At 38.1% G+C, this 72,089-nt stretch overlaps 1 protein-coding gene across 2 annotated transcripts; it reads left to right on the top strand.

The window, feature by feature from the left end:
- Window positions 1-12,296: 12,296 nt before the first annotated feature.
- On the top strand, window positions 12,297-51,051 carry LOC125173441 (guanylate-binding protein 4-like). 2 transcript variants are annotated; one of them, XM_047872579.1, is made up of 14 exons: window positions 12,297-12,586; window positions 16,052-16,247; window positions 17,957-18,084; window positions 25,388-25,497; window positions 25,707-25,903; window positions 27,887-28,132; window positions 29,190-29,470; window positions 30,400-30,612; window positions 31,906-32,008; window positions 32,339-32,532; window positions 33,392-33,560; window positions 34,176-34,369; window positions 44,771-44,838; window positions 50,030-51,051. In XM_047872579.1, exons 2-13 carry the CDS (start codon window positions 16,058-16,060, stop codon window positions 44,816-44,818), a joined length of 2,073 nt encoding a protein of 690 aa, XP_047728535.1. In that variant the 5' UTR covers window positions 12,297-12,586; window positions 16,052-16,057; the 3' UTR covers window positions 44,819-44,838; window positions 50,030-51,051. The 2 variants fall into 2 exon arrangements, with proteins under 2 accessions (XP_047728535.1, XP_047728536.1); XM_047872580.1 differs by lacking the exon at window positions 12,297-12,586 and adding an exon at window positions 12,774-12,921.
- Window positions 51,052-72,089: the final 21,038 nt, after the last annotated feature.

Here is a 72,089-nt window from a genome sequence, read left to right on the forward strand (position 1 = left end):
CCTGAAGAAATTCTAAGGGGGGGCTCTCTGAGGGGAGAAAAGATGAAACAAAACAAAAAAGACCAAAAGCAACGAAGATTAGAAAGGACCAGAGAACACCACTAGAAACTCAAACTCTATAGGCAACAACACAATGGCAATAAATTCATATCCTTCAGTACTCACTCTAAATGTCAGTGGATTAAATGCTCCAATCAAAAGACTTAGGGTAACAGAATGGATAAGAAAGTAAGATCCATCTATATGTTGTTTACAGGAAATCCATTTTAGACCTAAAGTCACCTTCAGATTGAAAGTAAGGGGATGGAGAACCATCTAGCGTGCTAATAGTCACCAAAAGAAAGCTGGAGCAGCTATACTTATATCAGAAAAACTAGATTTTAAAATAAAGACTGTAACAAAAGATGAAGAAAGGCATTATATCATAATTAAGGGCTCCATCCAACAAGAACACCTAGTAATTGAAAACATTTATGCCCCCAATGTGAAACAACCAAATATATAAATCAATTAATCACAAACATAAAGAAAATCATTGATAATAATACCATAATAGTAGGGGACCTCAACATCCCACTTACAACAATGGACAGATCATCTAAGCAGAAAAGCAACAAGGAAACAATGGCTTTGAATAACACACTGGACCAGATGGACTTACAGATATATTCAGAAAATTTCATCGTAAAGCCACAGAATACAAATTCTTCTCAAGTTCACATGGAACATTCTCCAGAATAGATCACAAACTGGGACACAAATCAGCCCTCAATAAGTACAATGAGATCCAGATCGTACCATGAATATCTTCAGACCACAACACTATGAAGCTCGAAATCAACCACAAGAACAACAAATACTTGGAGACTAAAGAACATCCTACTAAAGAATGAATACGCTAGCCAAGAAGTTAAAGAGGAAATTAAAAAATACATGGAAGTCAATGAAAATGATAACACCACAGCCCCAAACCTCTAGGACGCAGCAAAGGTGGTCATAAGAGGGGAGTATATGGCAATCCAGGCCTTCCTAAAGAAGGAAGAATGATCTCAGATACACAACCTAACCTTACACCTTAAAGAGCTGGAAAAATAACAACACTAAAACCCAAAACCAGCAGAAGACAGGAAATCATAAAGATTAGAGCAGAAATCAATACTATCAAAAAACAAAAAACAAACAAAAACAGTGGAACAGATCAAAGAAACCAGGAGCTGGTTCTTTGACAGAATTTTAAAAACTTGATAAACCCCTAGCCAGTTTGATCAAAAATAAAAAGGAAAGTACTCAAATTAATAAAAAAAAATCAAGAATGAAAGAGGAGAGATCACAACCAACACTGTAATAATACAAACAATAATAAGAGAATATTATGAACAATTATATGCCAGTAAATTGGTCGATCTGCAAATAATGGAAAATTTTCTAGAAACATATAAAGTACCAAAACTGAAACAAAAAGAAATGGAAAATTTGAACAGACCCATACTAGTAAAGATATCGAATTAGTAATAAAAAATCTCCCCAAAAACAAGAATGGGCTGGCTGACTTTCCAGAGGAATTCTACCAAACATTTAAAGAAGAGTTAACACCTATTCTTTGAAGCTGTTACAAAAAATAGAAATGGAAGGAAAACTTCCAAACACATTCTATGAGGCCATAATTACCCTGATTCCAAAACCAAAGACCCCACTAAAAAGGAGAACTATAAACCAATTTCCCTGATGGAGCTGGATGCAAAATTTTTCAACCAGATATTAGCCCACTGGATCCAACAGTACATTAAAAGAATTATTCACCACAACCAAGTGGGATTTATACCTGGGATGCAGAGCTGGTTCAATATCCACGAAACAATCAGTGTGATACATCATATCAATAAAAGAAAGGACATGAACCACATGATCCTCTCAATAGTTGCGGAGAAAGCATTTGACAAAATACAGCATCCTTTCTTAATAAAAGCCTTCAGGAAAGTAAGGATAAAGGATAATATCTCAAGATCATAAAAAGATGAAAGACCCACCGCTAATATCATCTTCAAGGAGGAAAAACTGAGAGCTTTCCCCTTATGGTCAAGAGCATGACAGGGATGTCCATTTTCACCACTATTATTCAACATAGTATTGGAAGTTTTAGCCTCAGCAATCAGACAACACAAAGGAATAAAAGGCAGCCAAATCGGCAAGGAGGAAGTCAAACTTTCACTCTCCAGAGAAGACATGATATTTTATATGGAAAACCCAAAAGATTCCACAAAAAAACTGCTAGAACTGATCCATGAAAATTCAGCAAAGTCGCAGAATATAAAATCAATGCACCGAAATTGGATGCATTTCTATACACCAATAATGAAGCCACAGAAAGAGAAAACAAAGACTCGATCCCATTTACAATTGCACCAGGAACCATAAAATACCTAGGAACAAACCTATCCAAAGAAGTGAAATATCTATACACTGAAAACTATATAAGGCTTATGAAAGAAATTGAAGACACACAAAAAAATGGAAAAATATTCCATGCTCATGGATCGGAAGAACAAATATTATTAAAATGTCAATACTACCCAAACCAATCTACAATTGCTTTCAATGCAATCCCAATCAACATCACACCAGTGTTCTTCTCAAAGCTAGAACAAATAATCCTAAAATTTGTGTGTAACTACAAAAGACCCCAAATAGCCAAAGTAATATTGAAAGAGAAAACCTAAGCGGGAGGCATCACAATCCCAGACTTTAGCCTCAACTACAAAGCTATAATCATCAAAACAGTATGGTACTAGCACAAAAACAGACACAGAGACCAATGGAATAGAATACAGAACCCAGAATTGGACCCACAAATGTATGGGTAATTAATCTTTGACAAAGCAGTAAAGAGTATCCAATGGAAAAAAGATAGTCTCTTTACCAAATGGTGCTGGAGAACTGGACAGCAACATGCAGAAGAATGAATCTGGACCACTTTCTTACTTGATACACAAAAATAAAGTCAAAATGGATGAAAGACCTAAATGTGAGACAGGAAGCCATCAGAACTCTAGAGGAGAAAGCAGGCAACAAACCTCTTTGACCTCAGCCACAGCAATTCCTTGCTCAACACATCTCCAAAGGCAAGGGAATTAAAAGCAAAAATGAACTATTGGGACCTCATCATGATAAAAAGCTTCCACACTGCAAAGGAAACAATCAACAAAACTAAAAGACAACCAACAGAATGGGAGAAGATATTTACAAATGACATACTGGATAAAGGGCTAGTATCCAAAATCTATAAAGAACTTACCAAACTCACCATCCAAAAAAATAAATAATCTGGTGAAGAAATGAGCAGAAGACATGAATAGACACTTTTCCAAGGAAGACATCCACATGGCCAATAGACACATGAAAAGATGCTCAACATCACTCATCATCAGGAAAATATAAATCAAAACCACACTGAGATACCACCTCACACCAGTCACAGTGGTTAAAATTAATAACTCAGGAGACAACAGATGCTGGTGAGGATGTGGAGAAACAGGAACCCTCTTGCACTGCTGGTGGGAATGCAAACTGGTGCATCCACTCTGGAAGACAGTGTGGAGGTTCCTAAAAAAAATTAAAAATAGAACTACCCTACGACCCAGCAACAGCACCAGGAATTTACCCAAAGGATACAGGAGTGCTGATTCATAGGGCCACATGTATCCCATTGTTTATAGCAGCACTTTGAATAATACCCAAATTATGGAAAGAATCTAAATGTACATCAGCTGATGAATGTTTATATATACAATGGAATACTACTTGGTAATGAGAAAGAATGAAATCATGCCATTGCAGCAACGTGGATGGCACTGGAAGGTATTACGCTAAATGAAATAAGTCAGTCAGAGAAAGACAGATATCATGCTTTCACTCATATGTGGAACTTGAGAAACTTAACAGAAGACCATGGGGGAAGGGAAGGAGAAAAAAATAGTTACAAACAGAGAGGGAGGGAGGCAAACTATAAGAGACTCTTGAATGCAGAGAACAAGCTGATGATTGATGGGTGGGAGGGGAGAAAGGGGAAAGTGGGTGATGGGCATTGAGGAGGGCACTTGTTGGGATGAGCACTGGTGTTGTATGAGAGCAATGAACCATAGGAATCTACCCCCAAAACCAAGAGCACACTGTGCCAATAAGTTATATTTAAAAATAAAAATAAAGAAATAAAATTTGTAAGGTACCAGAAAAGATCCAAATAGCCAAAGCAATCCTGAAAAAGAAAACCAAAGCTGGAGGCATCACAATTCCGGACTTCAAGCTGTATTACAGAGTTGTAATCAAGACAGTATGGCACTGGCACAAAAACAGACATTCAGATCAATGGAACAGAATAGAGAACCAATAAATGGATCCACAAACGTATGGCCAACTAATCTTGGACAAAGCAAGAAAGAATATCCAATGGAATAAAGACAGTCTCTTCAGCAAGTGGTGCTGGGAAAACCGGACAGCAACATGCAGAAAAATGAACTTGGACCACTTTCTTATACCTTACACAAAAATAAACTCAAAATGGATGAAAGACCTAAATGTAAGACAGGAAGCCATAAAATCCTAAAGGAGGAAGCAGGCAAAAACCTCTTTGACTTCGGCCACAGCAACTTCTTACTCAACATGTCTCTGGAGGCAAAGGAAACACAAGCAAAAATGAACTACTGGGACTTCATCAAGTTAAAAAGCTTCTGTACAGCAAAGGAAACAATCAGCAAAGCTAAAGGCTAATGACACAATGGGAGAAGATATTTGCAAATGACATATAGGATAAAGGGTTAGTATCCAAAATCTATAAAGAGCCTGTAAAACTCAACACCCAAAGGACAAATAATCCAGTGAAGAAATGGGCAAAAGACATGCATAGACACTTGTCCAGAGAAGACATGCAGAAGGCTAACAGACATATGAAAAAATGCTCAATATCGCTCATCATTAGGGAAATACAAATCAAAACTACAATGAGATACCACCTGACATCTGTCAGAATGGCTAAAATTAACAACTCAGGCAACAATAGATGTTGGCGAAGATGAGGAGAAAGAGGGTCTCTTTAGCATTGTTGGTGGCAATGCAAGCTGGTGCAGCCACTCTGGAAAACAGTATGGAGGTTTCCCAAAAAAACTAAAAATAGAACTACCCTACGCCCCAGCAATTGCACTACTAGGCATTTATCCACAGGATACAGGTGTGATGTTTTGAAGGGACACATGCACCACCATGTTTATAGCAGCACTATCAACAATAGCCAAAGTATAGAAAGAGCCCAAAGGTCCATCGATGGATGAATGGATAAAGAAGATGTGGTATATATATGCAATGGAGTATTACTCGGCAATCAAAAAGAATGAAATCTTGCCATTTGCAACTAGGTGGATGGAACTGGAGGCTATTATGCTAAGTGAAATTAGTCAGTCAGAGAAAGACAAACATCATATGACTTCACTAATATGAGGACTTTAATAGGCAAAACAGATGAACATAAGGGAAGGGAAACAAAAATAATATAAAAACAGGAAGGGGGGCAAAACAGAAGAGACTCATAAATATGGAGAACAAACTGAGGGTTGCTGGAGGGGGTTGTGGGAGGGGGGATGGGCTAAATGGGTAAGGGGCACTACGGAATCTACTCCTGAAATCATTGTTGCACTATATGCTAATTTGGATGTAAATTTTTAAAAAAATAAAAAATAAAATAAGTTAAAAAGAAAAAAAAAGGATACTGTTATGGCCCAAACTTAACACATCCAATATGTTTGGGAGGGTTCTTTTCATGAAAGTGCTGGTTGACTTGCCAGAGGAGAGCAAAAGAGAGAGTGACTTCTTCCCACTCCAGAGAGGCTGGAAGACATCTCTCAGCATAGTCAGTATACTTGGTTGATTTGGTCTGCCACTGAGGGAGAAGTGGGGCTACCAATTGTGATGTTTTTTTCTCCCTCCCTCCCTCTCTCTTTCTCTCTCTCTCTCTCTCTCTCTCTCTCTCTCTCACACACACACACACACACACACACACACACACACACACACACACGACTTTCATCAAACAGACTGGCTCTGGTTGGTGAATGACACTATATTGTTCCCCTTTAACTCCTCCTTTTCTCCCCCTCCTAACTCTGCCTTGCCAGGGACTTGTCATGGTCCCTTTTCAGCTTGACAGCATTTTCTTACTTCTTTCCTCCTTCTACTGTCCACCTCAGTCTTTTTTGGCTAACTCCACATTTCCCAAAATGGAATCTGATTGGCTGTACTGATGCTATCATATCAGGCCACTTGGATCATTGACTCGTGTATAGTTGGACTTCCCTTGGATCCAACACTTTACTCAATGTCCAGACAGCCAAGGCCAGAGAGGTGGAGTCAGATGGAACAGACATGGCAAGTGCTCTATTGCTTCTCAATAGGTTATGCTGAGAGTATTCACATCAATAGAAGGAGGACAGAAAAACCCCAAACCTAATGTGGACACAAATCACTGTGTAAGTACTTGGCAGACTCCCTAAAGAAAAGACAAGATTGGCTAGGATTCATGTTCATGGTCACATTATAAACTCTGGGCTAGGGGTAATAAAAAAAAATAGTTAACTTATAAAAAAAATAGAACTACCCTATGACCCAGCAATAGCACTACTAGGTATTAACCCAAGGGATATCGATGTGCTGTTTCGAAGGGACACATGCACCCCAATGTTTATAGAAGTGCTATCGACAATAGCCAAAGTATGGAAAGAGCCCAAGTGTCCATAATGGATGAATGGATAAGGAAGATGTGATATATATATATATATATATATATATATATACACACACACACACACACACACACACGCACACACACAATGGAGTATTACTTGGCAATCGAAAAGAATGAAATCTTGCCATTTGCAACAACATGGATGGAACTAGACAGTATTATGCTAAGTGAAATTACTCAGTCAGAGAAAGACAAATATGATATGACTTCACTCGTGTGAGGACTTTAAGATAGAAAACAGATGAAAATAAGTGAAGGGAACCAAAAATAATATAAAAACAGGAAGGGGGACAAAACATAAGAGATTTAAATATAGAGAACAAGCTGAGGGTTGCTGGGGCGTTGTAGGTGGGAGGATGGGCTAAATGGATAAGGGACATTAAGGAAGACACTTGTTGGGATGAGCACTGTGTGTTGTACATAGGGGATGAATCACTGGATTTTACTCCTGAAATCATTATTGCACTATACGCTAACTAACTTGGATGTAAATTTATAAATGAATGGATGAATGAATGAATGAAGTTTATGGGCCTGTCTCTTCAAAAGAGATTGATACCTTTGGAAATCAGTTTACCTGCTTGCCTTTTGTCTTCCGTTCTTAGATGGGTTAAAACATGATGATTTCGTAGAATGTCCTTTTTGTAAAGATGGGAGAAAATAAAGAATTTGTACCTTTTGTTCTCTTTATTTGTCACCACAGCTTTACCAACCTATTAAACTTTACCAAAGACCAGCATTTTGGATACTTTGACTCTATTTTATATTTGTTGTCTATTTCATTAAGTTCTACTTTATTTTTTGCTTTTCTTCCTTCCATGGTTTGTCTACTTTCTAACTTCTTGGGCCTGTTATTTAGCTAATTCTTCCCTAATACATGGGATTAACACGATGAATTTCACAATAAGATATAAGGATTATCAATATTTTTCAGGTTAAAATATTTTAGCTTTTATTATGAAGTCTTCTTAGACCCATAGGTTTTTTTTAGAAGTATAATTTTTAATTTACATGCTTATAGGGATTTCCATGTATCCTTTCATTATTGTTTCTTAACATTGTATCAAAGTAAATCACACTTGGCTTCATTGAAAATCTTTAAACCTGAAAATTTTTCTCTACCATATTTTAGTACCATTATCTATAGAGTAAATCACCATTTGTTCAGTTTTCTTAATTATGATGCTCAAGTCTTCAATATTATCACAGATTTTGTAGTTTTGATCCAACAAATTGTCACTAAAGTATTATAAACGTTTCTTTATAATTGTAGTCTTTTCTATTCTTGTAGTCATTCCCATTTTTGCTTATTTTGAAGTTATATTTTGGGTACAGAAAATTTAGCAACATTAAATCCTCCTGAAAACTGGAATTTTAAAAAAATGTTTTCATGTTTATCTGTTTTGAGGGAGAGAGAGAGACAGAGTGCAAGCAGGAGAAGGGCAGAGAGAGAGGGACCTCTGAGCTGTCAGCACAGAGCCCAATACAGGGCTTGAACTCATGAACCTCAAGATCATGACCTGAGCCAAAGTCAAACGCTTAACTGACTGAGCCACCCAGGCACCCCCTGAAAACTGGGATTTACATCTTTTTCTGCATCACTTTTCATCTCTAGGCATACTTTTTTTCTTAATATATCGTTTATATTGTACTATTATACAACACACATAGAGACACATACATTATAATATTTCTATTAGCTTTCTTCTCTGCTCTCATGTAGACAATTGACAGAGTGATTATTGATATAGTGGGGCAAATATCTACTATATTTATTACTGTTTTCTACTTGTTGCTCTTGTTTTTTTGTTCCTATTTTTGTCTTCCAGTCTTTTTCTGCCTTTTTTTGTGATTTTAACTGAGCCTTTTATATGTTTCTCTTTTTCTCTCCCTTCTTAGTATATTGGCTGGGTTTTCTTTTTCATTTTTTAGCAGTTGCCCTAGAGTTTACAATATATATTTACAACTAATCCAAATGTCCTTTCAAATAATATTGTACTGTACCATCTCACAGATAGTGTAAGTCCCTTAAAATAACAAAATAAGCCTAATTCCTCCCTCCCATTATTTGTGTTGTTGCTGTCACTCATTTCACTTATATATAAGAATACATAAGCATATCTATACCCATATATATGTTATACATACCAAGATATATACATTAGCATACATAATCAAATACATTGTTGGCACTGTAATTTTGAACAAACTGTCATCTGTTAGGTTAATTAAGAATAAGAAAAATCGAGGCACCTGGGTGGCTCAGTTGGTTAAGTATCCAACTTCGGCTCAGGTCATGATCTCACAGTTCCTGGGTTCGAGCCCCAAGTTGGGCTCTGCACTGACACCTAAGAGCCTGGAGCCTGCTTTGGATTCTGTCTCTCTCTCTCTCTCTCTCTCTCTCTCTCTCTCTCTCTGTCTCAAAAAAAAACATTAAAAAAATTTAAGAGTTGGGGCGCCTGGGTGGCTCAGTTGGTTAAGCGTCCGACTTCGGCTCAGGTCATGATCTCACAGCTTGTGAGTTCGACCCCATGTTGGGCTCTGTGCTCATAACTCAGAGCCTGGAGCCTGTTTCAGATTCTGTGTCTCCCTCTCTTGACCCTCTCCCCTTCATGCTCTGTCTCTGTCTCACAAACAAATAAACATTAAAAAAAATTTTAAACAAATTAAAAAAATTTAAGAGTAAGAACAATCAACACACATGTGTTTTTCACCTAAAAATTGCCCTAGGCAGATATCAGAACTGAAACTCCTTCACATCTGTGCTCTCCGGAAGGGCTGGTACATCCATAACTCTTTGTTCTTTCACAATGTGTAGCAGGATGTTACAATGAAACTTTTCCTAAGAACTTCCAGTAACTTCAAAAGCTGGTATAGTACGTGCCAAAAAAAAAAAAAAAAAGAAGCTAAAATAACATGATAAGCTATTTTTTAGGATACAAATGAATACAAAATGAAAAAAAAAACCTTCATCTATGTTAAACGAAGCCTCATTTAAACTCCATCAGTTCAGGAAAATTTTAACAACTCTTCCTTTGCCAGTATTATGCTCCAAAATACAATTATAAAAGATTTTTTGCCTTGAAACAATTATAAGCAAGAAAAACTGGAAGAAAAACTCTAAATTTATTTTTTTCTTTTATTGCTAAATACTAATAAAAACATTTTGCTGTAAAAAACGTAATATTGTAAGATTAAGAGTGGGAGGATGTTGGGATGTTTCAGTGTGCCATTGAGGAAATTACGCCATACATGGATGGTATAAAAAGAATGATGTTCTCAGCTCAGCTTGGGTTCCACTCTCAAAATGGCCAACTTTAATTTTAGGACTTAAAAAAAAATCTGTTTCTGATATTGTTGCATATACTTTTGGCATTATAACAGACTTTACAGCTTTAAATATTGTAAGATTCTATGGTATAAGATGATCTCATAACAGTACAGCTAGAGATTATACTTTTCTGACTGTTCTTTCAGCTATAATTAGATTATGTTTGTATCTGAAATAGGTGCAGAAGTATATGTCTGTCATTTGAGAGTCTGGGCCAGAGAACTTTGACTTTATAATCCACTAGTCTCTTGTCCCTCCTATTGTAGGATCACAGATATGTTAGCCATCAATGTTTGACCTCACAAATGACTACAACACCTTAGTGGTAGAGGAAGGAGTCTATATCCCTGAATGATCCTGTGGAACAATGTTTCCATACAAACTTACAGTGGAAGGGCTGTAACATGTCTTTAAATAGTCCAACAGCCTCCAAAATGATCTCTATCTCCAGTACTCCCACTTCATTGTCTTTTCCCTTCTCTCAGAGGGATGGATGATGGAATTTACATACAACTCTAAAGCATGTCTGGTAACACTCAAGATTTTACCTGCCTCTGGATTAAAGATCATGACCCAGATCCCAAGTGACCTTTCAATCTCTGGCTATAATAAACCCTGAATCATTCCTAGCATTGCTCATAACCATTATATATTTGTTCATTTCCTTCCTTTGTTTTAAAATGCATTTTGGGTTGCTTGGGTGGCTCAGTCAGTTTAAGTGTCCAACTTTTGATTTTGGCTCAGTTCACGGTCTCAGGGTCATTAGATCAAATCCCAAGACTGGTTTCACGCTGAGTGTGGAGCCTGCTTAAGATTCTCTCTTTCTCCCTCTTCCTCTATGCGCTCTCTCTCTCAACAACAACAACAAAAGCATTTTGTCCAGTCTTTCTTTGATGAAATCTGAGTCATTCCTCAAGATCTAAAAGTAATGCCACCTCCTAAGGCCATCTAAAATCCTTCTGAATATAATGAATTGTTGCTGTTGTAGACAACCAAACAGTTCATTTGTAACACTACTTAACACCCACCACATCTTACTTTATGTCATATTTGCCCCCAAGATCCACCAAGAGTGAGAACTTTGATTTGCTCTTTAAAAATCCAATAGCAATGGGTCCTACATTTGAATTATACGTACCAGTAGAATGTACCTCAAGTGAGGAAAATAAATATTATCATCCAATCTTAATAATATCAAGGAAGGAAAATTTTAAAAGCACATCCAATTTCACCAAGGTCATATAAATATGGGTGAATTTTTGTACAATAATAGGAAGGACAATATATAAGTTTATACTGAAAGATAAATTTCCCATAAAAATATGATTGGTTAAAAAGAATGTTAGCATTACATTACACACGAAAGGAAAAAGGGGGATTTAAAATTTTCAATATGAAATGTTATTTTCTGATATTTACCAGTTTTGATTGCCATATCAGTGCTATATTTTGATAATTTAACACCAATTTAACTTTTGTTGGTTTAACAAGATTTTTGATATTGTATAAAAAGTGAATGCACAACCATCAGGGCCGTACTTAGCTTTTACCACTGTTATTGTCAAAGAGCCAATTTCACACAAATACAACGGTGAAGATAGAATTGACACTATTAATGTGTTTTTAAGCCATCCCGAAATTTCTGAAAATGTTTGTAGCATTCATTCGCCATATTTTTAAAATGTGATGTTGGTTATGACTTCTTTGCTTTACTTTTAATGAGAATTCATTGTTGACTTCGTATTTTTCTACTATTTTATTTAGAACCCCAAATTATATAAGCAAAAGGCCCCCACCCCCAATCTACCCACATGGTAGAAAAACAGAGAAAAAACTAACTGCAAGAATTGAAACAAAGTACTTGTGATTATTTGGGGATGATAGTTTTGGGGGATACACACACACACACACACACACACACACACACGCTCACCATACGCGTACTTTTGTTATGAAAAGAGTACTTTTTTTTTTTTAAGAATACTTATAATACTAACAAGAGTAGTTCTTTTAAAGTGGGGGAGGAAGAAAAGAGCACGTAAAAATTAAAGAACGAAACAACAAACAAAGCTGTCCCCTGACAAGGCTCCGCACGGAGAAAAGCTGCCGCGGGGCCGCCACTGCGCCCACATTCCTCCCGCGGAGGCCGGGGAGCCCACTGCGCAGGCGGCGCCTATAGGCTTCCAAACGCTGGCGCAGGAACCGCACGCACCTGCCGCGCCTCCCCTCACACGCGCCCTCTCCCGCCTCGGCAAAACAAGCGAAGACCCCCGCAGTCCGAACAGGAGGAAAAATGCTTTCGATTTCTGTCCTCCCCATCCCCACCCATGCCTGCATGGCCGTAATATCCGGCGGCTCTCCTGCTTCCAAAGGGAACAGTTTCCTGAGGAACCAGACGCTGGCGGAGCGCGCGAGGGGCGAGCGAGAGCTGCTGAGAACTTGTCCCCTGACCGCAGCGCCAGCGCCACGTAAGTTCGCTCCTAAACCCGGCTTTCCGCGCGCGCTTCGGCTACCAGACTAACAACACAGGCCCAGGCGCAGGCTCCGCGCCGCCCGCGGGAAGGCAGCGGGAGGCCGGCGCGGGGCGCTTTGCTCCCGCCACTCAGCGAGTGCGCGTCCACGCGGGCGCCTGGGGGGCGACGGCGCGCGCGCGCCGCCCTCCCGGGAGGCGCCGCTCCCCGTCGGTCGTCCCGGGGAGCCCGGCGCGGGAAAAGGACCCGTGCGGGCCGCCGTGGCTGCGGAAGGGAGGGCCGCAGCCTTCCTCCGGCTGGCTGGCGGACAGACCCCCGACCCCTCCTCGCAGGGACGCCGGGTGGGGTCGCTCCCTCCGGGCAGCCCCTCCCTCCTCCGCTGTGTCCTGCCTGCCCCCTGCTGGGCGCCGGGGAAAACAGGCAGGCTGGTTCTTATCTCCCCTACAGCTTCTATCCCAGAAGTTTGTCTCTTGCGCATGTTTGTGCTAGTCATATTTAATACATACCTACAGCAGAGATGTATGGAGTAATTCAGTCTCACGCTAATCAATTGTTAAAAATAATTCTAAGGTTTAACACGGTTTATTTTGCACTGTTTATAAATGTGTGTTCCATGCACAAACTGCATCAGAATATCTTATGGTATTTGTTGAAAATGTAGATTTTGGACATTTTTACCATTATTTCAGATGATTCTTATAGACAGTAACTTTGGGGAACTATTGACCATCTAACTCCTTCTGATAGAACTATCTCGTTCTATTTATTTAATTTGGATTTAAAATCATGTTAGCTTGGACATCTCCGTCCTGCTTTCTGTCGGTGTCCGCTTCACATTCACATTAACTCCTGGATGAGAGAAGTGTCACTGTGTCTGTCCAAAATGGTCCTTCACATGAATTTGGAATTCTACCTTTCCTATCTTCTCAGATACTTAGTTTTACTTACATAGGAGTTACAATATACCAGCTATGGATTTAGGTTGCCATAAATGTCATGAATTATTTAATACTCCCAATGGCCTGTGATGTAGTCACCATTAGTAGTCCAATCTTATGAGAATACTAGTAAAAAAGAAATAGGCACAAAGAGAGTAAGTATTTTTTTGGTGGTCCAAGAGCTCATAAAGAATGGATCCAATATTTGAACCCAGGCACTCAGGCTCTAAACACAATATATCATGGTGCCTCTCTTCAGTTGTCACTCTTGTTCCTGCTCTAATATTAGTTGTACTAGAGCTAATATTAGTTGTACTTCTCTGTCACCAATGCCTTTAGGCAGCTTTGTTTTATAAGCTAAAAGTCCATGATTATTTGTTGTGCAATTAATAATTTTTTGTTTACTGCAAGAAATAAATGGACAATGTCTAATTTCACAGAATATAGAGGCAAAATAGAATGTTGAGAAGTATACAAAAAAGTATTCCTTATCCTGAAATTATGCTTAGTTGCTCTTTAATATTTCATTTAGTGTCTCCAATGAGGTAAGAGTTGTTGTTATGTGTTGGCATTAGTCTGTCCCAGATGAGACAGGATTGTGTTTAAGTCTTACATGTACTCACAATGATGGTACAGGAATGGTATGCATACCTCTCTCCTGAGCATGAGAGTGTCTTCTTCGTGCGCTCCAGGACAGCCTGAATGACTGTCAGAGAAACCCCACCTTGGACAGAGAGCTGGAAACAGTATGGAACACTATTGTTCAACACTGTCATAACAAAAATAAAGGGACAGTCAAAGCTCCATGACTAATCTCTGTCTCTTTGTCTCATGAAACACTCTACTCACTGAGAGGAAAATATTCAAACTTTCCCACATGTGGGACTCTGTCAGATCTGGACAGAACCTCAAACATCCACACTACTGGCTCGTTTCTCTGTAAGCCTATAAACAAAAATAAAACATTACAAAGCCTAGAAATGTCCTTTTCTTCCAGTTAAATAAATCCTGGAACTATATCTTTCTGTAGTCACTATAAAGGTATTTCTGTTCTGCTTTAAGAGAGAGCTCCATTCTTTACTGTTCTCTCATGTCACTCCTCCTTCACTTGGACACCATCCTGTGCAGATGTCTATTATGGCACTTTTCTACTTATGCTGCAATAAGTGATTATCGCCTATCTTTTCCAAAATACCATAAGCTCTTGAGATATAATTACAGTAACCGGAATCTGAGCTAAAGTGATGTGTGCATGATCAATTATCCAGGAGATATCATTGAAGGAAGGTGACCCAGAGTCCTTCCTCTTTTCTTCTTCTGCTGGATACAAGGCACATGTGATGGTGAGTCAGCTTATACTATGAGGTGGCATTGTTAAAAGGCGGCTAAGCAGGGGTGCCTGGGTGACTCAGTCGGTTGAGCACCTGACTCTTGATTTCAGCTCAGGTCATGATCTCCTGGTTGCGAGATCGAGCCCCCTGTTGGGTTCCATGCTGGGCATGGAGCCTGCTTGAGATTCTTTCTCTTCCTCTCTCTTTGCCCCTCCCCACCTCTAAAAAAAAAAAAGATGTAAAGATGGTTAAGCAAGAAATACAAGGAACCAGTGCCCCTGATGACTTTGTGAAGTATAATCTTAATCTTTGTACACTTGTGAGAAAGAGTAGTATACTTTGAGCTTTTTAAGCAATGGTTTTCTAGGACTTTTCTATCGCTCACAGGTGAATGAAAGGCTAGCTGATAAGATTCTAAGACACTTTGAAGGTTGGGACTCTATCTTACTCATTTTTATATCCCCAGCATTGAGCATGGCATCAGGTTTATCAAATATATAATGGATTAGATGTTTAGGTAATGAATTAGGTAATAAATTAGACTGGATATGAGATGAACTGAAGTTTCGTATGAGACACACACCCTGTAAATAGATGAGTTGGTCTGGAAATAGATTAGTGGCTTGATGATGACGCAGGAAAAACAGCATCTGTTTAGATCATGCTATCTGTTCACAATGCTTACTCTTTCTCCATCAAGAAACTTACATATTTTTTAAATGTATATTTGAGGAAGTTAATTCTGACAGGTAAGTTTTTGGAGTAGGTAGTACAGTGAGATTACTGTTTACCTCCTACTTTTGCTACTGACTGACCATAAAGCCTCTACCAATCTTTTAGCTTAAGTATCTATAGTGTCATTACTTCATCTCATAAGAAAAGATAAAATTCTTTAAATTTTAGGGATTTTGTTTTTTTACCAAGGCTTTTCTTGCAGAGGGATTCATGAACAAGAATATTATTTTTAGAGAACTGAGTCATTGGAGACAAATAGTATGTTTGTGCCATCATTGATTTCACCAGGGATTATGGGTATGCCGGAGGAAGAGGTCTGTGATTTGCCAATTCCAGGCTGTATACTTTTCCCTTCGAAATGTACAAAAAGTGTGAAGTAAATATGCATGTTCCTTGAATAACCACTAAAGATGACTTTGGAATCTTCCATTCCACTGAGAGGCTCTTCTGGGTTGCAGGTTACCATGGCAACTGAACCCATCATGATGGCACCCATTTGTCTAGTGGAAAACCAGGAAGAGCAGCTGAACCTGAATCCAGAAGCATTACAGATTCTTAATAAGATTTCTCAGCCTGTGGTGGTGGTGGGCATTGTAGGGCTGTATCGGACCGGAAAATCCTACCTGATGAACTGCCTGGCAGGACAGAACCATGGTGAGTGTTGTCTTGGGATGGGGCCCATTTGCTCGGAACCAGTGAGACTGCAGGTTGGCCTCTTCTGATATCATCTTAAGGAAAAGGCTGACTCTGCCCAATGAAGAAAATTGTAATATTTACCATCTAATTAACAACCTTGACCCCATCTGTCCATAAAACCTCTCTTCTCCAATAATGAAGAACCATTTTCCACACCCTATCAAAGACCAACCTCACTAGTTCCCTGGATTCCATCCACTCTTTTGCTCAGAAGTTCGGCCTCTGCTACTACTTTATTTCTTTCCCCTGCATCACTTCTGCCAAAGCTATAATGTCATTCCAAGAAACTTCAAATGTAGTTTAATATTTCCTGCTTTTTAAAGTTGAGGAAAGGAAGGAAGGGAAAAGGGAAAAATCTTTTTTATTCTGTATCTACATAGAGCTACCATTTTATTTTTCTGCTCCATGTCATAACAGATTTTCATATGTTATAACCCCTTCTCTCTCTCTCTTTTTTTAGTTTTTACAAATATGTAAACTGTAACACATACAAAAGAGTGCCTAAAGTACAATGTACAATAAAGTAAATAAAGTGAACACTTGTGTAATCGTGACTTGAGTAAAAAAATAAATCATTGTCAAAGGCACAAGTCATACGCTCTCACATTCTCACTAGCGCTAAACAATATTTTTATTTTCATGATACTTCTTTCTTTACTTTTAAAAAATGGTTTTGTAGTCTGTGTTTGCATTTTTTAAATTTTTTTAACGTTTTTATTTATTTTTGAGAGAGAGACAAAGCATAAGTAGGAAAAGGGCAGACAGAGAGGAAGACACAGAATCCGAGGCAGGCTCCAGGCTCTGAACTATCAGCACAGAGCCTGACACAGGGCTCGAGTTCACAAACCACAAGATGATGATCTGAGCCAAAGTCAGACACTTAACTGACTGAGCCACCCAGGCGCTCTAGTCTATGTTTGCATTTCTAAAGCACACTTTATCTTGGCTTGCTTTTAAAGTTGATATAAATAGAATTAAATTTTATGTATTCTTTGATGGCTTCTTTTGCTCAACAAGAATTTTATAAGATTTATCCATTTTTTAGCATGTAGCTGTATTTCCTTATCTCACTGCATTATAGTATCTTTTATCTTTTATGAACAGACTTGTCTTAGATTTCTTATAATTTTATCCTGATACACATGTACACAGATTTCTTTTAAATAATATATCCTGAAGTGGAATCTCTGTATCAAAGAGTATGTGTTTCTTCAGGATTTCCAGATAATATCAATGGCTTTTTCAACTCTCTATTCAAGCTACATATTTATTAGCAGCAATTAAGAATTCCCACATCCTAAGAAAAATGTTTAACTTTTACTGTTGTGATAACTATTTGATTGTATGGCATGTGCCTCACTATAAATAAGGTTGAGCACCCTTTCACATATTATTTGCCATTTGTATTTCCTATTTTATTAAATGCCTACTCAAGTCTTTTTAAAAATTGTAATTGAGTTGTCTTTTTTAGTTCTTACTGATTTTTAGGAGAATCTTCCTCTGGTCCCATTAGTCATTACTCATTTCTTTCTATGTAGACCAGGCAGCCAGTACATTCCAAATATCTTACCTTCTTTTTTGCTCAGCTTCACTAGGTGTTGAACCTCAGTCCACTAAACTCTAAGGATCCCCATACATCCATGTTGCTTTCCCCTCTTCTCTTTTAGGCTTCCCCCTGGGTTCCACAGTGAGGTCTACAACCAAGGGTATTTGGATGTGGTGTGTACCCCACCCCTCTAAGCTGAACCACACCCTGGTCCTTCTGGACACTGAGGGTCTAAGTAACTTGGAAAAGGTAAGGAAAAGTCATGAGGGGATCTGCTCTTTTGACTGTAATTCATTTGCTACCTCAATTCAAATTGTGTTACCTATTCCTACAAGCTATAAATCCAATTATGAATATGAGACTAAATTATTTTTCCCATGGAAAAAGTCCCCTTAATTCCTTGGTCAGCTCAAATATTTGGGTATATTAGAACAACATCTTCTTACTGTAACAGTTGGATAAACATACAGTTTAATAAATACTTAACCAAACAGCTGAATTTCAGGACTCTGTGCTAAGTACAACAGACACTACAGTAAATAAGGCAAATGGCTAGAGCCTAGCTGGGGAGAGAACATGTACACAATGTGACCAGTACAGGGTGCTATTCATAGATGTAGGCAGTAATCCAGTCATATGGCTTGGAGAAAGATTCCTAGAAGTAATGTCTAAACTGTAACCCGTGAGACCAGTGGAAACTACCAGTTCAAGTGTGTGGGAATGATGGAGTTAGAAGTAGGAGCTGTTAAATAGGGTTTTGGTAAAATAATTTATTTAAATCCTCTTCAGACAAAGCTTCAGCTACACCAGAAGCATTGATGAAGGGTTTTAGTTAAAGTCTCTGGTTTTGGAGATTACCTCTTCTCTAACTTCTATAAAAGAATGACCTTGACCCACTGAAATTATTTTACCTGAGATAATCTTAGTATTTTGTTTTTAAATATTAAGTGAAACAAATTGTTTCTCCATTTTATTTTACATTATTCTGAGTCTGTATTCAAGTAGCAATGGTAAATACCTGTTTTCCATAATTGTGGGGAAAAAGTATTCAGAGTTTTTGTGCTCAGCTTTAAAGTTCTCGATAACTTCAGTATAAAACCAAAATGAAATATGCAGCCAAGAATTCTTTATCCAGCAAAGCTGTCATTCAGAATAGAAGGAGAGATAAAGGGTTTCCCAGACAAACAAAAACTAAAGAAGGATTTTGTGACCACTAAACCAACCCTGCAAGAAATTTTAAGGGGGACTCTTTGAGGGGAGAAAAAAAAAAAAAGAAAAGAAGACCAAAGCAATAAAGACTACAAAGGACCAAAGAACATCACCAGAAACACCAACTCTATAGGTGTAACACAATGACACTAAATTCATATCTTTCAGTAATCACTCTGAATGTAAATGGACTAAATACTCCAATAAAAAGATACATGGTATCAGAATAGATTAAAAAACAAACAAACAAGATCCATCTATATGCTGCCAATAAGAGACTCATTTTTAGACCTAAAGACACCTGCAGATTGAAAGTGAGGGGATGGAGAGCCATCTATCATACTACTAGGTGTCAAAAGGAAGCTAGAATAGCCATCCTTATATCAAACAAACTAGATTTTATTTATTTATTTATTTATTTATTTATTTATTTTTAAAATTTTTTAATGTTTATTTATTATTGAGAGACAGAGACAGAATGTGAGTGGGTTAGGGGCAGAGAGAGAGGGAGACACAGAAGCAGAAGCAGGCTCCAGGCTCTGAGCGGTCAGCACAGAGCCCGACGCGGGGCTCGAACTCGTGAGCTGTGAGATCATGACCTGAGCCGAAGTCGGACACTCAACCGACTGAGCCACCCAGGCGCCCCCAAACTAGATTTTAAAACAGAGACTATAACAAGAGATGAAGGGCATTATATCATAATTAAGGAGTATATCCATCAAGAACGTCTCACAATTGTAAATATTTATGCCCCCAAACTTGAGCACCCATTATATGTAAATCAATTAATTACAAACATAAAGAAACTCATTGATAATAATACAATAATAGTAGGGGAATTTAATACCCCACTTACAACAATGGACAGATACCTAAGCAGAAAATCAACAAGAAAACAGTGGCTTTGAATGACACACTGGATTGGACTGGATGACTGGATATATTCAGAACATTCCATCCTAAAGCAGCAGAATACACATTCTTCTCAAGTGCACATGGAACATTCTCCAAAATAGATCACATACTGGGTCACAAATCAGCCCTCAATAGGTACAAAAAGATCAAAATCATACCATGCATATTTTCAGATCACAGTGCTATGAAGCTTGAAGTCAACCACAAGTAAAAATTTGGAAAGCCCTTAAATACATGGAAGGTAAAAAACATCCTACTAGAGAATGAATGAGAACATTACAGTCCAAACCCTCTGGGATGCAGCAAAGGCAGTCCTATAAGGAAAGTATACTGCAGTTCAGGCCTATGTCAACAAGCAAGAAAGGTACCAAATATACAATTTTAACTTAAACCTAAAGAAGTTAGAAAAGAAACAGCAAATAAAGCCTAAACCCAGCAGAAAAAGGGAAGTATTAAAGATTAAAACAGAAATAAATGATACAGAAACAAAAGAATGCAGTATAACAGATCAATGAAACTAAGAGCTGGTTCTTTGAAAGAATAAAAAAAAATTGATAAACCTCTAGCCAGATTTCTCAACAAGAAAAGAGAGAGGATCCAAATAGATAAAATCACAAATGAAAGAGGAGCGATCCCAACCAACACCACAGAAATACAATTATAAGAGAATACTGTGAAAAATTATATGTCAACAAACTGGGCAATCTGGAAGAAATGGACATACCTAGAAACTCACAAATTACCAAAACTAAAATAGGAAGGAATAGGAAATTTGAACAGACCCGTAACCAGAAAAGAAATTGAATCAGTTATCAAAAAGCTTCCAGGGGCGCCTGGATAGCTCAGTCAGTTGAGTGTCCGACTTCGGCCCAGGTCATGATCTCGTGGTCCTTGGGTTCGAGCCCCGCATCGGGCTCTGTACTGACAGCTCAGAGCCCGGAGCCTGTTTCAGATTCTGTGTCTCCCTCTCTCTCTGACCCTCCCCTGTTCATGCTCTGTCTCTCTCTGTCTCAAAAATAAATAAACATTTAAAAAAATTTTTTTTAAAAAAAGCTCTGAAAAAACAAGAGTCCTGGGCCAGATGGCTTCCCAGGGGTATTCTATAAGACATTTAAAAGAGTTAATACAAAAGGATGTAATGAAGGGAGGGAGTAAGGGAGGGAAAGAGGGAGAAGAGTTAATACCTATTCTTCTCAAACTGTTCCAAAAAGTAGAACTGGAACAGAAACTTCCAGACTCATTCTGTGAAGCAGCATTACCTTAATTCCAAAACCAGACAAAGAGAATTGGAAGAATTACAGGCCAATATCCCTGATGAATATGGATGCAAAAATTCTCAATAAGATACTAGCAAATTGAATTTAACAGTACATTAAAAGAATTATTCACCACAGTCAAGTGGGATTTATTCCTGGGCTGAAGGGCTGGTTCAATATTTGTAAATCAATCAGTGTGATATACCACATTAATAAAATAAAGGATAAGAACCATATGGACCTATCAATAAATGTATAAAAAGCATTTGATAAAATAAAGCATCAATTCTTGATAAAACAAAAACTCAACAAAGTAGGTTTAGAGGGAACCTCAACATCATAAAGGCCATATATGAAAGAATGATCATCAATGGGGGAAAATTGAGAGCCTTTTACCTATAGTCAGGAATAAGACAAAGATGTCCACTCTCACCATTACTATTTAACATAGTTCTGTAAGTCTTAACCTCAGCAGTCAGAGAACAAAAATAACGAAGCACAAATAATGAAACACAGACAAGGAATCAGTCCCATTTATAATTGTACCCAAAGCAATAAAAAACCTAGGAATAAACCTAACTAAGGAGGTAAAAGTTCTGTACTTTGAAAAGTGTAGAAGACTTATGAAAGATATTGAAGAGGACACAAAGAAATGGAAAAACAATTCCATGCTCATGGATTAGAAGGAAAAACATTGTTAAAATGTCTACACAACTCAAAAAAAAAAAAGTCTACACTTCTCAAAGCAATCTACAGATTTAATGCAATTCCTATCAAAATAACACCAGCTTTCTCTGCAGAGCTAGATCAAACAATCCTAAAATTTGTATGGAACCACCAAGACCCTGAATAGCCAAAGTAATCCTGAAAAATTAAAAAACTGGAGGCATCACATTTCTGGATTTCAAGCTATATTACAAAGCTGTAGTCATCAAGACAGTACGATACTGGCACAAAAACAGACACATAGATCAATGGAACAGAATAGAAAATCCAGAAATGGACCCACAGCTATATAGTCAACTCATCTTTGACAAAGCAGAAAAGAATATCCAATGGAAAAAAAGACAGCCTCTTCAACAAATGGTGTTGGGGAAACTGAATGACAACATGCAGAAGAATGAAATTGGACCACTTTCCTACACCGTACACAAAAATAAGTTCAAAATAGATGAAAGATCTAAATGTGAGACAGGAAACCTTCAAAATCCTAGAGGAGAAAACAGGCAGCAACTTCTTTGACCTTGGCTGGAGCCACTTCTTACTAGACACATTACTGAAGGCAAGGGAAACAAAAGCAAACATGAACTCTTGGGACTTCATCAAATACAAAAGCTTCTACACAGCAAAGGAAACAATCAGCAAAACTAAAAGGCAACCTATGGAATGGGAGAAAATATTTGCACATGACATATCTGATAAACAGTATCCAAAATATATGAAGAACTTATCAAACTCAACACCCAAGAAACAAACACCCCAGTTAAGAAATGGGCAGAAGACATGAATAGACACTTTTCCAAAAAAAACATCCAGATGGCTAACAGACACATGAAAAGATACGCAACAACACTCATCATTAGGGAAATACAAATCAAAAACACAGTGAGATGCCACCTCACACCTGACTGAATGACTAAAATTAACAACACAAGAAACAATGCCAGGTGTTGGTGAGGATGCAGAGAAAGGGGAACCCTCTTGCACTGTTAGTGGGAATGCAAACTGGTGCAGCCATTTTGGAGAACAGTTTGGAGGTTCCTCAAAAAACTAAAAATAGAACTACCTCACAATCTAGCAATTGCACTATTATATGTTTACTGAAAGGATAAAGAAATACAAATTCAAAGGGGTACATGCACCCCAGTGTTTATTGCAGCATTATCAACAATAGCCAAACAAGGGGGAAAGCCCACATGTCTACCGAAAGATGAATGGATAAAGAAGATGTGGTGTGTATATACAACAGAATATTACTTGGCCATCATAAAAGGGAAATCTACGGGGCGCCTGGGTGGCGCAGTCGGTTAAGTGTCCGACTTCAGCCAGGTCGCGATCTCGCGGTCCGTGAGTTCGAGCCCCGCGTCGGGCTCTGGGCTAATGGCTCGGAGCCTGGAGCCTGTTTCCAATTCTGGGTCTCCCTCTCTCTCTGCCCCTCCCCCGTTCATGCTCTGTCTCTCTCTGTCCCAAAAATAAATAAACGTTGAAAAAAAAATTTAAAAAAAAAAAAAAAAAGGGAAATCTTCCCATTTGCAATGATGTGAATGGAGCTAGAATGTATTATGCTAAGAGAAATAAGTCAGTCCAAGAAAGACAAATATATTATTTCACTCATATGGAATTTTTTTTTACTTTTTTTTTCAACGTTTATTTATTTTTTGGGGGACAGAGAGAGACAGAGCATGAACGGGGGAGGGGCAGAGAGAGAGGGAGACACAGAATCGGAAACAGGCTCCAGGCTCTGAGCCATCAGCCCAGAGCCTGACGCGGGGCTCGAACTCACGGACCGCGAGATCGTGACCTGGCTGAAGTCGGACGCTTAACCGACTGCGCCACCCAGGCGCCCCTCATGTGGAATTTAAGAAACAAAACAGATGAAGGGAAGGGTGAGGGGAAAGAAGAAAGGTTAACAAACCAGAAGTCTTTTTTTTTTTTTAATGTTTATTTATTTTTGAAAGAGAGAGCAACAGAGTGGGAGATGTGGAGAGACAGAGAGAGAGAGAGAGAGAGAAAGAGAATCTGAAGCAGGGTCCAGGATCTAGACAGATCCCAACACTGGGCTCAACCCACAAACTATGAGATCATGACCTGAACCAAAGTCAGGTGCTTAACCAACTGAGCCTCCCAGGTGCCCCACAATCCACAAGAGACTCTTAATGGTAGAGAACAAATTGAGGGTTGATGGAAAGAGGTGGATGGGAGATGAGCTAAATGGGCGATGTGCATTAAGAAGGGCACTTGTTGGGATGAGCACTGGGTGTTGTATGTAAGTGATGAATCACTGAATTTTACTTCTGAAACCAAAATTATACTGTATGTTAACTAACTAAAATATATTTTAAAAAGAAAAAAGAAAATGCAAACAAATAAAAAAGCCAAAATGATTTTCCTGAGATTTAAATAGATTGTTTTTGGCTCAAGTCCTGCTTTTAAAAAAAAATCTAAATTTGATTAGTTTTAGGGATAATGAAATAAGGACTTGAAGAAATAATTTTTCCCAAAAATATGAAAAAGTGTTCTAGTCTTCAAGATCAAGTCTGGTAAGCATAGAATGCAGATACTGCATTTGTACAAGGCAACAAAGTATACCATACTGTAAACTCCTGATGGCAGCAGAACCAATGGCTAATGCTAGAATTGTGGAGTGATTTGAGATAGCTGACCCTGTTTTCTTGGTCTTCAGAGAACTTCAGGTCTTGCCCTGAATCTTAATTTTAGCTTTGTCTTCCATATCTGCACCCCTACTCATTGTTTCAGTCAAACAGAAGTAACTTTGTAACAATTTTTCAAGATCTGCACTTTCTAATAATTCTGCCTTGGCAAGCTGCATGATCCCTTCAAATCTACATGTCCACATTCTATCAACTCTTTGAAGTGCACCAGATTTCATCATATATCCATCATATCCCTGGCAGATATGCTCTGAAGTTGCACAATACTTGTTTCCATGCGAGAGATTATAATCTCGGTTACATTTATATGTTGACATGTTTATCTGTCCCTTCATAAAGTCATCTTGAGTTCAGGGAATCTCATGTGGATATTTTCATCCATACAGCCAAATGCAGTGTCTGGCATTTGTAGGTGCCTAAAGAGTAGTTGTTGAACAACATTTGTGTTGCAAATACAGACAACATGAAGAAAAATTTGTTAGAGGAATAATTGCTCACATTGTATACCTACTATCTTCTAGGCACTGCATTAAACATTCTACACATATTGACCATGTCATTCACTTCTTTTAATAGCTTAGGATACTGAGGCTCTGAGAGGGGATTGTATTAATACTCAAAATAAGGTTGAATTTATGATGGTCTTCAAAACTTGTATTCTTTGCCATACTGTTCGGCAATATATAGTGACAAAATAATGAATGAAAAGCTGAATGAATGAAAAATGAATTAATGAATAAAGAGCAGCCTTCTAAGTCCCTTGTCCAATGTGCTTTTCAGGAAGACCCTAAGAATGACTCATGGATCTTTGCCCTGACTGTGCTTCTGAGCAGCACCTTGATCTACAACAGCATGGGCACCATCAACAGCCAGGCCCTGGAGCAGCTGCAGTATCCTTCCAGGGACCAAACCACCAAGTTTTATTGAGTTTACAGGAATGGCAACTGAGACTGTCCTCTTTCCTGTGACTTAATTGTCATGGTTGAAGAAGGGGGTGAGGGGACACCGGGAACAAAAATTAGTGTTTATAGAATGTATTTCTATCTGAGATCTGGAAATTGTGGTGTAAAGTACTTTTTCCTTAGCTGAGTTCTTACAGCTATATGACTGAACTAACGCAGCTGGTCAGGGCAAAGTCCTCCTCAGACTACACTGGGGTAGAGGACTCTGCCAAGTTTGTGAGTTTCTTTCCAGACTTTATTTGGGCTTTACGAGATTTCACATTGGAGATGAAGATAAATGGATACTCCGTAACTGAAGATGAGTACCTGGAGGATGCCTTGAAGCTGCTTCCAGGTCTCAGAGTATGGCTTAAATGGTAGAAGGTTTTTTTAATGGGTGGGATCAGCTGAGTCCTGTCAATCAGCATTTGACATATATATTTTTTTGAATTTGGATTGAAGCCAGTGCTAATGGTGATTGGGTTTTGTGGGTTATTATTACTTTAAAATCTCCAGTAATTGAAGCTTAAGGTCACTAAAGAAATTTAGGGCCCCATTTTGGATCAGATAACTTAATGCTAATTAATGCCATGAAAAAAGATCTCCAGATTGCAATCAGTGCTATAACTTCTTGAGGCCCACATATTTCTGTAGCTTGTTAAGTGTTCTTCCTGTTCTTTCTTTTAAAAAAAATCAGATTGGAAGTTGCTAGACAAAATCACAATGAAATTAATTACCTTATTTTTGAAATATATTATAATAGTAATAGTAATATGGTAATTGGAATAGTAAAATAGTAAGTATATTTTAATAGTAAAATATATTTTACTAGTACCTAGAGAGTTATATTCTTCACAGAAAGGGTATTTTCCACACTAACAGGTCCAGAAAAAAATGTTGACGTACCTTTCCAGTAAAACTGAGTCCTTCATGTCACCTTTCTTATAACATCATCCTTTTCATTTTGTAGCCTTACACAATATGCTATTTTAATATTATGAATTTGTCACATTATATTTAGCAGAGTGGATAATAGAAGGCATCTATAGGGAATATCTATTTTTATTTTTTCATTACTTTATTCTTTATTAAACAGCTGATATGTGCCATAGAGTTGCTCTTAATTGTTCTATGAAGTCTAAATTAATCTGACATAGGGAAATGATGAGGTCTCAAATTACATTGAGATTAATGTATACTTTAGAGATTTCAGTTACAGGACTCTCTAAACATATTTGCGGTATGATCTGATTTGGGCTTATGCTTATAAAAGTTTTCTTTACTGACATGGGTATCATCTTTTCCTTCTTGACATTTCCCCAGCAAAATGTTATCCGTTTGTTCTGGCATCACTTCAAGGCCCATATTTCTTTCCTTTCCTTTCCTTTTCTTTTTTCTTTTCTTTTCTTTTCTTTTCTTTTCTTTTCTTTTTTCTTTTTTCTTTTTTTTTTTTTTTTTGGTGTTTATTTATTTTTGAGAGTGAGCGAGCAGGGGAGGGGCGGAGAGAGAGGAGGACAAAGAATCTGAACTGGACTCCGCACTGACAGAAGAGAGCCTCCTGCGGGGTTTGAGCTCATGAACTGTGAGATCATGACCTGAGCTGAAGTCAGATGCTCAACCAACCGAGCCACCCAGGTGTCCCAAGTCCTATTATTTCATTTTTGCCATGGAAATAATAAGATCAGAAAAGTACCTCTGACCTTTTTTTTTCTTTTTTTTTTTAATTGAAGTATAGTTGACACATACTGTTACAGGTGTAGAACATAGTGATGTGACAACTCTATACATTATGCTATGCTCATGACAAGAGTAGCTACCATCTATCACCATACAATACTATTACAGTGCCATTGACTATATTCCCTCTGCTGCGTCTTTCATCCCCATGACTTCTTCATTCCATAACATGAAGCCTGTACCTCCTACTCCCCTTCACCCATTTTGCTCATTCCCCTACCCCCACCCTTTCTGCAACCACCAGTTTGTTCTCTATATTTATGGACCTCGGACTCTTCTTTTCTTAATCACTAAACATGTATTCAGTATTTAATCCATGGGACTCCATAAAAATGCTAAGGAAACTATCCTAAGGTTCTTCTCTTGGGCTGAATGCCTCTCGTTCCTCTCCTGAAGTACTCCCTTGACTCTTAACTCTGTTCAAGGAATTTTCCTTAACTTTGGTATGTTAGCCCAAGATTGATTTGTAAAACACATGATTAGAATAAAGGAGATTTACAGTCATAAGAGCTGCAGTGATGCAAAGATTCCTGGAAATGAAGTCCTCACCCCCTTACCTGGAGACTGCCTTTCAGTGATCACCTTTTTTCCACCTTTGCAGGCACAAATCCCAAAATCCAAAATTCCAACATGTCCAGAGAGTGTATCAGACAGTTCTTTCCAAAACGGAAGTGCTTCATCTTTGACCGGCCTACAAATGACAAAAATCTCTTAGCCCATATTGAGAACGTGCCAGAAGACCAGCTGGACAGTAGTTTCCGGGAGCAATCAAACAAATTCCGTACCTATGTTTTCACTCATACAAAGACCAAGACCCTACGAGAAGGAATCATTGTCACTGGGAACCGTGAGTCACCTTTGTCCCACAGCATGTCTCTGTATCAGTGTGCGTGGGGGAGCTTTGAGTATACTCTGACTTTGGCAGTAATTTTGTTGACATCTGTTTGTCAGATGTCAACTGACTATGGAGAAGCAGATATTCATGCCATGAAAAGTATCCATACATGTTTCTTAATTAGTCTCCCTATGTGAGGGTTTGCTGAGACTTAATATATCTCAGAACCTTAATTCACTAGTTATACAAAGCCAAGATGGAGTTAAAGAGAGGACATCTGTAGATTGAGAAATCCTATGGGATATCTTCTGGTCTTTAAGGATATAGTAGATATTTTGTAAACTTACATGAGTCATATCATAAATAGGAAGCTATAAATTCCTTTAAGCCTGTTGAGATAGAAGATTATGTATAATCTTATATGCAGGGCATGCATGCTTCATGGGTATGTGACTTATGTAGTCCCATGTGGAGATGGGCTCATACTCTGACTCTGTTTTATTTTGTTTTGTTTAAGTTTATTTATTTATTTTGAGAGAGAGTATTCCAGGCTGTCAGTGCAAAATCCGATGTGGGGCTTCAGCTTAAACCATGAGATCATGATCTGAGTGGAAATCAAGAGTCAGTTGCTTAACCAGCTATACCACCCAGACATCTGTCTATCGCTGTTTTGAATTCTTGATCATTTTCAACTAGGAGCCCACATTTTTATTTTGTACTGGGCCACACAAATTATGTATCTGGTCTTGTTTGTATACACTACTTCACCTATATAACCTATTCCTTTTTATTCTCATTGAATGGGAAACTATTTTTCCAGTGACCCATGAGCATATTTGTTGTAACTGGTAATTTAAATTATAATATGAAGAAATGGAGAACAATAAAAGAAAGAACAGGAAAACAGTAATGTTGTTAGAAAGGAATAGATTCCCAAAGAAGAAAATAAAGTTTCCTTCTAAATAAGGTGGGGTTTTTTTTTTTGTGATCTCAGGATGATGCTCCATAAAAACTGGAAGCCAGTGATTAAGACCTCACTATTTATCCTCAAATTTCCTGGCCTATTCAGGGCTGGAGACTCTGTTGAAAGCCTATGTGGTTGCCATCAAGACGGGAGAAGTTCCTTGCTTGGAGAATGTGGTGACAGCTCTTGCCCAGCGTGAGAACTCAGTGGCCGTGCAGAAGGCAGCCGACCACTACAGCGAGCAGATGGCCCAACGAGTGAGCTTCCCCACAGACACGCTCCAGGAGCTGCTGGATGTGCATACAGACTGTGAGAGGGAAGCCATTACAGTCTTCATGGAGCATTCCTTTAAGGATGACAAGCAGGAGTTCCAGAAAAATCTCATGGTAATTGTCTTATAGTAAAAACCTCATGGTAATTTATCACTCCTGATTTCTCCCCTTCTGAAATGATGCTTAGAGCCTATATTTTTGATTAAATAGCTCATCTCTACAATGATAGAAGGAGCCTGGATTGTTGTGAGACAGGGCTTTACAGGGCTACAGTTCACCCTTTTACTATAATGTAGGCAGTTCATTAATTTTCTATTGCTGCATTAAAAATTGCCATGAATTCACCAGTTTAAAACAACAAGTATGAATAAGCTCACCAATCTGTAGGTCAGAAGTCTGGTGTGGAATGGTCCTGTGCTCTGTTCATGGTATCACAGGCTAAGAACAAGGTATCAACAGGACTGAGTTCTCATCTGCAGGCCTCTGAGGAGCCTCCAGTTCATTAAGTTTGTTGGTGTATCCAATCCCTTGGATTGCAATTTACAAGTTCAAAGAAAAAAGTTCTGTTTTTATATCTTCACATACTAGAATCCTATTGGAAGAATTCATTAAGGATTCCAAACTCTCTTCAGAGTATTCTTCAGTCAGCACTGGGGGGTTGATTTTCTTTGTACACAAAATCCATTTGTAGCAACCCAAATCCTCTGAGGAAGTGCTACTTCTGGCCACAAATCAACTTTCTATTGTTTATTATTGATGGTTGGGTCACTGTTAATCATACTACAGTAGAAGGAAAATTGGAGTTTATGTCTTCCAACACCATCATTTTGTAGATGATAAGCTTAAATCCAAGGGAGTTAAGGGGCTTTCCCCAAGTAACACGGAATTGATTAGAACTAGGACTAAAAGTCTTTTGACTTCTGGTCCATTCCATGTTCCGGTCTACTCGTAGGTGATCAGAATGCTTTTTCTAAGAGGATGACATTGGACTTCCCCTTCTAACAGCTTCTTTCTATTGGATTTCTCCCCCATTTCTCTGGCAGGACATGATAGAAAAAAAGAAGAAAGATTTCTTGCTGCAGAATGAATACACATCTGTTAAATATTCCCAGGCAAAGCTTCAGCAACTTACAGAGCCCCTGATGAAAAGCATCTCAACAGGAACTTTCTGTGTTCCTGGAGGACACAGTCTCTACTTAGAAGCAAAGAACAAGGTTGAATGGGACTATAACCTAGTGCCCAGGAAAGGGGTTAAGGTAAGGAATAAAGAGGGAGGGATAGCTGTCAGAACCGTAGAGTCAAAAGGTGTTTGTTGCTTTTTCTGAAAATCTAAGATCATAGCACCATTTTTATGGAGAAAGCAGAGCAGGGCAATATCTCCACACTTTTAGTTTTTATCCGCAATTAGGTATATGTTGTTGAAGGAACTGGAAATATATTTGCAATATTTTGGGAATTCTGGGTTAAAGAGAACAACTTTTCTTTATCAAACAATGTGGCCATTTCTTTGCTAAGTATAGAGGATACAAAGAGTAAACACAACCTTTGTTCTCAAGATGATGATATTACCTGAAATGAAGACAAAAAATTGGGCAAATATATAATTATCATACTTTGATGAGCAGATAGTAAAATAATGGTAATGATTATTGATGGTAACAATTATTATGATATTGGCTGATGGGGCCCCTGTGTGGCTCAATAGGTGAGTGTCCGATTCTTGATTTCAGCTCAGGTCATGATCTCATGGTCATAAAATTGAGCCCTGAATTGGGCTCCATGCTGGGCGTGGAGCCTGCGCAAGATTCTCTCTCCCTGTCCGTCTGTCCCTCCTCTGCTCATTTGCATTCTCTCTCTCTCTCTCTCTCTCTCTCTAAAAAAAAACTAGTAGACATGTTCAGCACCCCCTTACTATGCCATGCATATAGTAAATAACCTATAATCAGGTATTTTGGTTGGATTGTCAATTTAATGCTCAGAATATTATTATAACTTAGATACTATAGTTATGCAGTTGAGAAATGCAATACACAAAGAAGTAAAAAAGTTGCCCAGAGTCATACTACCAGCAAGGGGAGAGCTGGTAGGGCCGCTCAGAGTAATTGGCCATTCTCCAAACTGGAAAGGTAGCTTAGCAAAGCACTCTGAAAGAGCAATAGGAGATACAGGATGAAGTATCCATAAATGTTATCCTAGTTAAGAAAGGGTAGATGAGCATCCTGGCAGAAAATAGATTGAGCTAATGTTTGAGAAAACAGGAGTCCCTGTTTATATACACACTGCAGTCTGCTGGGCGGCACCTGGGGTGGATAGTGGAAAGCTTCACTGGAAAGAAGGATGGAGGGCTGCAAAGGAGGCTGCAGTGGAAGGTTTCAGGTCTCACAGAAGAACTCAGAATTTATATTGGAGGCATAGAAGGAAAGTTAGTGAGGGATATCTAAGCAAGTGAAAAATGTACAAGGCCAGATTTGTGACTTTGTAGAACAATAATTTCCCCCAAAAGACACGATGTGTGCTGCATGTCATGTCTCTTCTCCTTGTTTCCTCAGGCAAATGAAGTTCTCCAGCACTTCTTACAGTCCCAAGTGGCAATAGAGAAATCCATCCTGCAGGGAGACAAAGCCCTCACCTGTCAAGAGAAGGCACTCGCAGGTACAGGTGCAGGGCTGAGCTCATAGCAGAGTGGGTGGGTTGCTGCACTACCTCCAGACAGAAATGAGGGCAAAACCTGCATGAAACAAAGAGCTTCCTCTCCTACTGTGGAACGACACTGCTAAATACACATATAACAGTCAGAGTTGTCTTTTTATATCAGGCAGACAAGGAGGGCCATCTCCATCATATTCTGAAATGTGCTCTTGGTGACCCACATAATTTGGGGGCTTCTCAGCTTCCTTTTCAAAGTCAGTTTGGTATCTGTGCTAAGGAGAGTAGAAATCAGACCTGACTGTTGCTTTCTTCTCTAAAACATTCGTGGAACAGCTGAGCGGGCTAAGAAGGAGGCAGCTGAAAAGGAGCAGGAGCTGCTAACTCAGAAACACAAGGAGCAGCTGCAAAAAATGGAGGCTCAAGAGAGAGGCTTCAGGGAAAACATAGCCCAACTGAGAGAGAAGTTGGAGAGGGAAAGAGAAAGCCTTCAGAGAGAACAGGAAAAAATGCTGATGCACAAGCTGAAGGTAAGCCTTGCACAGAGCTGGGCCGTGCTCCATGGACAGTGCCCTGGTTTCTGAGGAAGGGGAGAGCCAAACTATTAAAAATCATGATCCCAGGGAGAATCATAAAAGACATACGATTCATTAAAACCTCAGATCTTTCTGGACCCTGCTGGGGCTCTTAAATCCACAAATTCCAAAGGCTTATGTAGTTGGAGAATTTGTAGTATGCAATTAACATCCCTAAGGGTGCTGGGCTGCTGTTTGTGGTGATTGTTAGGATGGTTTCATTGGACCCAAATTAAATAAGGCCCTAGTCTGCTCGTCCTTAGGATTCTTGGTTCAGCCATCAAACAGACCTAAAAGAACTCCAGCTTATCTTAAAGGTATCAGAAAGACTTGAAATACAGGATTCTGAAAGCTCTAAAATTTGCTGCATTTGTTTCCAGATCTGTGTGAGTCATCAGACAGAGCACAGAGGAAAAGTAATTCTTCGACTCAGTCTGATGCTTGACAGCCAGTGTTCTAGAGGGGATCGGCACTTCCCATTTTTGTTAGACGTGTGTGTTCATGCTACCTTGGTGGAACTGAGAAATAGAATTAATCCTACATCCCCCTGAAGGACATCCTCACTGCTGGAACTAAGAGGATAGTTCTTAGGTCTGATCTAGCCTGACCCCACCCCACTCTTGGTGAGATGGTGCTGAGGGAATTGTGGGAAGGTGTAAACCATGGATACTCCCACTCTCCAGGGTCCACTCATCAAAGAGCACTCTCGGGTGATAGTGCAGTAGACATGGTTCTTCAGCTGAAACTGTTAGACTCAAAACCCTTGCTTTTGATAATAGAGGATTTTCAGAAGTAAACTCTTTCTTTTTTATAGGTCCAAGAAGAACTTCGTAATGAGGGATTTGAAAAGAAATCTGAGAAGTTGTGTAGAGAGATACAGCTACTAAAAAAAGAGATTGTGGCAAATAAAGATAAATATTTGTTGGGTCAATGGATTATTGATGTGACTGATGGAGTATTCAGTAAAGAAACGCCGGATCATAGTGAGTTACCTGGTTTGGGGATGAAAATTCTCAGCTCATAATGACATAGGTTCAGAATTCCTTTTAGGGATTCATAAAATGAGGGTTTTTGTGATGCTGTGACTTATTTTGGAAGCACGTGTCATATTAGTTTCTTTTAACAAAAGTTTAAAGACCAACAGTGATTAATGATTACTAAGACCTGACAGACAAAAGATATACTTCATTTTGATCAAATAAAAGAAATGGTAAACAAGATTGTTAAAAGATAAACATAGGGGGCCTGGGTGGCTCAGTGGGTTGAGAGTCCGACTTTGGCTCAGGTCATGAACTTGTGGTCTGTGAATTCGAGCCCCGCATCGGGCTCTGTGCTGACAGCTCGGATACTGGAGCCCGCTTTGGATTCTGTGTCTCCCTCTCTCTGCTCCTCCCCCACTCATCCTCCCTCCCTCTCTCTCTCTCTCTCTCTCTCTCTCTGTCGAAAATAAATATTAAAAAAAAATAATAATTTTAATAAAAGATAAATGTAAGGAAAAGCTGAATTTGCAATTGCAGCAAAACAGATGAGATACTGCAGAATAAAATCATCAGACCTGACCATTGCTTTCTTCTCTCTCTAAACCATTCGTGGAACAGCTGAGCGGGCTAAGAAGCAGGCAACTGAGAAGGAGCAGGAGCTGCTAAGTCAGAAACACAAAGAGCAGCCACAAAAAATGGAGTCTCAAGAGAGAAGCTTCAGGGAAAACATACCCCAAATGAGAGAGAAGTTGGAGAAGGAAATAGAAAGCCTTCTGAGAGAGCAGGAAAAAGTGCTGATGCACAAGCTGAAGGTAAGCCTTGCACAGAGCTGGGCAGTGCTCCATGGACAGTGCCCTGGTTCCTGAGGAAGGGGAGAGCCAATACTAATAGAAATCAAGATCCCAGGGAGAATCATAAAAAGTATATAATTCATTAGAACCTCAAATCCTTCTGGATCCTGCTGAGGTCCTTAAATCCACACAACTCCAACACTTTCTGTAGTGGTAGTCTTTTTTTTTTTTTTTAATATTTATTTATTTTTAAGAGAGAGACAGAACTCCAGTAGGGTGGGGAAGGGAGGGGAGGCAGAGAGAGACACACACACACAGAATCTGAAGCAGGCTCCAGTCTCTGAGCTGTCAGCCCAGAGTGCAACGCGGGGCTCGAACTCATGAACCACAAGATCATGACCTGAGCCAAAGGTGGATGCTTAACTGACTGAACCACCCAGGTGCCCCTCTAGTGTTCGTCTTTGAAATGAACAAATAACATCTGCAGATTGGTAGGTTGCTGTTTGTAGTGACTACAGCATGTTCTCTTAATGCTTGGATTGGGTAGGACCTCAATACTATAGTCTTTAGGATATTAGTGTAACCATCAGATACATCTAAAATACATCTACTGGGTTCTGAAAGTATCAGATTATTCCTGATATGAAATATAGAATTCTGAAAGCCCTATAACTTGCTGTATTTGTTTCCAGATCTGTGTGTTACTCTATAAAGCCCAAGGGAATAGTCTTCCTTATTCCAGTATGCAGCTTGATAGCCTGTTTTCTGCACAGTGTTAGCAATTCTCATTTTTTGTAGATGGTTTTGGCCATCATACCTCAAGCAGAACTGAGAATTAGTTAGAACCAAACCTACATTCTCTCCCAAAGGGCATCGTTAGAACTGGAACACATTTCTGTAATAGTTCTCAGTCTTGACTCAGCATCTCCCCACCCTCAGTGAGATGATCCTGAGAAAATTAGGAAGTTACATGCCATAGATACTCTTACCATCAGTTTCAAATACATGGATATATTGAAAAACCCCATCAAGGAACACTATGAAGATAGAGAAGAAGGTATGAAGATGGGTATGCTTAGCTTAGCTGCTAGTGTTAAAAGTGAAACCCAACTTGATAATTGGGGACTTTCAAAAGTGAACTCTCCCTTTTAGAAACCCAAGAAAAACTGCTTTTGAAGGATTTAAAGTTCTGGGATCACAAATGAAATAAGCTCATAATTCCTGTTAGGAAATTATAGAATGAGACTTGTTATGCTGTGACTCATTTTTGAGGTATATGTGTCATGTTAGTTTCATTTAACAAAAGTTTAAAAAGTAATTATCTAAATATATGAAGGTCTTACCCAGAAAAGATAAACTTCATGTTGACAAAATTAATTTGGAGAAATGAGAAGCAAATTAAAAGATACAGTGGAAAAAAAGATCAAATTTCCAGTAACATCAAAAGCAATATGATACTACAGAATAAAATCATGAAGTACGTAAAATTTACATGAACAAAATTTTTTAAATGCTATGTAAGACACAATTTATAAAAATGGACAGAAATTAAAATTTCAGTATTAAGTTAATATGGACATTTAATGTGATCCCAAAATATGTCAAACATAATTTTTCAAGAAGTAGATAAATTAATTCTGAAAGTTTTATGGAAAAGCCAAAAACAAAAATATCCAGTGCAATCCTGAAAAAAGACAAATGAAAGGGAACTAGCTTTAGCCACATGTTAAAACATCCCAAGAATTAGCATTGTGGTACTAACATCTGAATATTGAAACAATGACAAAACAGACTTGGAAGTTTAGAAATTGGTGCATGAAGCTTCTGGGTGGTTCAGTTGGTTGAGCATCTGACTCTTGATTTCAGCTCAGGTCATGATCCCATGGTTGTGGGATCAAGCCCCATCTGGGATTCCATCCACATTGAGCATGGAGCCTGCTTGAGATTCTCTTTCATTCTCTTTCTGTCTCTCCCCCTCTACTCACACTCTCTCTTTCTCTCAAAAATTTAAAAAAGAAAAGAAAAGAAATTTGTGCAAAGTCATGCAGAAATTCAGCAGATGATAATTTGGGCATTTTCTTGTGTGAAGGAATATGGGATATTCAGCCAATGGTGTTTGAACTATAGGCAGCCATCTGAAAAAGAAAAGTTGGGTTCTCCTTTACATGTAAATTTCAAGATGGTCCAGGTAAATTTCGGATGGTTCAAAGATACAAACAGAAAAAATTACAGCATAAAATTAAATAATAGGGGGGAGTTAAAAAAAATAATAATAATATGGGAGTAGATAGGACCTTCTTTAAAAAAAAAAAAAAAAAAAAGAGGTTAGAGTGGGAGAGAGCCAAAGCATAAGAGACTGTTAAAAACTGAGAACAAACTGAGGGTTGATGGGGGGTGGGAGGGAGGGGGGGGTGGGTGATGGGTATTGAGGAGGGCACCTTTTGGGATGAGCACTGGGTGTTGTATGGAAACCAATTTGACAATAAATTTCATATATTAAAAAAAATTTTTTTTAATGTTTATTTTTGAGAGAGAGAGAGAGGCAGACAGACAGACAGACTGTGGGTGGGGGAGGGGCCAAGAGAGAGGAAGACAGAGTCTGAAGCAGGCTCCAGGCTCTGACCTGTCAGCACAGAGTCCAACGCGGGGCTTGAACTCATGAACGGTGAGATCATAACCTGAGCCAAAGTTGGAAGCTTAACCGACTGAGCCACCCAGGTGCCCCAGTAGGACCTTTCTAAGTATGACATAATGGAAATAGATAAAAAAGATATATTTAAAATTTTTTTGAATGTCATTGACACACAATGTTACATTAGTTTCAGGTGTGCAACATAGTGATTTGACAAGTTTATACATTATGCTATGCTCACCACAAGTTTAGCCAGCATCTGGCATTGTACATTGCTGTTGCAGTATCGTTGACTGTATTCCCTATGCTGTGATTTTTATTCCTGTGACTTATTCATTCCATAACTGGAAGCCTTTCCCACTCCCTTCATCTATTTTGCCCATTCCCGACACCTCCTTCCCCTCTGGAAACCATCAGTTTGTTCTCTGTCTGGTACTACTTTTTGTTTGTTTATTCATTTGTGGTTTTTCTTAGATTCCACTTATGAGTGAAATCAAATCAAAACTACAGTGAGATAGGGGCGCCTGGGTGGCTCAGTCATTTAAGCATCTGACTTCAGATCATGATCTCACAGCTTGTGAGTTTGAGCCCCACGTCAGGCTCTATGCTGACAGCTCAGAGCCTGGAGTCTGCTTCGGATTCTGTGTCTCCCTCTCTCTCTGCCCCTTTCCCACTCATGCTCTGTCTTTTTCTCTCAAAAATAAATAAACGTTGAAAAAAAAGTTAAAAAAAAAAAAACTACAGTGAAATACCACCTCACACCAGAGTGACTAAAATCAAAAAGACAAGAAATAACAAGTGTTGGCAAGGTTGTGGAGAAAAAGGAACCCTCATTCACTGTTGATGGGAATGTAAATTGATATAACCACTATGAAAACAGTATGGGGGTTCCTCAAAAAATTAAGAATAGAAATACCATATGATCCAGTAATTACACTACAGAGTATATGCCCAAAGAAAACAAAAACACTAATTCAAAAAGTGCTCCCCCATGTTTCTTCTAGCATTATTTACAGTAGCCAAGATATGAAAGCAATCTAAGTGTCCATCAATAAACAGATAAGAAGATGTGGTGTGTATATATATATATATATATATATATATATATGTATATACATATGCACACACACACATGCGCGTGCGCACACACACACACACACTGGAGTATTACATGGCCATAAAAAAGGATGAGATTGTGTCATTTGGGACAACCTGGATGGAACTAGAGGGTATTACACTAAGTGAAATAAGTCATACTGAGGTAGATAAAAGAAAATACTAATGAATTCATTTGTCTAAGAAAAAAAAGTTCTTCATAGAAAAACATGAGCAAAGTAAAGATGGCAAAATGAGGAATTCATTTTAATATGTATCAGAAAAAATAATATAATTTCTTTAAGCCATAATGATCCCTTTAAAGCAGTGGGAAAAAGAACACCCCTGTCCCCCCAAAATGGGCAAATATATTAGAAGAAATGAAATATATTCAACTTTGCTAATAATATGAGATACGCAAAATAAAGTTTTGAGGCTCCTGTTTCATCCCTAAGGTTAGCAAAGCAAAACACATTTGATGGGATACTAAGTTGCCAAGGATTTGGAGAAATAGGAAATTTCCCATATTTTCGAGAAAGTACAGATTGGAACAATTCTATATCAAGGTATTAAATGCACATACCTTTGATCCAGCAAGTTCAAATTTAGGAATTTATCTTATAGATTTAATTGTACGTGTGCCAATGTCATATGTGCTAGGATATATGTTACAGCACATGTGTATGGCACAAAATCAGAAAACAACTGTCAGGTGCTGGTAATAGAAATCATGGGGCATTTGTACAAGAGTATTCTATGGTCACTACAATGAAAGGGAAAACTCTGTACTAATATGAGAAGATCTCTAGATTTAGCATAAAGTAAAAAAACATCCGGAAAGTATGCATAGTTGCTACTAGTAAATTTAAATATAATGAATATGCACATGTATTTTACATGTCTCAGGAAAAATATGAAATAAACTAGTAACTATGGTTGTGACTGAGGATGGACCTGTGTAGTTGATGTGAGGCTTGAGAGGGTAGCTAACTTTATGTCATATATTCTTCTCCATGCCTCTTGCATTTTGTATGGTATTACTGTTACATATTCAGAAATAAAGACTTAAAACTGCTAAAATTAAAACTAAAATAAAAATACATGGAAAGGGAACATTTAGTAATAGGGTGGAAGCAGTTATGCTCCTTGAAACAGCATACCTCAGTGCAGTAGGAAGAGTCTGCTGATTACAACAGGGAGCTGAAAACCATAAGATATGCATCCTAATCTTGCTTTAATTATGACCTTTCGATGTTCCAGTCTCTAATTTCTTTTTTTACTGAGGTATAATTGGCATATAACATTATATTAGTTTCGGGCGTACAACATACTGATCCAGCATTTATATACACTGGGAAATGGTCACCCCCAGTCTAGTTGCCGCCCATCACCATGCACAGTTGCACTTTTTTTCTTGTGATGAGAACTTTTTAAGATTTACTGTCCTGGCAACTTTCAAATACATACAACACTATTATTAATGATAATCACCATGCTGTACGTGAAATCTAATTTCTTTTGCTATATAGTCACTTGGGAAGTTTGCTAGAATGCCTCTACGTTCCAGCCCCATGCTTATAAAGGGAGTGAATTAGAAAAATTGTTCTTCAGTATCAACTAGATTTTTCCGGAATTCCTTTTCCAGCTGCCTTGTGCTGTAGAATGTGATATAGCTAGAATGAACTACTTGTGATTCTGCAAGCTGCACATGTTATCTTTGGATTCTGTGTCTTTGTATATTGCATACAGACATCCTGCCACCATACTACATTCTCATTATTTGCTAGCCCCTATCTGTCCTGACTTCCCAAGGAGGCAGTTGATCTGTTCCTCCTCTGTGTTCCTTATCATCACCCCTGTCAGAGCACTTCTTACTAATTGTGACATTGAAATAGCCTATTTATAGGCATCTCTCCTCCTCTCTTGATCTCAGGTGCTCAGACTTTTTCATCATTGTGAATCTAACTCCCAGCACAGAGCCCACCACATAAACCCCAGATCTTCAAAGGTAGTTCTACTTTTAGCTTTTTGAGGAACCTCCAAACTGTTCTCCAGTGTGGCTATACCAGTTGCATTCCCACCAGCAGTGCAGGAGGGTTCCCCTTTCTTTGCATCCTCACCAATACCTGTTGTTGCCTTAGTTGTTAATTTTAGCTATTCTGACAGGTGTGAGGTGGTATCTGATTATGGTTTTAATTTGTATTTCCCTGATGATGAGTGATGTTGAGTATCTTTTTATGTGTCTATTAGCCATCTGGATGTCTTCTTAGGAAAAATGTCATGTCTTCTGCCCATTTCTTAACTGGGTTATTTGGTTTTTGGGTGTTGAGTTAGATAAGTTGTTTATATATTTTGGATACTAACCGTTTATCAGATATGTCGTTTGCAAATATCTTCTCCCATTCCATAGGCTGCATTTTAGTTTTGTTGATTGTTTCCTTCACTGTGCAGAAGCTTTGTATCTTGAAGTCCCAATAGTTCATGTTTGCTTTTGTTTCCCTTTCCTTCAGTGATGTGTCTAGTAAGAAGCTGCTCCAGGGTCAAAGAGGTTGCTGCTTGTGTTCTCCTCTAAGATTTTGATGGTTTCCTGTCTCACATTTAGGTCTTTCATCAATTTTGAATTTATTTTTGTGTGTGGTGTAGGAAAGTGGTCCACTTTTATTCTTCTGCATGTTGCTGTCCAGTTTTCCCAGCCCCGTTTGTTGAAGAGACTCTTTTTTCATTGCATATTCTTTTCCTGCTTTATCAAAGATTAGTTGACCGTATAGTTGGGGTTCATTTCTGGGTTTTCTATTCTGTTGCACTAATCAATGTGTCTGTTTTTATGCCAGCACCATAGTATCTTGATGACTCAGCTTTGTAATATGGCTCTTAATGGAAAAGCATTCAATGCTCATGGATTAGAAGAACAAACATACTTAAAATGTCTGTACTACCAAAGCAGTCTACACATTTTAATGCAATCCCTATCAAAATACCACCAACATTTTTCACAAAGCTAGAACAAACAATCCTAAACTTTGTATGGAACCACAAAATACCCCAGATAGCCAAAGCAGTCGTGAAAAAGAAAAACAAAACTGGAGATACCATGATTCTGGATTTCATTCTCTCTAAAGCCTTTAGGGCACAGTTCTGTTTTCTTAACGGTTGTGAGTCAAAGTTTAGCCACCTTCTACTTTCCCCAACCAAAGCCATTGGAGTGAAAGTCCAGTAGCTGAATCAGTCCCTAGTGACCCATTGATATCACTCAGAGGAATGCATCTCATACTGTCCATATGCATGTTCTGGTAAAGGAAAGAAGCAGGGATAAGCCCTACTTCCCCATGAAATCTCCCTAACACATATGGCCAACACACATCATATACATTATCTTCTGTCTGAATGAGCTGCCTCTTTTCAGGACATACTTTTTATCAGGTAACACCTTAAGCCTTAGGAAACATACTAGCTGCAGTGAATGATAACCATAGAGGGAAAAAGAATGAGGAACACTCAACAAAGCAGTATTTACAAGAAATGATAACTGGAAAGGATTAAGAGTGAAGTAAAGGACAATAGGGCAGAGTAAAAGGGATCTTCACCACTTTCATATTTAGTCATAAACTTCCTTTTGTAATAAATGTTGTAAATACCCAAAGATAAGCCTCCCAGTAAAAGGTGTCTTACATAATAGTGAATAGTAAATAATTGTTGAATCATTGAAGTAATCAAAGAATGATTTCAAGCACATCTTGGACAATCTTGTAAGAAGACAAGTTCAAGCCATTTGTGTACATGGTATTTGGATGAAGTAAGATGTAAGTTGCTTGGCCATTTTTACATTACCATCTCTATTTCCTCAAACTTAGTCTACAGTCTGCCTTATTTGTTGCTACCTTCTCACCTCTTAAGCTGGAGTTGAATAGCCCTTGGAAATGTATTTATTAAGAAGACTCTTCAGTGTTGGCTGCTGTATAGAAATTCAAAGAAAAAATAGAGCAGTCCTCTCTCCAGGAATATAGGAAATAGGTTAAGGAAGCTTAGGAAAGCTTATATGACCATGCCAGTGGTCTCCTTTGGCCTACCTAGTATCTGCATGGCCAACAGCAGGGGGGAACATACCAGCACAGGAAAATTATATTACATTTTGCTTGACCCCAATACAAATATTATGTGTGATCAAAACAGAATTCACTATGAAGATAATGCCCACAAAATGGCAGACTAGAAGCTCCAAGCCCTTGTTCCCTCATAGAGACATTAAAATAATAATAACAATAATAATATGACTAAAATAATCGTATAGAACCTCTAGAAAACAAAGTAAACACAACAGTCAAGTGAACCCCAATGAAGAAAAAGCCACATTGCCCGCTCCCCTAGATTAAGGGATGATCATCGACCAGTGTAATTCATGACATTAACAAAATGGAGGGGAGAAAAATGATAGTCTCAGTTCATAAGGAAGAAACATCTGACAAAATTCAACACCTTTTCATGTTAACAACCCTCGACAAGGTAGAAGTAGAAGGAAACTACCTCCACGAAACAAAGCCATAAATAAAAAACTCACAGCTAATTTCACACTCAATGGTGAAAGGTTGAAAGCTTTTCTGCTAAGATTGGGAACAAGACAAGAATGCACTCCTTCACCAATTCTATTCAGCATTGTACTGGAAGTCCTAGCCAGAGCAATTAGCAAGAAAAAGAAATAGAAGGCATCCAAACTAGAAAGGAAGAAGTAAAATTATCTCTCTTTGCAGATGACATGATCTTTTTTTCTCCAGATTTATTGAAATCTTTTTGACATATAACATATGTAAGTTTAATGTGTGCAATGTGATGACTGGATACATACATACTTTGTAAAATTATTTCCACAATAAGATTAGTTAACACCTCCATCCTTTTACATAATTGTGATTACTTTTGTGTGTGTGGTGATAACACTTAAGATCTATTCTCTTAACAACTTAGAAGTATGTAATACAGTATTTTAATTATAGTCACCATGTTGTGCATTAATTAGATCCCATATCTTACTTATCTTATATCTGAGAATTTGTACTCTTTGACCAACATCTCTCCATGTCCCCTACCCCTTAGTCCCTGGCAACCACCATTATACTCTATTTCTATGACCTTACCTTTTTAAGATTCCATATGTAAGTGGGAACATACATTATTCATCTTTCTCTGTCTGACTTATTTCACTTAACAAAATGCCCTCAGTGTTCATCCATGTGGTTGCAAATGACAGGATTCCCTTCTTTTTCATGACTCAGTAATACTCGATTCCATTGTCTATACAATAGTGTATATACACACACACACACATGCACGTATCGTCTTTGTCTATTAATCCATTGATAAAAATTAGGTTGTTTCCACATTTTGGCTACTGTGAATCATGCTGCAGTGAACGTGGGGTTCATATATCTCTTCGAGATAGTGCTTCCATTTCTTTCAGAAGTATACCCACAGTGGGATTGCTGGCTCATATGGTAATTCTATTATTAATTTTTTGATAACTGTTTTGATTACTGTAGTTTCATGATAAAGTTTGAAATCAGGAAATGTGATACCTCTAGTTTTGTTCTGCTTTCTTAGGATGACTTTTTTTATTTGGGATCTTTTGTGATTCCATATAAATTTTAGGATTATTTTTTCTATTTCTGTGAAAAATATCATTGGAATTTTGATGGGGATTGTATTGTTTGCTAATATCTGATTTAGAATTTTTGCCTCCTTATAGTTGTCATAAACTTTTTCTTTTTTTTTTTTTTCTTTTTTTTTTAAATATTTTTTTTCAACGTTTATTTATTTTTGGGACAGAGAGAGACAGAGCATGAACAGGGGAGGGGCAGAGAGAGAGGGAGACACAGAATCGGAAACAGGCTCCAGGTTCTGAGCCATCAGCCCAGAGCCCGACGCGGGGCTCGAACTCACCGACTGAGAGATCGTGACCTGGCTGAAGTCGGACGCTTAACCGACTGCGCCACCCAGGCGCCCCAATCATAAACTTTTTCTATACAACTGTGGTCATATTTGGTATTAAGGACTTTCTTGGATAATGAGTTAGAAAGCATACCTTATTTTTTTTGTTTATTTATATTATTTTTGAGAGAGAGAGAGAGTGCAGTAAGGGCAGACAGAGAGGGAGACAGAGAATCCCAAGCAGGCTCTGCACTGAGAGCCTAGAGCCCACTGTAGAGCTTGAACTCACAAACCATGAGATCATGACTTGACTTGAAACTAAGAGTCACACACCTAACTGATTGAGCCACCCAGGCACCCCAACATGCCTTATTTTTGATGCCCAACAAGAAATTCTTTTTTTTGTTTTTTATTAAAAAAATATTTTTTATATATGTTTATTCTTGAATCAGAGATAAAGTGTGAGCAGGGAAGAGGCAGAAAGAGAGCATGAGCAGGAAAGGGGCAGGGAGAGAGAGGGAGACACAGAATCTGAAGCAGGCTCCAAGCTCTGAACTGTCAGCACAGAACCCGTCGCGAGGCTTGAACCCATGAGCTATGAAATCAGGACCGGAGCTGAAGTTGGACGCTTAACCGACTGAGCCACCCAGGCGACCTCTGACAAGAATTTATATAAAAAATACTGCTAAATGTTTGTTTGTAGAAATCACAGTTAAATCATCTGAGTCTTGAGGTTTATTGTAAAGAATTCACACTGATTTCAATTTCTTTAATAGATACTAGAAGCTTCCGGTTTCCAGCGACAAAAAGCACAGATTCCCTGAGGATATCATTGTGTGTGATGGTGAGTAAGTCCACTCATCCTTCCAGCTTTTGTTCCTAAAACCTATGTTTTAACCTTTTGGGGCACAACACTATATAAAGGCTATAGGTTTAAGGTGTATGTGTACTGACCAAAGCAGAGACACTTAGAAATTCACATATTATGTTAGGTCTTCCTTTCTTCTGTAGGGTAGCTTATATGGATAATTAATGCCCCCAAATATTAAAGTCTGTCCTCTTTAATTGTGTGAGCTTTCTGATACCCCCCAAAAATGGTAAAAAGGAAATATTAAGCCAGAAAAATAATGATTTCCCCTTTATAAATCAGACTTGAAGAGGCTTTGAATGTGTACTCCTTAATAATGAGGCCGCACATTTAAGTCACAAATTTAACAATTCCTAGACTTAAAATGGATCATTCCTGACAAGTGTTGGAAATGTGTAAAAGGACTATACTTGAGGTAGGGTGCACTTACGTATGCCTTCAGTATACCACAGCGGAAACCATAGGCTACAGAGGGGTCACGCCAGTTGACTTTTGTTAAGATGTTCTTCTGATTCGGTTTCTGGAAGAAGGGTGGGGGGTTTTTCATATTAGTACATTAGTACATTTACTTGAACCTTTTATAGGGGAATCAGAGCAATCTGCATCTGTGAAGGGTCCTCCTGAAAAAAGAATGAGCAAAGTGTCAGGCTCCACCTATGGTCACCATAGGAGATATGGCACAAGCTGTCTTGCATGTGTAAGGGTGGATGAAAGAAACGGGGCACATGGCCTCAACCTCTTTGGAGAATGGGCACAAAGACACACTTAGAGGGGTGCCTGGGTGACTCCATCGGTTAAACACCGACTTCGGCTCAGGTCATGATCTCATGGTTCATGGGTTCGAGCCCCATTTTGGGCTCTGTGCTGACAGCTCGGAGCCTGGAGCCTGCTTCAGATTCTGTGTCTCCCTCTCTCTGCTCGTTCCCCACTCGTGCTCTGTCTCTCTCTGTCTCTCAAAAATAAACAAATATTAAAAAAATTTTTTAAAAAAAGACACAGTAGCTTGAAAGACGCTTTTGTGAACTCATAAATATGTTATACTAGCACTTTACTGTCCGAGTCTTATTAGAGACTCTTTCCTGAATATCCATCCTGCAAATTAAAATCCTCTGTGATTTCAGTTTTCCCTTTAAGACCTATATTTTCGGTGCAATAAGATTGAACTTAAGTTCAGTTAAGTGAACTGATGCATTTTTCAATCCAACATGGAGGCAAGTTGCCATATTTATCACAGCCAAACCACTAGGCAAGTTCCATTGCCTTACATTTTATGTAGTTCTGGATTTCTCTTCGCTTAGACTGTGTTTTTCAAAATCCAGCAAATGCAAGGTGATTTTGGTTTTGGGTTGTTTTTACTCTTACATCACAGTTGCTAAACTCTCCAGTTCTAAAATTCCCTAAGCATGTGAATTATGTCCCTAAAAGGGAATTATGTCCCTTAAATTTTAAGACATTTAATTTTTTAACTGATCAGTTGCACTCACCACATTTCTGAACTGAAATTGTTTCATGTCTGTGCTTTTCTGGAAGGGCTGGTACATTTGCAGCTTTGTGGTTTTTCACCAAACTTTGTGTAACAGGATGTTAAACAAGACTCTTCCTGTCTGAGAATTTCCACCATTCTCTAAAGATGAGTGCACGAGGTGCCAAAGAACCACAGTTTCTAAAACAACATGCTACCGCATTTGGGAGGAGTTAAATTGATAAAACATGAAAAAAGTCATTTCTATTAAATTAAATCTCATTAGCTTCCATCAGTTTAAGAATATTTTAACAATTCTTCTTTTACCAGGAGTATACTCTTGGTACTTAGACTTGCAAAATATAAAAAGTTATTTCTCCTGGGGTACCTGGGTGGCCCAGTTGGTTAAACATGTGACTCTTGATTTGGGCTTGGGTCATGATCTCATGTTGTGTGAGATCAAGCCCAATGTTGGGCTCCATGCTGACAGCACAGAACCTGCTTGGGATATCCTCCCTCTCTCTCACTCTCTCTCTTTCTCTCTGCTCCTCCCCTGCTCACACATGCACACTCTCTTTCAAAATAAATAAATAAGCCTTTAAAAAAGTTATTTTTCTTGTCAGCAAATTTTCTTCCAAATAACGGAATCTGGAAGAGAGACGCCAAATTTATTTTTTTTCATTGCTAAATAGTGAAAACATCCTGCTATACATCCAAAGATAACTAACCTTAGATTCATCATCTCTAGAATCATATCTTTGTAGCTTCATAAATAAAATGAAAAATAACAGCAACAAAAAATGAGAGAGACAGAGGGGGATTCCTTGATCCAGTTGGTGAGGAAGGACTCTTTTTATTTGGATGATAGTCATGTGCTCACCCTCTCCTACATCAATATCTGTGTCTCAGAAAGTACAGGACCTCTGTACTTAGTGCAGCTTAGGTCCATCCCTTAAAATGGCCAAGTTTAATTTCAGGACTCTTAAAATTATCTGTCTCAGATATTGTTGCATATCTTTTTACAATAATAAAAGAAATGTCAGCTCTAATTATTATAAAGTTCTGTTATCAAAATGAGCTCCTGACAACCTTGCTAGATGTTAGATTTTTCTAGCTGCTCTTAAAGCTAGCAGTGGTCTATGTGATTATGTTTGCTCAGGAGATAGAAACAGAAGTATGTGTATGTCACTTGAGAGTCTAGGCCACAGAAATTTGGTCCTGTACTCCACCAGTTCCATCTTTTCCCTCCTACTGGTTCAAATTTGACAGCAGTGGAGCTTTGACCTTGCAGATAAATAGGCTTTCTTAGTGGGTACAGAACAACTAGATGGAAGGAACCTGAATCCCTGCAGAACCCTGTGGAGGAATGCTTCCACACAAGCCTGGAGTGGTAGAAGCAGAGGTGCTGTGACAGCAACCTCTAAAGGGATCTCTATCTCCAGTGTCCTCACTGTACTCTTTCTCCTCCTGCCATCAGAATGTGGAACTCTATACACCTTTGGAATAAATCCCATTATTCAGGTCCCACCTGATCTTTCAGCCTCATCCTTAATGAGCCTGTGGCTATGGTGAACTCCAGTGGATTCCTAGCATTTGCTCACTACCATTGTTTATTTGCTCATTTCATTCTTTTGGTCTAAAATACATTTCCTCTCATTTTTCTTTGATGCAATCTGAGTTACCTTTTGAGATCCAGCAGTAATGGCACCTCTTCTTGTGGCCATCTAAAATCCTGAATATAATTAATTGTTGCTTTTTTAGACAACCAAGCACTTTATTTTTAACATTATGTTAGCAGTTATTACTTCTCATTTAATGGTAAAATATTCATGTTCATCAAGATACAGGTTAGCCAAAGAACTTTGTTTTTAAATACACAAAAACCGTGGAAATGCTAGTTTTGAAGGCCTGAGAGGTATATAATAATGACAAATAGGCAAAACGTAAAGTAATAGCTTTTATCAGCAGCCTTTAGTTGGGCTGATGACAAAGTCTCAATTTTGAAAATTCCTTAACTTTAAATAAACTATCCTGGCAAGGTTTGATGACATGTCTAAAGATACTTTAAAAGTGGAGATTAGGGGCGCCTGGGTGGCGCAGTCGGTTGAGCGTCCGACTTCAGCCAGGTCACGATCTCGCGGTCCATGAGTTCGAGCCCCGCATCGGGCTCTGGGCTGATGGCTCAGAGCCTGGAGCCTGTTTCCGATTCTGTGTCTCCCTCTCTCTCTGCCCCTCGCCCATTCATGCTCTGTCTCTCTCTGTCCCAAAAATAAATAAACGTTGAAAAAAAATTAAAAAAAAAAAGTGGAGATTAAAGGGTGCCTGCGTGGCTTAACTAATAAATCAGTTAAGCATCTGATTCTTGATTTCAGCTCAGGTTGTGATCCCAGGATCATGGGATGGAGCTCCTCATCAGACTCCACACCTGCTTGGAATTCTCTTTCTCTCTCTCTCTCTCTCTCTCTCTCTCTCTCTCTCTCTCTCTCCCCGCCTCTCCCTCTCCCTCTCCCTCTTCCTCTCCCCCTCCCTCTTTCTCTCTCTCTCCCTCTCTCTCTCTCCCCTTCCTTCCCTCCCCCTCCCCCTCCCCCTCTTCCCTGCTTGTGCTCTCTCTTTCTCTCTAAAAAATAAAAATAAAGGGGCGCCTGGGTGGCTCAGTCGGTTAAGCGGCCAACTTCGGCTCAGGTCATGACCTCGAGGTCCGTGAGTTCGAACCCCGTGTCAGGCTCTGTGCTGACAGCTCAGAACCTGGAGCCTGTTTCAGATTCTGTGTCTCCCTCTCTCTGACCCTCCCCTGTTCATGCTCTGTCTCTCTCTGTCTCAAAAATAAATAAATGTTAAAAAAAAATTTTTTTTAAATAAATTAAAAAAATAAAAATAGAGTGGAGATTAAAAAAATTTACTTGTTCACTATCTTGAACCAGATATCACAAACAATACAAGTAGACCAAACTGGCTATCTATTATTTTCATTTCACAGATTGGATCTTTGGGTCAAGGGTGAATATGGTGTTTCCAGTTAGCCTCACTGCAAGACATTGAATCTGTTCCTGGAGTAATAGGGTCAGAGCAAACTGAGGAGTGGCCAAGAAACTAGGATGGGAGATGCCGATAGTACCTACAGTCACCATCAAAGATGTATCATGAAACAAATTATACTAAATTCAGGGTAGAGTGAAGGAAAAGTCACAGTCACCTGAACCTGGGCTGAGGGAAATCAACAGAGGGACACCATGACCTCTCAGAGAGTGGCATTAGCAAACCTTTTGTCTTTTCCACATTCGCAAATATTTAATGCTAGCATCTAGAACCTAGGTCACAGAGGAAGCTTCTCCTTCTGATATCCATCAGACAAATATAAAAACCTCCTAAATTTTGCACTCTTTTTCTCCACGCTCAAAAATACTAACTGCTGAACTAAGGGCAGCTCTTGTTTCCACTGGCTCAGCCCACACTGTGATTATGAACAAGATGACATATTTATTACAGCTATCTCACTAAGCTGATTCACTGACTCAGATTTGTGCAGTAACAGTTTCTTCTTATTTCTTTTTTTTTATATAGATTTCCTCAGTCCCACCAATATCAGAGTATTTGTTTTGTGGTGTTTAGCTTTCTGTCACAGTAGCTAGTGCCTCTTGCTCTTATTCAAGAATATTGTAAAGCTATAGATCTTGACTCTAAAACTATTTATTCTTTTATCCCCAGATTTTTATCAGCTGAAGAATTGCATCAAATAGATTGATGGCCTGAAACTGCTTAAAGTCTGCATTTCCAGGAACTCGATGTGGTTTAGGATATCATCAGTTTGGGGCTCCTTCTTCTTATGTTTCAGGATGCTAAATGGGACTCTTCTGTTAGGGGTCCACTAAGTGTCCTGGACTGAGAACACTAGGTGCCAAATAACTAATTCCCAAGCAAGGTGCCACATCAGCTTTTACAGTTAGGTTAATAAACTCAAGACAGTAGAAGAAAAATAATATGATTATATCAATTAATGAAGAAAAAGCATTTGACAAAAGTCTAACACTCACTCGTAATGAAACCTTTCACAGATTAGGAATAGTGGGGTATTTCCTCAACTTGATAAAGAATAGCTGAAAAAAACCTACAAGCATACTTAATGGTGAAAAGCTAGATGCTTTCCCGTAAGATTAGGAACAAGGCAATGATGTCTGCTTTCACTTCTATTGAACATCATACTGGAAGTCCTAATGAAATAAGACAAGAAAAGAAAAGGAAAGATATATAGATTTTTTTATGTAGAAAGTCTCAAAACATCATCAACAACAACAAAAAATTCCTGGCACTAATAAGTGATTATAGCAAGGTTGCAGGATATAAGGTTTACATACAAAAATCAATTGCTTGCTTATACATCAGCAATGAACACGTGGAATTTGAAATTAATAACACAATATCATTTATGTTAGCACTCCTGAGAAAGAAATACTTAGGTTATACATCTGAAAAAAAATATGTGTAAGGTCTAATGAAGAAAATAACAACTCTGTTGAAAGAAAACAAAGAAAATCTAAATAAATGGGAACACTCAGTATTGTCAAGATGTCAGTTCTATAGATTCAATATAATCCCAGTAAAAATGCCAGCAAGTTATTTTGTGGATATTGACAAACTAATTCTAAAGTTCATATGGAGAGGGGCGCCTGGGTGGCGCAGTCGATTAGGCGTCCGACTTCAGCCAGGTCACGATCTCGCGGTCCCTGAGTTCGAGCCCCGCGTCGGGCCCTGGGCTGATGGCTCAGAGCCTGGAGCCTGCTTCGGATTCTGTGTCTCCCTCTCTCTCTGCCCCTCCACCGTTCATGCTCTGTCTCTCTCTGTCCCAAAAATAAATAAACGTTGAAAAAAAAATAAAAAAATAAATAAAGTTCATATGGAGAGGCAAAAGACCCAGAATATACAGCAAATACTGACGGAGAAGAAAATGTCAGAAACTGAAACTACCCAGCTTTAAGACTTACTATAAAATTATAGTAATCAAGACTGTGTGGCATTGGAAAAAGAATAGACAAGTAGATCATTGGAACAGAATAGAGGACCCAGGAATAGATTCACACAACTATAGTTAACTGATCTCTGACAAAGGAGGAAGAGCAAATCAGTGGATAAAGCATAATCTTTTCAATAAATGCTGCTGGAACAACTGCACATTCATATACAAAAAAAAAAAAAAAGGAAGGAAAAGAAAAAGAATCTAGACACAGATCTTAACAATTTTGACAAAAATGAATTCAAGTTGGATCATAGATCTAAATGTAAAACATAAAACTCCTAGAAGATAACATAGAGGAAAAACGTAGGCGACCTTTGGTTTATTGATAACTTTTTAGATACACTACCAAAAATCACAATCAATGAAAAGAAAATTGGTAAGTTGTACTTCATTGAAATTGAAAACTTTTGATGTTCAAAACACAATATTCAAAGAGTGAAATGACAACGTACACATTAAGAGAAAATTTACAGAAAACATGTCTGATAAAGAACTGATGTCCAAAATACACAAACAACTCTTAAAACTCAAGAATAAGAAAACAACCCAATTTAAAAATGGGCAAAAGATCTGAACAGACACCTCACAAAGATTCACAGATGTCAAGCAAGCATCTGAAAGGATGCCCCACATCATATGTCTTTAGAGAACCCTACATTAAAACCACAAGAAGAGGGGCACCTGGGTGGCATAGTCAGTTAAGCTTCCGACTTTGGCTCAGATAATGATCTTGGCAGTTCGTGAGTTCAAGACCCGCTTTGGGCTCTGTGCTGACAGCTCAGAGCCTGGAGACTGCTTCAGATTCTATGTCCCCCCATCTCTCTGCCCCTCCCCTGCTCTCTCTCAAAAATAAATAAACATTAAAAAGGAAAAATTCTATCTTTTGGGATGTGCACTGGGTGTTGTATGGAAACCAATTTGACAATAAATTTCATATATTAAAAAATAAAATTAAAAAATAAAAAAATAGAGAATATTTACATATGTCAAAAAAAGAAAAAATTGTAAAAATAATTTTACAAAAATAAAACCACAAAAGATACCACTAAACACAAACCAAAATGGCTAAAACCTAGAATGCTGATGACACCAAATACTAGTAGAAGATATGAAGTGATAATAACTCCCATTCATTGCTGTGGGACTGCGAAATGGTTTGGCCATTTTGGAAGACATTTTTGTAGTTTCTCTCAGTGCTTAACACTTACCATCCGATCCAGGGATTGTGCTCCAGTTGTTTACCAAAATGAGTTGAAAACTTAACTTACAAAAAACCTGCACACAGATGTTGAAAGTAGCTTTATAGATAATTGCCCAAACTTAGAAGCAACCAACATATGCTTCAGCAGGTGAATAGATAAACAAATTGTGATATATCTGGTCAATGGAATGTTAATTCAATCCTAAAAAGAAATGGGCTCTCAAGGCACGAAAAGACATAAGCAGACTTCAGTACAATTTGCTAAGTGAAAATTTCAGAAGCCCATCTGAAAGGCTACATATTGTCATCCAACTATATGACATTCTGAAAATGTAAAACAGTAAAAATACCAGTGGTTGCTAGAGGCTCAAAGGGAGGAAGCGTGGTATGAATAGCTGGAGGTCTTTTGGGAAATGAAACTATTCTGTATGTACATACATATAAAACATACAAAATGTACCACACTAAGTGAACCCTAATATGGAATTTAGTTAATAATCTTTCAACATTGATTCAGCATTTATAACAAATGTACATGCTAATAATGTAAGATGGAAATAATTGGGGAAAACTGGGGGGTGGAGTGGGCTAAGGGATATATGGAAACTCTTACTTTTTGCTTTATTTATGTAAACCTAAAACTGATCTAAACAAAATAAAGTCTTAATTTAACATAATGCATAGGGCATCAAAGAATGTAATTTCAGGCATCTGGGTGGCTCAATCAGTTAAACATCCAACTCTTGATCTTGGTTCAGGTCATGATCTCACAGTTTGTGAGATCCAGCCTCACGTTGGGCACTGCACTGACAGGATGGAGCCTGCTTGGGATTCTCTTTCTTCCTCTCTGCTTCCCCCCTGTTCATGCATTCTCTCTCTCTCTCTCTCTCTCTCTCTCTCTCTCTCTCTCTCAAAATAAATGCATAATCTTAAAAAACAAACAATGTAGTTTCAATTCAATCAATTTGACACTTACTATATTACATTAGGTAGGGATTTTTTAAGTTGTATTTTAATTCCAGCTAATTAACATACAGTATTGTATTTGTTTCAAGTGTAAAATATAGTAATATAACACTTCCATACATCACCCTGTGTTCATCACAGCATTTGCACTACTTAATCCCTGTCATCTATTTAACCCATCCCCACACCCACCTCTTCTCTGGTAACCCATCAGTTTGTTCTCTATAGTTAAGGGTCTGTTTCTTGGTTTGCCTCTCTCTCTCTCTCTCTCTTTCTCTTTTAATCCCTTTGCTCATTTGTTTCTTAAATTCCACATGAGTGAAATCATACACTATATGTCTTTATCTAACTTATTTCACTTAGCATTCACTTAGTTCCATCCATATCATTTTAAATGGCAAGATTTCATTGTATTTTGTTTGTTTTCAGGAGTAGAATTTAGTGATTTATCACTTACATATATCACCTAGTGCTCAACATGACAAGCGCTCTTCTTAATACCCATCACCCATTTAACCCGTCCCCCATTTAACCACTTCCCTCCATCAACCCTCAGTTTGTTCTCTGTTGTAAAGAGTCTCTTACGGTTTCTCTCTCTCTCAATATTTCATTCTTTTTTATGGCTGAGTAATATTCCAGTGTGTGTGTGTGTGTGTGTGTGTGTGTGTGTGTGTAGACATACATACATCTCATATCTTCTTTATCCATTCATCAGTTGATGGACACTTGGGCTATTTCCATAGTTTGGCTATTGTAGGTAATGCTGCTATAGAAACTGTATAAATATTGTATAAATGCTGCTATGTATCTCTTTGAGTTAGTATTTTTATATCCTTTGGGTAAATACCTAGTAGTGCAATTGCTCAGTTGTAGGGTTGTTCTATTTTTAACTTTTCAAAGAAACTCCATACTGTTTTGCACAGTGGCTGCACCAGTTTGCATTCCTACCAGCAGTGCAAGAGAATTCCCTTTCTCCACATCCTTGCCAACACTTGTTTCATGTGTTGTTGATTTTAGCCATTCTGACAGGTGTGAGGTGATATCTCATTTTAGTTTTTATTTGAATTTCCCTGATGAGTGATGTTGAGCATCTTTTCATTTGTCTGTTAGTCATCTGGATGTCTTCTTTGGAAAATGTCTGTTCATATCTTCTGTCCACTTCTTAACTGGATAATTTGTTTTTTAGGTGTTCAGTTTGATAAGTTCTTTATATATTTTGGATACTAACCCTTTATCAGATATGTGTTTTGCAAATATCTTCTCCCATTCCATAGGCTACCTTTTAATTTTGTTGACTGTTTCCTTCACTGTGCAGAAGCTTCTTATTTTGATGAAGTCCCAATAGTTTATTTTTGTGTTTGTTTTCCTTGCCTTAGTATACATACCTAGAAAGAAGGTGCTACAACTGATGTCAGAAAGGTTGCCGCTTGTGTTCTCTTCTAGGATTTTTAAGGTTTCAAGTCTCACATTTAAGTCTTTAATCCATTTTGAACTTATTTTTCTGATTGGTGTAAGAAAGTGGTCCAGTTTCCTTCTTTTGCATGTAGGTTTCCAGTTTTCCCAGCACCATTTGTTGAAGAGATGGTCTTTTTCCCATTGGATATTCCTTCTGCTTTGTTGAATATTAACTGACAATATAGTTGTAGGTTCATTTTTGGATTTTCTATTCTGTTCTATTGATCTGTGTGTCTGTTTTGTGGCAGTTTTGATTACTACAGCTTTGTAATGTAATTTGGAAGTCCAGAATTGTGATGCCTCCAACTTTGCTTTTACTTTTCAAGGTTGCTTTGGTATTCTGAGTCTTTTGTGGTTCCATACAAATTTTAGGATTCTTTGTTCTAGTTCAGTGAAAAATGCTGTTGGTATTTCAGTAGGGACTTTATAAAATGTATAAATTGCTTTGGGTAGCATAGACATTTTAACAATTTGTGCTCTTCCAATCTGTGAGCATGGACTGTCTTTTCATATTGTCATGTCATCTTCAGTTTCTTTCATCAGTGTTTTTTTAGTTTTCACAGTACAGGTCTTTCACCTCTTTGGTTAGGTTTATTCCTAGGTATCTTATTGTTTTCAGTGTAGTTGTAAATGGGATCGATTCCTTAATTTCTCTTTTTGCTGCTTCATTATTGGTGTATAGAAATGCAACAGGTTTGTGTACATTGATTTTCTATCCTGCTACTTTCCTGAATTTGGGCGTCAGTTTTAGCAGATTTTTGATGGAGTATTTCAGGTTTTCTATATAGAGTATCATGTCATCTGCAAATAGTGAAATCTTACTTCTTTCTTGCTGATTTTGGGTGCCTTTTATTTCTTTTTATTGTCTAATTGCTGAGGCTGGTCTTCCAGTACTAGGTTAAATAACAGTGGTGAGAGTGGACATCCCTGTCTTGTCCCTGACTGTAGAGGAAAAGCTCTCAGTTTTTGGCCATTAAGGATGATACTCACTGTTTTTCATATATGGCCTTTATTATGTTGACGTCTGATATTAGCTGTTTTTCGTATATAGCCTTTATTACATTGAGGTATGTTCCCTCTAAACCTACTTTGTTAGAGTTTTTATCATGAATGTATGTTGAACTTTGTCAAATGCTTTTTCTGCATCTACTGAAATTATCTAGTGGCTCTTATCTCTTCTTTTATTAATGTGGTGCATCATGTTGATTGATTTGCAAATATTGAACCACCCTTGCAACCCAGGAATAAACCCCACTTGATTGTGGTGAATGATTGTTTAAATGTATTGTTGGATTCTGTTTGCTAGTATTTTATTGAGAATTTTTGCATCCATGTTAATCAGGAATATTGGCCTGTAATTTTCTTTTTTAGCAGAGGCTTTGTCTGCTTTTGGAATGAAGGTAATCCTGACCTCATAAAATGAGTTTGGAAGTTTTCCTTTTCAATTTTCTGGAGTAGTTTGAAAAGAATACGTATTAACTCTTCTTTATTTTTTTTTAACGTTTTATTTATTTTTGAGACAGGGAGAGACAGAGCATGAACAGGGAAGGGTCAGAGAAAGGGAGGCACAGAATCCGAAACAGACTTCAGGCTCTGAGCTGTCAGCGCAGAGCCCGACGCGGGGCTTGAACCCACGGACCGCGAGATCATGACCTGAGCCGAAGTCGGAAGCTTAACCGACTGAGCCACCCAGGCGCCCTTTAACTCTTCTTTAAATGTTTGGTAGAATTCACCTATGAAGCCATTTGGTCCTGGGCTTTTGTTTGTTGGGAATTTTTTGATTACTGATTCAGTTTCTTTCCTATTATCAGTCTGTTCAAAGTTTCTATTTCTTCCTGTTTCAGTTTTGGTGGCTTGTATGTTTCTAGGAATTTAATAATTTCTTCCAGGTTGTCCAATTTATTGGCATATAGTTTTTCATAATATTCTGTTGTAATTGTGTATATTTCTGTGGTATAGGTTGTTATCTCCCCTCTCACATTTGTGAATTTATTTGGGTTCTCTCTCCCTGTCTTGGTAAGTCTAACTAGGGAATTATCAATTTTAATAATTGTTTCAAAGATCCAGCTCCTGGTTTCATTGATCTGTTCTATTGGGTTTTTGTTTTGTTTTGTTTTGTTTTTTAGTGTCTCTGTCATTTATTTCTGCTCTAATCTTTATTATTTCCTTCCTTATGCTGACTTTAGGCTTTATTTGTTGTTCTTTTTCTAGCTCCATTAAGCATAAGGTTAGATTGTTTTAGATTTTTCTTGCTTCTTGAAGTTGGCCTGTATTGCTATATACTTCCTTCTTATGACCTCTTTTGCTGCATCCCAAAGGTTTTGGACCATTGTGTTTTCATTTTCATTTGTTTCCATGTATTTTTTTTTTTTATTTCTTTTTTGATTTCCTGGTTGATGCATTCATTCTTTAGTAGCATATTGTTTAACCTTCATGTATTTGTGGTCTTTCTGTATTTCTTCTTGTGGTTGGCATCTAGTTTCATAGCATTGTGGTCACAAAAGGTACATGGTATGATTTTAATCTTTTTGTATTGTTGAGGCCTGTTTTTTGACCTAATATGTGATCTATTCTAGAGAATGTTCCATTAGAAAGAATGTGTATGCTGCTGTTTTAGGATGGAATGTTTTGTATATATCTGTTAAATCAGTCTGTTCTAGTATGTCATTCAAAGCCATTGTTTCCTTGTGGATTTTCTGCTTAGATGCTCTGTCCATTGATGTAAGTGGGGTCCCCTATTATTATTGTGTTATTATCAATTAGTTCATTTATGTTTGTTATTAGTTGCTTTATATATCTTGGGTTCTTTCATGTTGGATGCATGAATATTTACAATTGTTATATCTTCTTGTTGTATTGTCCCCTCTATGATTATATAATGACCTTTGTCTCCTGTTACCAACTTTGTTTTAAAGTCTAGTTTGTTTTATATAAGTATTGCTACTGTGGCTTTCTTTCGACATCCATTTGTGTGATAAATGTTTCTCCACCCCCTCACTTCTGACCTGCAGGTGTCTTTAAGTCTAAAATAAGTCTCTGGTAAGCAACACATAGATGGGTATTGTTTTTTTTATCCATTCAAACACCCTATGTCTTTTGATTGGAACATTTAGTCCATTTAACTCAAAGTAATTATTGATAGATATGTATTGTCATTTAATTACTTGTTTTGTCATTGTTTCTGGAGATTTTCTCTGATCATTTCTTATCTTTGACACTTTTGGTCTCTCCTTTGCATACAAAGAATCCCCTTTAATATTTCTTACAGGGCTGGTTTAATGGTCACGAACTCTTTTAGTTTTTGTTTGTCTGGGAAACTCTTTATCTCTCCTTCTATCTGAATGATAGCCTTACTGGATAGAGTACTCTTGGCTACAGATTTTTCCCAGTTAGCACTTTGAATATATCATGCCATTCCCTTCTGGCTTGCCAAGTTTCTGTTGAGAAATCTCCTGCTAGCCTTATGGGTTTTCCCTTATAAGTTCAGGACTTCTTTTGTCTTGCTCCTTTTAAGATTTTTTTCTTTATCACTATATTTTGCAAATTGAATTATAATGTGTCTTGCTGTTGGCCTGCTTTTGTTGATTTTTTAATTTTTTTGATGTTTATTCATATTTGAGGGACAGAGAGAGACAGAGCACTAGTGGGGGAGGGGCAGAGAGACAGACAGAATCTGAAGCAGGCTCCAGGCTCTGAGCTGCAAGTTGTCAGCTGTCAGCACAGAGCCTGATGTGGGGCTTGAACTCATGGGCAGTGAGATCATGACCTGAGCCAAAGTCAGACGCTTAAGCAACTGAGCCACCCAGGCACCCCTGCATTTGTTGATTTGGATGGGAGTTCTCTGTGCCTCCTGGATCTGGATATCTCTTTTCTTCCTCGGATCAGGGAAACTTTCTGCTATAATTTCTTGAAATAAATTTTCTTCCCTCTTTTTTCTCTCTTCTTCTAGGACTCTATAATATGAATGTTATTACTTTTGATGGAGTCACTGAGTTCCCCAAGTCCATTCTTGTATTGCATAATTCTTTTTTCTCTTTTTTGTTCAGCTTCATTATTTTCTATTATTTTGTCTTCTAGGCCACTGATTTGTTCCTCTGCTTCTTTCAGCCTGCCGTTCATTGCATCAAGCCTGTTTCCAGTCTCCGTTATTGCACTCTTTATCTTTGATTGATTCTTTTAAATTCTTTTTTCTTTGTGGTAAAGGTCTCATGGATGTCTTCTATTCTTTTCTCAAACCCAGTGAGTATCCTTATGATTGTTACTTTAAATTCTCCCTCAGGTATGTTACTTATCTCTATTTTTCTTAGATATCTGGCCATGGCATTATCTTGTTCTTTCATTTGGGACAAATCCCTTCATCTTGGGATTTTGTCTAAGTCTCTGCCTTCTTCTCTGTTAGAAATGTCAGTTAAGAGATCAAGTAGTGCCCAGGACCTGGGTGTATCTCTGGTGTGTGCTACATGCACTGTGCTGTTGTGTTTTGGCTGCTGTATTGATTAGGCCAGTCACATGCAGAAGTTCTCCCTGCCTGCTGTGAGCAGTGTTTGGTCCCTGCCTGAATGTTCCAATTTTTACTAGATGTGCTCTGGTCTGCTTATGAAAATGAGACCTAACACCAACTCCACCAGAACTGATGCCCTGCAGAACTCTCTGGTTGGGAGACATGGTGTGGACAGGGGTTTGTGCTGGCCTTCTGGGGGAGGGGCCTGACCACACTGGGAACTGAAGCAAGCTTGACTGAGAAGGGCCATCCTACCATACTATATGGGAGTGGGGCTTGGTGTAAGCAAGTTAGGCAGCCAGTGTCAGTGCACTGCTTCTGTGTTTATGCTGAGAGAAGGGGGAGGTAAATGATACCAGTCAGTTCCTTTGTTCCTAAAGACACATCTCTGCAAACTCTGCCTTTCAGGGACATACTCAGAGAAGAGTGAACAGTCTCACCACTGTGAGCCCAAGGCATTCCCCAAATAGCCACTTCCATGCTGTCTGCCCCTGGGTTGTTTGCCTGTCTTTTCTCTAGGAGCAGCACAATGCCCTCTGGGCTCCATCCCAGCCATGCTCTCTGACCTTTAAAACTGTAGACTTTAATCCCCACTGGTTACAAGAACTCACATATTTCAGCCCTTTTCATTTTCCAGGCCAATGGCTTTGGGGAAATTGTGAGTTCCCCTGTGTGCTCCTGTCTCTTTCTTGCCCTTCTCCATAATCACAGATCCTTCCCTTCTGCAGCACCTGCAATCCATTTCTCCCCTAAACCACGTCTCCACACTTCCTACATTCTTCAATGTGGCCTCTTCTCTCCCTTTAGTTGTGGAGTTTGTGCTATCAGTCTAGGAAGACATTTTGATTGTAACTCTTCTCTTACCAATGGACTCTTCTGTAATAAGACTTATTGAATGTTGTACTTAAAAACATTACATTCCATTGCAATGACACATCATGGGAGCTGGAAGAAAGTCTCTTGATTTATTTTTTTTTCTTCTTCTGTTTCATTTCAAGATTCACATGCTTGCATCCTCATGATTAAAGAGGACAAAAAAGAAGGCTCTCTGATCAGAGGATGAATTCTGATAACTCTGATTTGGGTCATATGTTTATTTCTCCTCCTGAATCAGTCTCTGTTCTTCTAAGAAAGCTGGGTGATCTGTGATTAACCCAACTTGGGTTAAATGCCCTCCCCTTGCATCATCTGTATCACCTATCTATCTATCTATCTATCTATCATCTCCGTAAGGGCAATGCCTTGACAGGTTTACAGCAAGAAAATTCCCTCACAGAAGAAATCTGCCTAGAGAGTAAGGCATAGGAATCACTACTCAGCAGAGGAGGAGCACCAGAAAACTGGAGGAGAGGAGAATCAAACAGGAAGTTTCTGTGTGTAGGTGATAGAGATGTCACTTAGCAGGTGTTCAACAGCACAGTGATGAGGTCTCTATGTCAGAAAACTCTGAAGGCCAGCAGTGGTTTGGTGTCTTTATGACCCAGGGTTTATCTATTGCCAGCAAATGTTGGGCAAAATTTCATAGGGTGTATAAAGCAAGCAGGTTTTAGATGGCTAAAAATCTACTTGGGGGAGGGGGCTAAATTAAAACAATTACATGTGTAAAACTTGAATTTGGTGCCAGTCAGCTTTTCAGCTAACAGATCTCAGCCTGCAGTAAAGAAATAAACAACTTAGGGGCCAATACACAGAAACTATCTGGGCTCATTTATATAATATTTTCTTCTTGAATGCATGGTAATCAAGGTAGGGAAGTATTCAGATATGTGTGATGAAAAGCTGATCCACAAACTTGGAAAAATTTGTACTGTACCATGAAATAATCCTCCGAATTTTTAAGCTATAGGACTTTGTCTTCTCTTTTAAAGAGAACTTTGAGGTCTCTTTTTAAAGTAGCATAGGTATGATCCAGGTTAATACCTAAGACAATCAAAAATAATATGTATTTTAAATTTCCTGTAGAAAACTAAAGAAAGGCATAGAGAGAAAAAAGAAACTTTTTACTGAAATACTAAGAGCACAAAGAACTATCCATTTGGGGAGGAATATAAAGGGACCATTTAAGAAAAGGTTATATATTTATTATATCAGATTTCTAGCCACAGTCACTTCTAGCTATAATGCTGTTTGTTACATGCTCAGATGATAGGTACAGCATCAATTCCTGAGGAGCTCTGCCTATGTCAATTCTAGTGATATTTAAAACATGAAGTAGATTCAGCAGTATGTTTCTGACTTTCCCAGGTTAGAAGGCCAAATTTAGAGGCAGATTTGCTCAATTTTCACAATCACTACAATCCAGAGAGCAGAGAACTTCCTATCCAATACCCAACTGCACATCCTTCTATCTTATAGTGCCTTCCCTCAAAGAGAATTTAATTAGTAAACCCACATTTACGACCAGAATTTGGTATTGTGTATACTCTGCTTAGAATAATCTCCAGTGTCCACCTTCCACAAACTCAACTCTTTCCATCTGTTCTCAGCTTACAAGTCACCTCCAAAGAGAAACTCTGTCTAACTGCCCTGATTTGAGTGTCCACAATCTGGACCCTAGAAATGCCAAAGGTCATGTCAAGATATGAATATGACCTACCAGTCTGGAGACAGACACAGGCACAGGGGCAGAGAAGAGAGAAAGTTGTTTAATGGCTTAAAGTCATTTTGTAGAAATTTCTCCTAATCAACAGACGTGTAAAACAATTTTTTAATTTTCTTATGTTTATTTGTTAGAGAGAGACAGAGCATGAGCACAGGAGGGGCAGAGAGAGAGGGAGACACAGAATCCAAAGCAAGCTCCAGGCTCTGAACTGTCAACACAGAGCCTGATGTGGGGCTTGAACTCACGAACCATGAGATCATGACCTGAACTGAAGTTGGACGCTTAAATGACCGAACCACCCAGGTGTCCCAGACATGTAAAATTTTTAAAGGATTTGTTGGTTTTCTTTGTTTACCTGTATTTTCTAATTATTATGTTAAAAAAATTGATTACTCATCAAAATAAGTACTTTTTTAAAAAGGACAAATGGTGGGTGGGCGCCTGGGTGACTCAGTTGATTAAACATTGGACTCTTGATTTCAGCTCAGGTCATAATCTCACAGTTTGTGGGATTGAGCCCCACTTTGGGCTCTGTGCTGGCAGCACAGAGCCTGCTTGGGAATCTCTCTCTCTCTCTCTCTCTCTCTTTCTCTCGAAAGAAAAGGACAAATGGTTGCACAATAATGTGAATATACATAATATTACTGAACCATATACTTGAAATGGTTAATTTTATGTTTCTTACCACAATTTTAAAAAAAGAGAAAAAAATTGAAAACTTCTTTCCCACTATGGTGCTACCCAAGAAATACATCCTAAGGGACACACTGTTGAAATAAAGTTCATGACTTATCACATGTGCCAAGGACCCTAAAGTCAACGTTCAGAGTAATTTGAAGAAATGTTCAACCCTTCCAGGGAGGTGGCGATGAATAAGAAAGCAAATGTCTTTGGATTCCTGAGGAAAAGGTGGACCTTCCAAACTCTTCTCTTACACACGTTCTTCACTTTAGTCCACTGACATAGGTATATTTGTCCTAAGTAGTAAAGAACACCAAAAATTACCTTTACTTTTGATTTTGCTCTCTTCCTCAGGTTCATTGAGTGGATGACTATAATATCATATCATCCCTAGTCATGTTCCAAGAAGAGTATTGTGCCCCTGTTGACTTTGTTGAGCAGAGCCTCAATTCCAATTCTGGATTAATTACTTTCAGACTTTACAGACTTTTATTGTGAGAATTAAAAATGAAAACAAGTAAACACACAAAAAAAGCAACTTCTATCATCTTTATGCAACAATCTACTCAGGTTTTTCTGTTACTAACAAATAAAGCTAACTCTTGTTGTTATTGTTCTTAAGGCACTTTGAAGGCGGAAACCATACCTTATTCCTCTCTGTATCCCCAGAAAAGAAAAGAAAAAAGTAACGGCAGTCACATTATAACCCCTATGCCAAATCATGGCACAAGTAATGATCAACTAGAACAGCATTATTGTGGGGGCGCCTGGGTGGCTGAGTCAGTTAAGCATCTGACTTCAGCTCAGGTCATGATCTCACAGTTCATGGGTTTGAGCCCCACATCGGGTTCTCTGCTGACAGCTGGGAGCCTGGAGCCTGCTTTGGATTCTCTCTCTCTCTCTCTCTCTCTCTCTCTCTCTCTCTCAGAAATAAGAATAAATAAATTAAATATTTCTTGTTCAGGTAACTCAAATTAGCTGTATAAGTTATCCTCCAGGGTTAGGTTCAATACTATTTCTTGTATCCTTTTTACTTGTGACTTGAAGGGGCAGTTCTTTCTGGGAGTCTGCTGTCCCCATTGTGGAGTGCAAATGGTGCACAACAGGGCTGGTGTGAATTTATAATATCTTTTAAAAACTCTGCCCAGGAATGACACACTGTCTCTTCTGCCCATTTTTAATTTGCAAAGAAAGTCCCATGGTAAAGCTCATCATAAATAGTGCAGTGGGAAGAGTGAATGCATGTTGAATAATCAAATCTACTACATGGGGGACTGGCCTTAACCAGCACTAGTTACAGTTAATGATATAAGCATGCTATTAATAGTAACCAATCCATATTTTAGCTAATCAGGAAACCTATAAAGTAGCAAGTCTGAATGCAGCCTTGTTTATATCAAATGAATAGTAATGTCTCTGACTAAAAACAAGGATATCATACATGTTTCTTTAACATCATTAAAGATGGACACTAAAATAGAAGACAAGAGCAGGGGGTTGGAAGTCAACATATGCTGGCTTCAGGTTGTTGGTAAAGATACTTACAAGCTATGAATGAATTGAGAGGATAATGGAATCATTGAAACATGTGCCCCTGGACTGTATATACAAATAACATAGTGATTCTAATGGCATTTAACATTTGGTATATCATGCTAATGATAACTATAACCTACACTGAGAACTGACCCGAGGAAGAACTTGGCCTTTGAATAATTGCAGTCTCAAAAATCCCATTTTACAGTTGGATCAAAAGTAATAAAATACCTTGGAATAAATTTAACCAAAGAAGTGAAGGACCTATATTCTGAAAACTATAAAACATTGATGAAAGAAATTGAAGACAACACAAACAAATGGAAATGGAAATACATTCCACGCTCATGGATTGGAAGAACATATATTGTTAAAATGTCTATACTACCCAAAGCAAGTCTACACATTCAATTCAATCCCTATCAAGATACCAATAACATTTCTCACAGAACTAGAACAAACAATTCCTAATTTGTATGGAACCACAAAAGACCCCAAATAGCCAAAACAATCTTGAAAAAAAAAAGAAAAACAAAGCTGGAGGTATCACGGTTCCAGATTTCAGGTTATTTCGCAGAGCTGTAGTAATCAAAACAGTATAGTACTGGCACAAAAATAGACACACAGATCAATGGAACAGAATAGAGTCCAGAAATAAACCACCATTATATGGTCAATTCATCTTGGACAAAGGAGGCAAGAATATGCAATAGGAAAAAGTCTCTTCAACAAATAGTGTTGGGAAAATTGGAAAGCTACATGCAAAAGAATGAAGCTGGACCACTTTTTTAAATTTACACAAAAATAAATTCAAAATGAATTAAGACCTAAATGTGAGACCTGAAACCATAAAAATCCTAGAAGAGAGCACAGACAGTAATTTCTCTAACACCAGCTGTAACATATTTCTAGATAATGAGTCCTGAGGCAAGGGAAAAAATGCAAAAATAAACTATTGGGACTTTATCAAAATAAGAAGCTTCCGCACAGCAAAGAAAACAACCAAGAAAACTATGACAACCTACTGATGGGAGAAGATATTTGCAAAAGACATATCTGATAAAGGGTTAGTATCCAAAATACATAAATAACTGATACAACTCAACACCCAAAGAAACAAATAATCCAATTAAAAAGTGGGCAGAAGACATAAGCAGACATTAAAAAAAAAAAAAAAAGACCTACAGATGGCAATCAGACACATGAAAAGATGCTCAACATCACTCACTATCAGAGAAATGCAAATCAAAATCACAATGCAATATCACCTCACAGCTGTCAGAAGGGCTAAAGTCAAAAATTCAAGAAACAGCAAGTGCTTGCAAAGATGTGGAGAAAAAGAAACCCTCTTGCACTGTTGGCGGGAATGCAAACTGGTGCAGCCACTGTGGAAGACAGTATGGAGATTCCTCAAAAAATTAAAAATAGAACTACCATATGGTCCAGTAATCGCACTGCTAGGTATTTACCCAAAGAATACAAAAACACTAACTCAAAAGGATATATGTACCCCTATGTTTCCTGCCGCCTTATTTACAATAGCCAAACTGAAGGAGCCCATGTGTCCATCTAGAGATGAAAGGATAAAGAAGAGGTGGTATAGACATACAATGCAATATTATTCAGCCATAAAAAATAATGGCATCTTGTCATTTGCAACAACATGAATGGAGGTAGAGTATAATGCTAAGCAAAATGATAAGCCAGTCAGAGAAAGACAAATGCCATAGGAACTGAAGAACTGAATTCCTCACTTAAAAAGCTATGTAACTCATGATTGGAAAACGTTTGCAGAGAATGGCTTTGGTGCTTTTCACTACAAATCATGTTTTGTATCCACTACTCACATACACTGGTGCTGGAGCCCTTAAGATGTGATCTCATATGTGGCCTCTGTACTGACACCTTTACATCATGATGCATAATGAGCAGTAGGAAAATTCCCGCAAGCCGTTATTACTACACTGTGACAGGTAGAAAAGAATTAACTATTTATGAGAGTAATTGTAAGCCAAAATATATACATATCCCACTAGACCTAAACTAAATGTATCTTAACCTCAACTGTCCTAAGCAATACCCAAAAATTCCATAGCCAATGTAATATTATATGACACAGGAAAATGGAACCAAGAGGAGCTGAAGTGCAAAGAGGTAGCAGTATACATGATTGCAGGCTATATGACCTTTTTTCTTTTGAGTTTTTTAAAAAGTAATCTCTCCACCCAGAATGGGGCTCAAACTCACAACCCCAAGATCAAGAGTTACATGTTCTACTGACTGAGCCAGCCAGGCAACCCCATAACCTTCTTTTTAAAAATATAACAACTTTATTGGAATATAAATCACATAAACATAATTCACAAACTCACAAGGTACAACTCAATGGTTTTTAGCATATGCATAGAGTTGTTGCAACCATCACTATAGTTATAGAAATTTCATCACTCAAAAAAGAAACCCAGTATCCATTAGCAGTATTTCTGCTCAATCCCCAGACCCTAGGTAACAAATTAATCCGCTTTCAGTCTCTATGGATTTACCTTCTTTGGACATTTCATATTAATAGAATTTAAAAGGTCTTGTGACTGGCTTCATTTCTTAAGGGTATATACTTGGGGGTAGAATTGCTGGGTCATATGGTAACTCTTATGTTTAAACTTTTGAGAAACCACCAAACTGTTTTCCAAAGTGGCTGTACCATTTTACATCCCCACCAGCAGTGTAGGAGGGTTCTGATTTCTCCATCCTTGACGGCACTTTTTATTAGCTGTCATTTTGTTCACACCAATCTTTGTGGGTGTGAAATGGTGTCTCATGGTGATTTTGATTTACATTTCCCCCTTGAGTAATGATTTTGAGCATATTTTTGTGTGCATTAGCATTTATACATCTTCTTTGGAATACTGTCTAGTCTTTATATATTCTAGATGAAAGTATCAAAGGATATTTGGAAGATGCAAATGAAGACAATGCAGATATTCTCAGCAGTTGTGGCCTCATACACAGTGGTGGTCAGATAGGATGTTTCGGCAGACCTGTCCAGGATCACCTTGACACCAGAGGCTCAGCTATTCAGACTTCTCCACAAACTACAGCTTTTTACCCTCACCAATGCTTCAGGCTTGAGTGATTAGTAATTATAACTTTATCCTCCCCCAATTCTCCTCTTTCCAGACTTTCAGACCCCAGCACCCCTTTGTCCTTAAAGTTAGTCCTCATTCACATAATTCCTACATAAAACATATTCTCTCTGTAAGGCTTGGTGGTGGCTCTGTTTTCCTGACTGAATCCAGCCAGACTGATCACCCAACATTGTATTAGGATAAAATTCCAATAGGATGATTGCAACATTTAAAGTGTTCACCATCCGTGTCCCTACACTGATCACACAGTATGAACATCGGACAAAGCCAGATAAGTCATTTGATTAGAATATGGTGCCTATAAAGCCATGGGTCTAGTAATATTTATGTAACTCATTTTTATTTCACAGAGAAGTGAAGCTCCACAGTAAGATCATTCTATGTATTTTAATCCTCATTAGACATTTTACAAGAGGGTATGAATTATGAAGAGAGAAATTAAGCAAAGAAGTAATAATAACACATAAATTTATACATTATTATAAATTTTGTATCCTGAAAACTTAACCAGAAGGAGCATATATTTAAATATCAAGTTGAGAAAAAATGTCTTTGTTATTTAATTGCTGATTAAAATAACAGCAGAGGAGATGGAGAGAGGGGGACAGAGGATCTGAAGCAGGCTCCACTCTGATAGCCTGATGCAGGGCTTGAACCCACAAACCATGGGGTCATGACCTGAGCTGAAGTCAGAGGCTCAACCAACTGAACCGCCCAGGTGCCCCAAAAGAGGTACTAATTTTTATTTATTTATTTTTTTAATTTTTCTTAATGTTTTTATTTATTTTTGAGACAGAGAGACACAGAGCATGAGCAGGGGAGGGGCAGAGAGAGAGAGAGAGAGAGACACAGAATCTGAAGCAGGCTCCAGGCTCTGAACTGTCAACACAGAGCCTGACGCGGGGCTCAAACTCATGGAGTGTGAGATCATGACCTGAACTGAAGTCGGATGCTTAACCGACTGAGCCACCCAGGCGCCCCTCGAGGTACGAATTTTTAAATGCTAATAATGACCATAATGATGTGAAAAGACTTTTATACAGATTATCTCCTTTAATTTTCACAAATCATTATGAATTGGGTATTTATAAAGCCACTAAGAAGATAGTGAAATACTGCATAGAGAATTTGTGAAGCTGATGAGTAGCTGTATAGGTTTGCATACTCAATGTGCCAGCAGCTCTCTCGTGTTTTTTTCTCCACATTTCCTAATTTGACAAGAGCTGGAACTGAAGTAGATTAGATGCTCTTCTTACTCCTCATTTTGACTTCCAAATCATTCATTCTCTTTCTTTCTTTTTTTCAAATTTTAATGTTTATTTATTTTTGAGAGAGACAGACAGAGTGTGAGTGGGGGAAGGGCAGAGAGAGAGGGAGACACAGAATCTGAAGCAAGTTCCAGGCTCTGAGCTGTCAGCACAGAGCCTGAGGCAGGGCTCAAACCCATGAACTGCAGGATCACGACCTGAGTCGAAATCAGTTGCTTAACTGACTGAGTCACCCAAGTGCCTCCATTCTCTTTCTTAAGTCCCTTAATCCTCCCCACCCAAAGAACACAAAACAACAAACAGTAAGAACAAAGCTCCTCTCCGCTCCTCTCAAGACTTCCTCTATGTTGCTTCATCAAATGATTAATTTTATGGCTTCTTTTCTATTATATACTCTGTTTTTCTCTATTTCACCAGACTGTCTTATTAAGTTTTCTTTCTGGATTCACTCTACTTCTCAATCGCCAAATAGCGTGGCTCTTCTGTTTGAAACCTTCCTTTTCTTTAATCTGGTCCTCCATTTCCATGGCTGGAGTAAATCAATAAAAATAATCCATGAATTTATATTTCCAGCTCTAATTTTACGTATGTGTTTCAAGTGCATAAACTCAATTCCCTATTTGGCATCTCCTTATCTTGTCCTGTAATTATTGTAAGCCTAACATATCCAGACTAAAACTTTGGGTTGTTTTCTGTGGTCCTAAATGTAATCCTTCCAGTCTTCCCCAGCTCGGTGAATTATGAATGACTACTTTAATCCATCCTTGATTCCTATTTTTCTGTCAGGCCTCGAATTCAGCCCAACAGGAACTCCTGTGAACTCTAAATATGACACACATCTAGAGTCAGACAAAATCACTATTTCTGATCCACTGATACATGTCCATATCACCACTCACCCAGGATACCATACTAAGCTCTGAACTTGCCAACTATGTTCAGTCTTACTCTCCTAGATCTAATCCAGTCCTAGGTTTTTCGTTGTTTAAAAAAATTAATCAAAATTTCACATACATAAAGAATAATAACCAAATTATAATATTATGGATAATTTTCAAAAAGTAGACATATCTTTGTACTATTATGTAAGTCAAAGACTAGGATTTTACAAATACACCCAGAAGCTTAGTCATAGCACTTTCCAAATTTCCATCCCTCCCTTTTCCCACAAAGAAACTATAGAGGGGCACCTGGGTGGCGCAGTCGGTTAAGCGTCCGACTTCAGCCAGGTCACGATCTCGCAGTCCGTGAGTTCGAGCCCCGCGTCAGGCTCTGGGCTGATGGCTCAGAGCCTGGAGCCTGTTTCCGATTCTGTGTCTCCCTCTCTCTCTGCCCCTCGCCCGTTCATGCTCTGTCTCTCTCTGTCCCAAAAATAAATAAAAAAACGTTGAAAAAAAAATAAAAAAAAAAAAAAAAAAGAAACTATAGAAAGCAATTTCTGACCCTGGCTTTCAATGTTCCTGCCTCATATTATTCACACTCTTGTGCAATGCCTCTGCCTTGAGTGCAAGCTGAACCTGGTGAATTGCTTCTAATGAATAGATTATCCTAAACATGAGATGTAACTTCCATGACTAAGTAACAAACGATTGATTTCCATCTTGATAGCACTTTCTCTTGTTACCTCTCTCTTTCTCTCTGCCCCATTCTCTTTTTATTCTCTCTCCCTCCTCCCACCTCTCTCATTTTCTCTTTCTTGGCCTACTCCCATGGATGAAGCAAGTTACCATGGTAGAGAGGCCCAGTGGTAATGAATTAAAGATGGCCTTTCAGACAACAACCTTCAAGGAGTTGAGGCCTTTAGTCTAGCAACTCATAATGAAATGAACCCTGCCAAAAACCACATCAATGATCTTGCGAAGTGGATCCTTTTCCAGTTGTGCCTTGAGATGACTCCCATCCCCAGTCAACACTGTAATTACAGACTGTAGGAGACACTGAAGCAGAGGATGCAGCTAAACCATAGCCAGATTACTGTGACCTACAGAAGCTTTGAGATTATAAATATTGTTATTGCAAGCTGCTAAATTTGGGAGAACTTTGTTATGCAATAACAGATTACTAACACAGAAACTTTTATCTAAATTCTAACAACATAGATTGCTATTGTCTCATTTTTGTCTTTATATAAATTGAATTATATAGATGATTCACCTCATTTTGGCTTCTTTTGCTCAACAATATATTTTTAAATTCATACAAATTGTTAGATTCAGTAACAATATTTCTGCATATAACCAGAAGTGAAATTATTTGGTCATAAAGTATGTGCTCATTTTATGGTAGACAAAATCAGTTTTTCAGTGTGATTGTCCAAATTAATACAGTCATAAGTAATGTGTAAAATTCCCAGTATTCTGTGTTCTCATCATAGTTAGTAATGCTAGAGTTATAAAATTTTGTCATTCTGGTAAGTAAATAGTTATCATTTCAGGTTTAATTTTTTCTTTAAATCTTTTCTTTATTTCATGGCTATTGCCTTTTGCATATCTTCCTATTCAATATTCTTACTTATATTTTTAATGGGTTGTCTGTCCTTTTTTTTTTCCTTCTTGATTTGGAGACTGCTTTATATACCCTATATCCTATAAATTTTTCTGTTAGTATTTTAGTTTGCTTTTTATTTCTCTTAGTGGTGTCTTTGAATGAACATGACTTTTTAATATTAATATAGTTAAATTTATCAATTATTTGTTTGCAAGTTATTGATTTATTTATCCTATTTCCTGAACCAAAGGACATGAAAATAATCTCTTTGACTTATTCTAAACATTTTATTATTTTGTCTGCCACGTTTATCCTATTTTCTGAACTGACGGACATCAAAATAATCTCTTTGACTTTCTTCTAAACACTTTATTGCTTTACATTGGGATTTACAATCCATATAGAATCAACTTTTATAATGTCAGAAGGTAAGAATCAAGTTTTTTTTTTCACACTTACGTAACAGACTTAGCAGCATTTATTGAGAAGACTATCGTTTTGCTATAGTTGTCATGAATCAATTTTCCTTACGTGTATGAAACTAAGAATTGTAACAAATCTATAGATAAATATGTGAATAAATGACACTCAAAAAATATCTCTCCAATTCATCATTACACGTCCCACAATTTGTTAGCCTTTTAAAATCTTTCGGTAATATTTTATATTTCAGAGCATATACTCCTTGTACACTTTGTTAGATTTATTCCTGAATCTTTTTAAATAACTTTTTGAAGCATAAGTATACATATTAAATATATAAATAGACATATTAAATGTATGTACATGTAATATAAATTATTAAATATAAATATAAATAGTTTAAAAATTAATAAAATTAAACCAAGAAGGCAAAAGACTTATATGCTGAAAGCTATAAAATTTGGCTGAAAGAAATTAAAGAAGACACA

This window comes from Prionailurus viverrinus, chromosome C1 (assembly GCF_022837055.1).
Source record: "Prionailurus viverrinus isolate Anna chromosome C1, UM_Priviv_1.0, whole genome shotgun sequence".
NCBI classification, from domain to species: domain Eukaryota; kingdom Metazoa; phylum Chordata; class Mammalia; order Carnivora; family Felidae; genus Prionailurus; species Prionailurus viverrinus.

What these genes read in the sequence shown, in the direction of transcription:
- LOC125173441 (XM_047872579.1), top strand. Translation starts at nt 16,058, where the DNA reads ATGGCAACTGAACCCATCATGATGGCACCCATTTGTCTAGTGGAAAAC. An exon ending in TGCCTTGAAGCTGCTTCCAG is followed by an intron (nt 25,904 to 27,886) that starts GTCTCAGAGTAT and finishes CCACCTTTGCAG; the next exon opens with GCACAAATCCCAAAATCCAA. An exon ending in AATCATTGTCACTGGGAACC is followed by an intron (nt 28,133 to 29,189) that starts GTGAGTCACCTT and finishes TGGCCTATTCAG; the next exon opens with GGCTGGAGACTCTGTTGAAA.